The 72,089-nt window shown below is 34.9% G+C and overlaps 5 protein-coding genes and 2 long non-coding RNA genes across 9 annotated transcripts; 5 read left to right on the top strand and 2 right to left on the bottom strand.

The window, feature by feature from the left end:
- Window positions 1-10,412: 10,412 nt before the first annotated feature.
- Window positions 10,413-12,225, bottom strand: LOC122316356 (protein FAR-RED IMPAIRED RESPONSE 1-like). The gene is made up of 4 exons (XM_043132884.1): window positions 12,139-12,225; window positions 11,914-12,022; window positions 11,395-11,841; window positions 10,413-11,269 (listed from the first exon to the last, which is right to left on the bottom strand). Exons 1-4 carry the CDS (start codon window positions 12,223-12,225, stop codon window positions 10,413-10,415), a joined length of 1,500 nt encoding a protein of 499 aa, XP_042988818.1.
- A 2,119-nt stretch (window positions 12,226-14,344) lies between these two features.
- On the top strand, window positions 14,345-18,742 carry LOC122314990 (GDSL esterase/lipase EXL3-like). Its single transcript, XM_043130654.1, has 5 exons — window positions 14,345-14,672; window positions 17,243-17,373; window positions 17,446-17,679; window positions 17,915-18,170; window positions 18,285-18,742. The coding sequence occupies exons 1-5, from the start codon at window positions 14,393-14,395 to the stop codon at window positions 18,473-18,475; spliced, it is 1,092 nt and encodes a 363-aa protein (XP_042986588.1). The 5' UTR covers window positions 14,345-14,392; the 3' UTR covers window positions 18,476-18,742.
- A 24,443-nt stretch (window positions 18,743-43,185) lies between these two features.
- LOC122314992 lies at window positions 43,186-43,743 on the top strand. The gene is made up of 2 exons (XR_006243923.1): window positions 43,186-43,237; window positions 43,549-43,743. It is a non-coding gene; the product is annotated as an uncharacterized LOC122314992 (long non-coding RNA).
- A 2,966-nt stretch (window positions 43,744-46,709) lies between these two features.
- LOC122314991 (GDSL esterase/lipase EXL3-like) lies at window positions 46,710-49,450 on the top strand. Of its 3 annotated transcripts, none has more exons than XM_043130657.1 (5): window positions 46,710-47,127; window positions 47,844-47,974; window positions 48,127-48,336; window positions 48,716-48,971; window positions 49,077-49,450. In XM_043130657.1, exons 1-5 carry the CDS (start codon window positions 46,854-46,856, stop codon window positions 49,268-49,270), a joined length of 1,065 nt encoding a protein of 354 aa, XP_042986591.1. In that variant the 5' UTR covers window positions 46,710-46,853; the 3' UTR covers window positions 49,271-49,450. The 3 variants fall into 3 exon arrangements, with proteins under 3 accessions (XP_042986591.1, XP_042986590.1, XP_042986589.1); XM_043130656.1 differs by having other exon boundaries at window positions 48,124-48,336; XM_043130655.1 differs by having other exon boundaries at window positions 48,103-48,336.
- A 9,044-nt stretch (window positions 49,451-58,494) lies between these two features.
- Window positions 58,495-62,585, top strand: LOC122314773. The gene is made up of 3 exons (XM_043130358.1): window positions 58,495-58,719; window positions 60,573-61,040; window positions 61,837-62,585. Exons 1-3 carry the CDS (start codon window positions 58,609-58,611, stop codon window positions 62,533-62,535), a joined length of 1,278 nt encoding a protein of 425 aa, XP_042986292.1. The 5' UTR covers window positions 58,495-58,608; the 3' UTR covers window positions 62,536-62,585.
- A 2,340-nt stretch (window positions 62,586-64,925) lies between these two features.
- LOC122316639 (SKP1-like protein 1B) lies at window positions 64,926-67,182 on the top strand. Its single transcript, XM_043133322.1, has 2 exons — window positions 64,926-65,372; window positions 66,769-67,182. Exons 1-2 carry the CDS (start codon window positions 65,073-65,075, stop codon window positions 66,940-66,942), a joined length of 474 nt encoding a protein of 157 aa, XP_042989256.1. The 5' UTR covers window positions 64,926-65,072; the 3' UTR covers window positions 66,943-67,182.
- A 666-nt stretch (window positions 67,183-67,848) lies between these two features.
- LOC122316640 lies at window positions 67,849-71,433 on the bottom strand. Its single transcript, XR_006244286.1, has 2 exons — window positions 71,299-71,433; window positions 67,849-68,294 (listed from the first exon to the last, which is right to left on the bottom strand). It is a non-coding gene; the product is annotated as an uncharacterized LOC122316640 (long non-coding RNA).
- Between the last annotated feature and the right edge of the window lie 656 nt (window positions 71,434-72,089).

Here is a 72,089-nt window from a genome sequence, read left to right as displayed (position 1 = left end):
GTAAATCTCTTAAAAATTTAAAATTAGGATTAAGGTTCAAAATTAATATTTTATCATAAAGCATTAAAATATATTTTCCACATGTGTATGAATATTTTGAAAATTAAATTTGAAAATTTTGAAAGATGATTGATTATCATCTTTCACATGTGCATGACATGATCAAAGATTTGAATTTTGAAAATATTAAATATGATTGATTATTATCTTTCACATGTGCATGCTTTATTTGAATATTTTCAAAAGTGATTGATATTCTTTTTGACTTATACAAAAAGTAGATAATTTTGTTTGAAAATTTTGAACATATTAAAAATGATTGATTGTCATTTTTCACATGTGCATGTTTTATTTGAATATTTTTAAAAGTGATTGATAATCTTTTTGACTTATGCAAAAGATAGATGCTTTTATTTAAAAAATTTGAAAAGTAAAGTGTACTCCTTTTGTGATATGCAAAAAATAAAAAAATTAGATTTGAAATTTTTAAAAAGTGAATGATGTTGTCTTTGACAAATGCAAAATAAGAAACTTTTATTTGAATTTTTTGAAAAAATGAATGATGTTGTCTTTGACATGTGAATCTTTTTAAATTTGAATATGAAGTCTCATATGCTTATAAATAGATCATTTGAGAGTTTCACATTTACAACACCAAGTGTATACAACGTTCATTCAAAACTTTCATTTTTCTCTTCTCTAAGTATTGACCCTTAACCCTTATTCATTTTGAGAGATACAGTTTATACTGTATTGTTCTTATTTCACTCATTGAGAAGTGTTTTCTAATAACCTACCCACTATCAACTCTTGTATTAGTAAAAGGGTGTGTATAACTTTTGTGAGTGTAGAAAGTGTTTTACACAGTAAATAGTTGAATCACTACATGTAAGGTGATTGCAAGTGTAAAAGGTGTTTTACACAGATCCTTTGTAGTAGTGTTATTCAAATGTGTAATAAATTTGTATCTCCACCTGAAGGAGGTTAAATAGTGAATTTGGAGATTTTCAAGGGATAGCTTGAGGCGAAAACGTAGGCAGTGTGGTCAAATCTCGTTAACATACTGAGTTTGCGTCTCTCTTACCCTTACTCTTTATATTTATTACTGCTTCATATTTTATTTATATTTTATATTGTGTATTTGATTTATAATTTTTAGTTTTTTTAAATATAATTTAATTCACCCCCTCTTGTGTTAGTCATCTGGGCAGCATATAATATATAGACATTTTTATTTACTTTGAAAATGACAACAAATTAATAGAAAAAATATGTATTATTACAATTTTAACAGTATATTATTACAATTAAATAATACCGTTCAAACACGGTAATACTCATTCGAACCTATTATATTGCATTCAAATATATTAATTATCTATTCGAACTAAATTTTATTAGTTCGAACGGTTTAGACTTTTAGAGATGATCTAATTAGTTCCAGAATCTCCGGTTCAAACTAATATGTATTCGTTTGAATGGATTTATAAAGTTTTCAATGTTTTGAGATGAAATTTTGTTTCTAACAAATTTCGTTCCTAAAAATCAAATTTCTTGTAGTGATAACTGTTGAAGTCAATCCTTGGCCTGGTTGTATGCATCGAATTCGTGTATATAGTCGTTTCATATTCAAGTCGTATTATATTTCGTATTCAAGTCGTATTATATGGGCAAGCTCGACTTTCAAATAATTTAATAGGTTAAAATTCAAATATCTTAATCTTAGTCATACAATTTGTGTATTTATTATATAAATTAATGTTTCAACTATATAATAATGTAGACGATGTGATCGATCCAACTCAACTCATTTAACTCATTCAATGACACGAATTGATCGTCGGCCATTAAGAAAGAGTTCATGATCAGTGGAATTGCCCCCATATCAGTTGCGGGGTTGTTCACCGAACAAGCATTATTCTACATCCTAGAGCTTGCCACGTACTTGAACAAGTATATCTATACCATATTGTGCGAACATTTCCTTCAAAGTTTTATTTATGATAATAATAACGGGAATTGAAGTATTAAGGAGGTTTCCGACCAAACTTGCATGAAAATTGTTTGCTTTCCCTTTTTAACATGCATGCAGAACGAGATCGATCCGCCTTTCTACACCAACTGGCCGGCCATTTGTCTCGATCCGTCTCGACTCTCCACCAATGTACTTTTCCAATGTATGTACACGTTGGCGCAACCAAAATGGTAAAATATATACGTATATCGAGTCAACATCTATGACTTTTCTATTAATTTGGATTAGGTTTAATATATATTTGTTTTGTAAGATATACACGCGACGTAACCACTAAGAAATATATATGTATATGTCCCACAAAAATAAATCACTACCATGACCACAAGCGATGACATTATTCAATCGAAATGATCATTGACCAGTGACAATTTTATATTGATATATATATATAGTTATGGTATGATTTGTTCATCAGAATCAAGGGGGGACTTTTATATTCGAGAAGGAGGTTTGATATTTTATTTCCAAGGATAACCATAAAAAAAAAAAAACTAACAATATTAATGTCAATGGGTCTTTTTGACTCGTGAGTATTAATTATCTCTCTTTGTTTCTTATATTAATTCTGAATACCCTACTGCCTGCCACCAATACCAGCTGTCTTCACGAGAAATTAAATGGGGAGCCTATGGGTTATGATAAACAGTATATTTTTATGTTAGTAGCCACACCAGTACTTTTTTCTTATATATGATTGAGCAAAATAATAATAATAATATTGACACGATTACTTCACAATTTCTACAAATTGTTTAAAGAATTTTATTGTTTTTTTTAGCTCAAACCATAAAAAATTAAACAAAGGTGAAGAATTTAGAAAATATTATTATTTTTTGGGTTTATTTAAACTTTATTTGACTTTGACAGTTTGAATTTAAAAAAGAAAATTATTTGATTTAGAAATTGTGTAGAATTTGTGAAATAGTTATATTAATTTTAATTAGTTGTTAGCTAAATTAAGCGAGAGAGACAGCCTTATATAATTATATTATTTGATTAATTTAGGTTTTCAAAACTTGTTAAAGAATTCCATCATCAATCCAAAAATCCTTATTCTAAGAAAATTCTTATTTTAGATTTTCGTTGAATCATTTTATTAAATTTCTATTAAAAAGAAAGGGAAAAAACAAAAACACTTTTACTAAAAGAGATAAAAGAAAAACTAAAAAAATTATAAACATCTTTCAATCCTTATTTCTGACGCATGTGCACTAATCACCGACTGAGACTGACCACTAAAAAGCCTGCATTAGATGTACACGTACAGATCAATGGGAAGTCCCTGACTCGACTGATCACATGCAACTTCACACTTCATTCCTGATCACATTTTATTTTTGTCAGGTCAGACCTTGAGCTTTTCATAAAAAATTTTATAATTTAATTAAAAATGATATTTATTTATTATTTTAAGTTCTACCCATCTTTTAAAAAAGAAAAATTCTAAACACAATTGAAATATATTTATGTTGCATCCTCAATGCCTACATGGCGTGAAAACTGCAACGATGCCGTTTTGAATTCTTACGTGACTTTTCAATTCCCTCCCACATTTGTGTTTTCTCTAATCTCTCTCTTCTCTCTCGACCCTCTCATCTCTCTCTTCTCTGAAGCCTCTCATGTAACAAGAACCCTAACCCTAACCTTTCATCTCTCATTTCTCATCATCCCTCTCATCCCACAAATGCATACGAACCCTAACCTAAAGAACCCAAGTTGAAACCCAAATGAACCCTAACCCAAAGAAGCCGTGAACCCACTCGAAAGTTGAGAACCCGTGATCTGTTCTGTCTTCTCCCCATCGTCCTCCCTCTCCCCCAAACCTCCATCCCCGTCGTCTTCACCCCTGAGGCCACGACGGGACACGAACCCACGAACCCGGTGGTCACGAATTTCTGTTGGAGAACCCAGGTTTTTTTTTTGTCTTTTTTGTTTTTAGTTTTATAAATGAAAGTTATGATTGAGATTATGATTTCTAAAGTGTTTATAAGTTCTTATTGTGATTGTGATTCCGTTTATTTATATATTTTGAAATTTGAATTTTTTTTTAATTCATCTTTGTACTTTAGAATCTGGTTTTGGGCTTGAATCATGGATAGTAAAAAAGACATGTCATGAACGAAGCTAGATTTAGAATAGCCATTTGAATGGATTAAAAAGCTGTAATGGACCCAACCCTTAAAAAAAGACTGTTGCTTGATGATGCTTTAAATTTTAGTTTTTGTCATTAACTAAATACTAGGAAATTTGTCGCAAAACAAAGTGACCTAACCTGGAACCAACAAAAACTTATTTCAAACAAGTAAAAATAGTTGGCATGTGTGTTGAAACCAACAAAAACTTATTTCAAACAAGTAAAAAAAGGACAATTCTGCTACTCTGTTGCTTGAAGTTTTCGAGATGTGTCCATAGCATGTGAAACTTGTACAAACTTGTTAACAACAATAACAAGACAAATGGAACTTGTCCATGCCCACTAACCAATTCCATAACTGATAGTTGTAGCTCATCATCCTAAACAATAATGGAACATAAGCTATAGGCATATTCCAAAAGCTAAGAGATTATTAGAAAACTTGTTTGTTTTGGTTTTAAAAAGTAATCTATATTTAATTGCAATATGAATCTAGTTCCATTCAATGAGATTATTGGTGATCTCTTATGTTGGAATGTGTTCAAAATATCATTCATTTGCTACTACCACTTCAGAAAAAAATCTATGGGGTGCAATGTTGAATATCATTCATTTAATTGAGTGTCTTCTCTAAGACCAATTGATTTTAAGTAGATTATTAGCTCAAGGTCTGACATTCAAGTATCAATGAGAACATTTGTCAAAACTTCCTGCTCTTCATTAATTATTCCATCATTATTCAACTGTTATTCAATTGTTTTATAGGGGTTCATCTTAGAATGTCAAAATCATCTTCATCAATATCTTCATCATCTTTTGTTGGACTTTTTGCTCCTTTGGTTAGTCCTACATGGGTGGGAAATGGGAAGGAGCAAGCTCTCAAGGCTTATAAATAAGAGGCTTAGCCTCTTAGTTTAAGTGCACCAGTCAAATGTTTAGCTAGTAACTTTTGACTCTAGTTAAATTCCTCTGTTGTCCATTTTTGTAAAATGGGAAGAGGTGTGAGTTAAAGTTTTTCTAGTGGAGAAAGCTTTGTGGGTGTGTTTGGGGTGAGGAGAAAAATTGTGTGATTGTAACAATTTTTCACATAGTGTATTTTCTTCTCTGGGTCTGGTGGTTTTTCTCCTGTTTTGGAGTTTCCACGTAAATTTCTTGTGTTGTTATTATTTCTCTATTTTTCTTGTTACTCCTGCAAAGGGTAGATCCTAGGGGGGGTAAATTTGAGAGGTCCAAATTTCCAACAGTTGGTATCAGAGCCACTAGGTTCTTTTTGTGGGGTGGAGCTTTGGTATGGTAGTGTGGATATGTACAGTCTAAGGAGGTTCTGTCTAAGAGATTGGAAATTTTAAGTGTGTCCATTGTAACCTTCCAATCTTTCCTGGGAACTAACTTAGTGAGGTACTATTCATTTCTACAGTAAATTCATCAAAGCAATATCAGGAAGTAGGGCTTCAAATCTTGTCAGATTTGAGGTGGAGAAATTGGTTTACACAAGGTGTGGAAGGGCAGATCAACCCCTAAAGTCAGCAGTGATTCTAGAGACTGGTAAAACGGCTAGTACAAGGAGCTGGTTCGGCAAGTGGCTCCAAGTCAGTAAATGGAGATACTGGTATTGATGCTAATGTTGTGTCTCTCTCCATGAAAAAGGAGACATGTACATCCTTATGGCATGTTGCTAATTCCCAAAGTTGTCATGATAGAGGATGTGTTAATATTAGCAGGTCCACAAGTTTGCACACGGGCATTAGTTTGGCATTAATGCAAGGTGTGTGGTGGAAATTCATGTCGATGGCTGATGAACTTCCAGGAGAGCTAAACATAGAAGTTACACCATAATTTTCAGCAAGGTTGTTTTCGACATGGGCCGAAGTGAAATGCTTGGAATTGGTTTATTCTAAGTGGGTATGCTTGATAGCGGAAGTTATGAAGATCTTCATTGAGGTGGAGTTTGGCTGTGGGACCAGTCAAAGTCGCAAGGTGGAGATTGTTGGACTTTTTGCTCCTTTGATTAGTCCCACATGGGTGGGAAATGGGAAGGAGCAAGCTCTCAAGGCTTATAAATAAGAGGCTTAGCCTCTTAGTTTAAGTGCACCAGTCAAATGCTTAGCTAGTAGTTTTTGACTCTAGTTAAATTCCTCTGTTGTCCATTTTTGTAAAATGGGAAGAGGTGCGAGTTAAAGTTTTTCTAGTGGAGAAAGCTTTGTGGGTGTGTTTGGGGTGAGGAGAAAAATTGTGTGATTGTAACAATTTTTCATAGTGTATTTTCTTCTCTGGGTCTGGTGATTTTTCTCATGTTTTGGAGTTTCCACCTAAATTTCATGTGTTGTTATTATTTCTCTATTTTTCTTGTTACTCCTGCAAAGGGTAGATCCTAGGGGGGTGAATTTGGGAGGTCCAAATTTTCAACATCTTTTCTCAAATGTACTTTGGGAAAAGAATTGTGCTTCTGCGAGTTGGAAGCCACATCGAAATGGTCAATTACTACAAAAAATCCTAGACAACCCTTCTTAGGGTGTTTAAAGTATAATACCCAAGTAACTACATTATTTGTTGCCTAAAACATTTTTGATATATAAGCATTAATATACTGTACAGTTCCTCGCTCTAATATATGCATGAAATGAAATGAGCAGGGCTTACCATACTGTAAGTTTTTCAAGTGGTTAGATAGTAATGAAGTGACTAAGCTACAAGTTCAAGAAAGAATTGATGAACTGTTAAAGAAAGAGAAAGATGTCGATAAGATACTTGAGCTGCTCGAAAAGAGGGAGATTGAACTCGGTAAGATAGTGGATCACCTCAAGAGTGTGCAAATGGTGCTGTCCAATAAAAGCAACGAGGTTAAGCAAAAGGAGTTTGTGCTTAACGTACAAAAAGCTAGAAGAAGGGGATTGTGCAAGCGACTTTGGATTTATTGTTGTTTTGTATTTGTACATGCATTTTACCTAGTGTTATATAAGTAATTTGGGATACCTAGTGTTTTGTATTTTGTGGAATACTATTCTAGTTATGTAACTGAGATTCGTTGAATGTAATTGAAGTAAAACGGTACTTGTTTCTGTGCCAAAGAAAAGAAAATGTTTGTTGTTCAAATGCTTGGTTATATCAAATTGATGGAAGAAAAGTTCTTTTCTTATATAGTTGTTAATGTCGAGTTCTTTCTTGTATTTCGTGATGGAAAATTATGGTTCAAGTTTTCTTTCTTCTTTTTGGAAGGTTGTTGAATGCATTATCTGATATTGTTGAATGCATTATCTGATATTTGGTGTGCATCATGATGGCTTGCGGATCAAGTCATTTAATCTGCCAGTTGGACTGCATATGGATTTTCATATATTCATATTGTTGGAACTGTAGCATGACCCCAAAAAATTCATGTTTCAACTCGAAGTTGGAACTGCATATGGATTTTCATATATTCATATTGTTGCATACATCTTCATATTGGAAGTTGCCAATTGTCTAACTATTCAGTTGAAAAAAGGAGAGTCTTGAATATGGGGAATTGGTTCAAATACTACTATGTGATTAAGGCAATACTAATTTGTGGCTTGGATGGGTCTCTTCAGTCGCATGAGTAGTGAGAATCTGAAGCTGTAAAAATACACGCTAAAGGCAAACTAATATATGCTTGAGCCACAATTGATAAGTAAAACTTACAAATATTGGAATATAAGTAATAAAACAGATAATGACTGCATATGGAAGTGAAAGTTGCTCTTTTTTGTAGCAAATAACCAATCACCCATGGTCAGGAAGCTAGAAACAGAAAAGCTTGAAAGCAGTACACAATTCAGGCAACTTTCAACAAATAATTTACTGCATATATACACAGGAGCTAGTGGAGAAATGTGAAAAAATACACTTACCAAGTAGAAAATATATTAGAAAAAACAAGACAAAGCCAACATTTTGCCTTTTGTCTTCTTATCTTAGAAAAAACTGTCCATATTTGTTGATAAAAAATAGTATTTACCTTACTATGTATGCTTAACACTAGGAATAGCACTGCAAATAGAACCATATGATTGGACTGTAAAATCTGGCATCCCTAATTTATCCATTTTACCAAAATAAGAGATATCCTTAATAAGTTACCAGCCATATCGGCCGAGGTAAGGTAGAAACCATAGAGCAATAAAATGAAACCACAGAGCAATAAAAAGAGTACGGAAACATTTTCTCCAAACTTTCATGTTAGTGAACCCTTCCCACACACAAAACACTAACAAAGAAGAAGAAACTCTTACATGATTAAGGAGATAGATGGAAGTAAGCATATACATAAGTTTTCACCAAAAACAATGGAATATATATGGTAGCTAAGCATGGCAGCTACTTCAAGTAATAAACCAGTATAAAGAATCAAACAATGGAATAAAGAAACAATATCGCAATAAATTTTGAAAATTGCAATATACTAGCTTTTGTTCGTACTTCATATTAACAATATTCCCATCTCAAAAGGTTACATAGTTGTGAAACTATTTTACATGAGGGGCTTGTTTTTGCCCCCACATAAGCATTAGCACTGCTGCACATTTATACGTGTATAAATACAAATCCACGGTTATAAATACAAATACTAATACATTTTTGCTACCTGGGATGCTATTCGTAATTTCCTATAATAAAAGGAATCATTTCTGCCCCCATATACAAACATTCTTCAACTAAATGAAGTAAAAACAAAGACACAAACTTCTAGTTGAAACATCATCCTCATCATCTTATTAAGCATAAAATCAATCAGACATAGTTGTGAAGTAACTCCTTCAAGCCTACAAAAAACAAAGACACAACTAAGTGCACAATTCAAGTGCCTCAAATACATAAAAATAGCTAAATCCACAAATCCAAGTGCACAACAAAGTGCCTCAAGTCTAAACTGGTTTGCAAATCGAAGAGCACAACAAAGAGCCTCAAATACACAAAAAATATTAAATCCACACATCCAAGAGCACAACAAAGTCCCAAAAATATATTCAATACACACATGTTTCTTGGAGTACATTCAATACACAAATAAATATATTCACAACCCCTTGATATGCAAATAAAAATCAATTCATTGCAACGGTTGTGATCTGTCCAACCCAAAGTGCACCAATTGTGATCCATCCAACCCAATTTACATCTGTAAATAATTAACACAAATAAATTAATCAATCTAATAAATATTAGTATTAAACTCGGGGATAAAGTGCACAAATCCACTTACGCTTTCTTGACTCTGCATCACTATTTCTTGGGACTGTGTTCCAATAATGTCTATAACCACACCCGGAATAGCTTGCTGGAAATCAATGGTAAATATACAACAAAATATTGAAACTTATTAATAAATATAGACTTATTAATATACCTGCATGTGTCCAATATTGGAGAGATCGATCTCAGAAGGGTCAAATAAACTCCTGCATACTTCCGCAACAGGTGTATCTCCTTTATCCACGACCCGGGTATCTCCTTCATCCCGCTAATAATTAATTAACAAACAAATATACATTAATAAATCTTCTTCGTTAATAAAATATAAATAAAAACTGAATATTAAAATATTTTCACCTCTTTACGCTTCTCCTTTACTGGTGCTTTCTTCTTCTTTGCTTTAGCTTTCCGCATGTCTATCTCCATTTTAGATGCTCTTCTTAGAGATGGAGGTCTGCCTTTGCCTCGCACAACACGTGGACTGTGTACTTCCCCAAAACACCCGACCGTAGTGTCCTTTGCCGTACTATCAATATTAGAACCAATTTGAATCATCGATGGGGGTTCTTCATTGGCACGATACAGCTCAATCGTTGCATATAACTTAGTTCTCGCATCCTCAGTATGCTTTCTCGAACCCGCTGCATGAGTAATTATCTGATAACAGATATTTAAAAGACTTGAATATCTATGAGAATCTGCCCGTTGTTCCCCTTCATCATAGCTACTGTGGATTAATGTGTACATTTTTGGCAAATATTTAATATCGTTACACCTAAATATGACCAAAATGTGCTGACACAATATCTCTCTTATCTCAAATAATCCACAAGAGCACTTTGTAACTGCATCTTCCTCACTAAAGTCTACAAAATGTGTAACCAACTTAGTGAACTCTTCCAAACAAACCTCATCTTCAACCATATATGTCTTTACTGCACCATCACTTTTATGTAACTTTGGATTCAAGTCAATGATACCGTTGACTTGCTGCTGAACTTCCTTAAACTTAGCAATCGTGTACAACTCTTAGAACCTCTTTTCAATCGGAGATTTAGATATGCAGAGGATTGTGACATTAAATGACTGAAAGTCCTTGAGATTTTCATTCTTAATCTTTTTTTTCAATGCGTTATCAAATTGGTCTACAAACTCCTTTAAGTTTGTCCTAGAATGTACATAACTGTCAAAGAATGCATTCATGCTCTCGGATCCCTGCGTTGTACTCATTCCAGCCCAAAAACACTTATTCAAATATGTCAGTATCCAATGTTCACGCTCAACGTATAGGCTTTGCAACCATGTATTCTCATGCAAGTTGTAAGTAGTAAGCAACTGATCCCAACATTTCTCAAACTCATCAGCATGTTGGATGTCATATACACATTTCATCAATGCATTTTTCATCTTAGTTTTGTAGGAACCATATGAGCCAAACTTCTCGAGAACTTTCTTCAGTATATGCCAAAGATAAAATCTATGCTGGACATTTGGAAAGACAATTGCGATTGCATTTTTCATTATTCTATCTTGATCAGTGATAATAGCTTTTGGAGCGATACCATCCATGCATTGCAACCATGTCTTGAATAACCACACAAATGTCTCGGTATCCTCACTAGAAATCAAGCTTGCTCCCAACAAAATTGACTGCCTATGGTGGTTTACACCAACAAATGGTGCAAAGGGCATCCCATATCGATTCGTTAGGTATGTGGTGTCGAATGTCACCACATTGTCGAAATATTGGTACGTTGCTCTACTAAGGGGGTCTGTCCAAAAGACGTTCTTTAATCTCCCATCATCATCTATATCCATCATATAAAAGAATACAGGATTTTTGTATTGCATCCGTAAAAAATACTGTCGGAGCACTCCAGCACCACCTGCACCAAGTCGTAGATGTCTTGCCTTATCAATATAATTACGAAAATTCTTTTCAAAAATGGGAGATTCTTGAATCCACCCGCGCCAACAACAAGGGATCCATAACTCTTATTCACTCAGATACCAGCCAAATCATTTGTATTTAGGACCATTTTTACAGCATCACTAACTTCTCTATTACATCGAAAGAAGTGGGATTTCTTTGGACTGAGGCCATAGTTATGAATATTATGTACTGTCGTCAACCGAATCACTCCATCTTGCCTTAGGGCATTAATATTTGCCTTACATTCCGTCTTTCCTGTCAGACGTAGGTTGGCAATATTCAACGTCCTATTCTGGGCCTTCCCACCACGGGCACAAGAAAGAGCGACGTATCTAACAGAGTGATCTTCTTCCCTCTTAGTCCGTTTTGTCATCAGTCCAAACCCACATTTTTTACCATATTCCTTATAATAACTTAATAGCTCTTCAAGGGAATTAAACTCCATTCCCGATCTTGGCTCCTCAATCGTATCATCATCAACCACTTGGACAGTTTGAGATTTCTCGGCACTGCCATTATTAGATTCTGTAAGATTTAGTCATTCCTCAGTACATTCTTCAACTATAGGAGATCCACATGGCGCTTCAGATTCCCCACCATCAGCTCTATTATCGAGCTTTGAACCAACTATTTTGCTCGTGGCAGAGCTTGTATTGCTGATAGGAGTCAAAGGTTCCATGATATGTTGAAATGAGTAACCAGCATTCTGCAACAAATTATAAAAGGTCATCAATTAAACTGCAGCAATTAAGCCACCTTATTTTTTTAATACTTGCAAAGAAGCCAACTTATTAAGAATAAATCCAGATCAGTTATCACTACCTGTATGTTGATTGGATATTGGTTACCAGCCGGATATGGTAGAAAAGTTGGTGACCAGGTAGGCACTAGTCCAAAGTAACCAGGCATGTAATTTGGAATGTTTTGACTAGTTGATGGTATGGCCTAACATGTTATTAGATAAAGTTATTGATGTATTTTCGAAAAAAAAAATCAACAGTACCAATGTTATTGAAGTGCCCAATTATATAACATACATACCTCGGATGAGGGATTTGAGCTAGATAATGTCTGCGTAGTTGGCTATTCTTTCTTGTTTCCCATGCTGGGAAAATATAATAGAACTGCCACCGATTAAGTAATTCAACATAAATCTTAAATCTTAAATACTTTTTAATTCCATTTAATCAGATAAACACATAGTATTAATTGCAACCTCAAGTAACAACCAAAGAGAATAAGGAATGGCACATTAGTATAACAAAGAACAAAATAGAGAACATAAAAAACATAAGCATAAAAGCATAGTAAGGCAACACAAAATGAGGACCTTGTATTCAAACCACATGTAAAACTAATTTGCATTTACACTGATAATGTCTTTTAAATTAACGTAAATAACAAAAAAATGTTAAAAATAATAAAATATAATATCTACTTTGTAAGTACAAAAATAGTAACTTCACAAGTTATGACCTTTTGAACCACAGATTGATTGTGGTGGTTTTATTGCAAACGACTTTTTTGAGCAAAATGAAGTTGTTGGGAATCTCCTGATCAGCTTATTTGAAGAAAGACTACTTATTGATTCCGTAAAGGCATACATACAATCATTTCATGAATACCTCGATCATACATCTGACTCTTACTACATGAATATATTAATCGCAGCTTATTCATTCTCTTTTCCTTAAAATTTTGTCTCCTCAAAAGAAAATTTGAGTTCTCTTTTCCTCTCTTTTCCACATTCCTCAAGGAAAACAAGCTGCATTGTCGTTTCATGGTTTCGGATTCTCTCAACTGATTTTTTTACTAAAGATCAGATTGTGCATGCTAATGAAGATAGAAACCATTTCTATTCCTCTCATTTTGAACTAAATGTTTCACAGCCACTCGAAATCCCACCTATTTTTATTTTGAAGTGGCAACAAAATTGATCGGTGAACCCAGGATTTTCACGCTCTCTATTTATTTAAAAAAATCATTTCACGCTCTGTTCCTTAAAATGAGTACTAAGCAATAGAAAATACCAAAATAATAATAATAATAATAATAAGGAAAAGAAAGAAAGAAACAAGAAAATGTGTAACAACAACCCAGATCAAATGTTCAAAGAAAAACTCAGTTAAAACCGTTCTCTTACTCACAAATGCAGATGAAAGAACAAGCTAAAACCCAGTTAAAGCTCGTCGACAACGTCTCTGGTTCGAGTTTTGGGCTCCTGCACAATTTTCCTCGTTGTTCTTCAAAATCAACTGTTCTCTTACCCACAAATGCAGATAAAAGAACAAGCTAAAACCAAGTTAAAGCTTGTCGGTGAGGTGGGAGGTTCCGGTTTTGGGCTTTGCGAGGTTTTATCTTCAAAATCACGTGAAAATGGCTTCCCCCCCCCCCCTCCCCACTCCCGCATTACCTTTCTGCTTTCTTTCTGCTTTTTTTTTTAATTAATTACCGGCTGAAACTGCCACGTTAGTCATGAGGCCGCGGCGGGGTTACTCCCCTGAGGTATGTAGCAATATTTTTAAAAACATTCCTACATTCCATTCTACATACTTTTTCTATTATATTAAAATAATATTTCTTTATTTACAAACTTAACTACTTAATATTTTTTTGTTATATTTTAAACTATTACTCTAATAAATATTTTAAACAAAAAATTAAATTATTTTTTTTTGAGTATGATAATATTTTTAAAATTATTTTTTTATATTTTCATAATTATTTAAATTATTTTTAAAATTATTATTTAAAATTATAACAAATATGAGTATGATAGAAAGTGTAGATGATTAAAAGAATAATTTATTTTATGTATTAGAATAAAATATTGATAAAAATGGTTTAAGAAATAAATAGTAATTTTCTAAATATGGATAATTATTATTCTTTCTTTAAACATTTTTCCTAAAATAGGAATTGAATACAGGAGATATTTGAATGTAAACCGTATGATAAACCAATTATAGGGAATCGGTGCTCAAAGCACCGAATGTGAATGCTCTTATAAATAGAGAGAGCAGGCAACTCGAGAGAGCAAGCGAAGAAGACACCAATACACTTTCTATTCGTCAAAATGTTTTCTTCTTCTTCTTCTTCTTCTTCTGCTTCTGCTGTGTTATTGCTCCCTCTCATTTTGTCTGTTCTTTTCTGCCATTCCAAGGCTGTCATAAAGCTACCACCAAATGAAACCATTCCCGCAGTAATAGCGTTCGGAGATTCAATCGTGGATGCGGGCAATAACAACCAGCTAAAATCTCTTGTTAAGTGCAATTTCCCACCCTATGGACAGGATTTTCCTGGAAAAGTTCCGACTGGCAGATTTGGCAACGGAAAGGTCCCCTCAGACATTATGGGTAGCTCTCGATCTTAATTAAATATTCGCTTTTATAATCTCCTGTCTGCATGCAAGCTTTTATTATCTTGGTCGAATTTCTTTTTCTTTGTTTTCTATCTGTACCATGTTGTTTGTTTCACATGCGCTAGAGCCTCCCAGAGGCATGGATCTCGAGCTTGTAAAATTTCAGGGATTGGAAACAACAAAAAGTGCAAAACCTTCTATTAATTACATGTTTTGCTTGGAAGTTTAGTGATCTGTAATGGTAAGTAGATGGGAAACTTCCTTTTTTTTTTTTTTCCCATGCCCGTGAGCACTTGATATACTTCAAGATTTGGTATTAGTTTCCCACAAGCAATCAATGAGCATATATCATAAGAAAAGTAGATTTTCACGTCACCTAAATTTTTGTTAAAAAATACAAAACAGTCGCGATTATTTATTAAAGCGACTATTTATTAACGACTTATTTTGTAATTTTTATAATAGATTTAGATAATGTAAAAAGTCATTTTATATATATATCTTCTATATATAAAAAGTGTGTATGAAACGGAAAATCTTGTTTTAACAGTTTTTCTTGTTTTTCCGTTAAAGTTAACACCGTTTGTTTTAACGGTTTGACATATAAAATGAAGACATAAATATTGAGAGAGATAGCATTCAATGTTGTTATATGATTTATTAATCACAATAATAATAATACTTAATAGTTTATATAATAATAAGTAATTAAAGATTAGTTATTATATTTTTCTCATTTTCCTTAACATATACACATGTATTAGGTGCATAAGACGTAAATTCCTAAATATAATATACGTGTATTATACGTTTCATTAACTCAGATTATTGAATATTTCAAATTTAAAAATCTCATATAATATATAATACAAGTGTGTTTAATCAAAGTGTTTTTTCTTTTCCCATGGTAGTAGGACGTAACTTCCGCTAAGTCATATTCCACACGTAGGCTTGCTATGATGGGTACGTGACAAAGGCCGTGATCCTTGAGCTAATCAAGAAAGAGTAAATTCGGCCAACAACTTCAAAATATATTTTAGGATTTATATATATGCTATATATAGAAAATATTATACCACAAATTTTATAAAAAGATTATGTTTTAACTTTATGTTGTCCCTGATCGACTCAACCAACAGCAAAATAAGAATTTCAATGTTGTCTCTATTGATCGTCTACAGGATGACATAAATTGATGAATAATAATACAAATATCAAACGACACATATTTTGAACTACCGTTTATGTTAGACTTTTATTAAATTTTTCGTATACATCTTTGTTAAAATTATAGATGTTATAAACATGTATTAGATTATATGATATTTTGAACTAATTTTTTTATTTTTTCTAATATACCTTAAATTATTAAGTGACATCAATAATTTTTATAAAATATATATTATTTTTTACAAATAATCATTTCATAAAATTAGACAAACGTGCTTTACACGTTGCTCCCACCTAGTATATATATATATATATATATAACTTTTTTGCATGTGCGTGCATGGGTGATATTTATCACTTGCGTACGTATGTAATCGCAACATTCCTATCTCTCTCTCGTATTTGGAAATTGGTAAGGTATTACTTTATGACTTGATCTGAAAAAAAAAAAAAAATCCACTAAAGTAATTCGATCGGAAGGAATATTTCTTGCTTCCGTGCTGCTAGATGCCGGCCATTTCTCTCTCCCCCTGTTCCGGCCTCTCCAAGTGAGTCCTAATTAACCAAGCTTTCAGTTAATTAAGTGGTTAGTTAGGTTTGAATGTTGAGATAAAAATGTTTAATTTCATATGAGTTAAAATTAAGTTAAATAAAATATTATTTTTTAATATTATTATTATTTTAAAATTTGAAAAAATTGAATTATTTATTATATTTTATATGAAAATTTAAAAAAATTATAATGATGAGATAAGATAAAAAATGTTGTGTTTGAAAAAACTTTCAAACCTAACCTAAATGTCTCACCCCTTCCTTTTTAGTACCAATATTATATAATATGTTATCGATCCATTACGTGTTCTCCTTCATTACGTGTACTATTATTTTTTATGACGTTCCACACGTCAATTTATCTAAATAAAAAAATACTAATTTCTGCCTTTTTTTTCTTTTATTTGATTTTCTTCTTCCCATTTTTTAATACCTTCAATCAATTACTTGACTTTACAGACAGTAGAATGACCTTTAACTCCACGAATCTTGAACATATGGTGGATCCAATTAATCTCAATGCATGCATGCATCTCTTAGTGGCGGCCTGCTGTTTGTATATATATACAAGAAGAAAATATTCTACTTGTAAAGTAATTACCTAAAAATAATTTTATAAATTGATATAACTTAATATAATTCGTTAAATTATAAAATTATTTTTATCATAAAATAGATCTATCAGATCAGATAAAACTATAATATTAGTTTGTGAGATAATTCCTTAATTTGTGGACATAAGATCAGTGCTCATATAAGAACCACACCAAGTTATAAGATGGAGATGTCCTTGTCTAAATTAAAGTTACATGCAATAAACTAAGTGTGTCATGCACCTTTCAGCTGAGGAATTGGGAGTTAAAGATATTGTGCCAGCATATTTGGATCCACTTCTGCTTCCTCAAGACTTGATCACAGGCGTAACTTTCGCTTCAGGTGGCGCAGGTTATGATCCCTTGACACCAAAAATAGTGGTACGTACGTTATATATATATATACACACACCATTCGATCTGCTTTTTTCTAACATATGAAAAGAAAAACAGTCAGCTATATCATTGTCCGATCAATTAGAAATGTTCAAAGAATACATAGCGAAGCTGAAAGGAATTGTTGGAGAAGAGAGGACAAACTTCATACTGGCCAAAAGTATTTTTCTAGTGGTGGCCGGCAGCGACGACATTGCTAATACATATTTCCTTGCTCGTGTACGGCAATTGCAGTACGATGTTCCTTCCTATACTGATCTTATGGTCGACCAGGCTGCCATTTTCTTGAAGGTATAAGTTCATTTTCCTTCCTGTATTATTACTTTTCACTTACTAATTGTTAAACCAAATTAAGATTAGACCCAAGGTAAATAATAACATGAAATTAATGGGGGAGGAATTTGTGTATATGATCAGTACGTACGTTCACTTTTATTGAAAAAAAAAATGATTTAAAACTTGAGGAACAATGGAAACAAATCCGGAAATAATATCAGCTATATAATTAATGCAATGTGTTTTGAAGGAAATATATGAGCTGGGGGCACGAAGGATTGGAGTATTGAGTGCACCGCCGATTGGATGTGTGCCATCGCAAAGAACTCTGGCTGGAGGAATACTGAGACAGTGTTCAGAAAAGCACAACCAAGCAGCAAAGTTGTTCAATACTAAACTGTCTTCGACACTCGATTCCCTTAACAGCAGCCTACACAACAGCAGAATTATCTATATTGATGCTTACAATTATCTACTTGACCTAATTGAAAACCCTCAAAAATATGGTAAATTAATTAACCAATCATTTTTATCGTAATTAATCTCTTTTTTTATTATTAATTTAATTTATTAGTACTCCGTTTATTTTAATCATTTATATAATATAATAATGCGCGCAGGGTTTGAGTTTGTGGCTAAAGGGTGCTGCGGTACAGGGGATATAGAGGTAGCTGTGCTTTGTAACCAAGCGTCTGCCACCTGTACAAATGCTTCCGATTATGTTTTTTGGGATAGTTATCATCCCACGGAAGCAGCATACAAGACCCTTACTGGTCAAATCCTCCAAAAGTATCTCCCAAGCTTCTTCTGAGGCATGCATGCAGCTGACCTAATTGAAATTCATGAACTGCGCTAAGTTTCTTCAAGATTATTTATACCAAAGCTACTCCAGTACTCAGTTTAACAGTTTTAATAAACTGAATGTTTTGCATAAAAGCAGAGAGAACAAAATAAATGTAGAGAAGAAGAAGATTGCACAGAAATTTCTTTTTGTATTGATGTATCGCCCTTATTTACAATGTACAGAACTACTTATTTATAGTACTTACATGCATGAATGAAGAATCTGATTCTCTAACTAATTGTACAGAAAATTTTTAACAGAATGACAGCTCATTTATTCTAGAATCATCTTTTGTTTTGCTGTTGACCCTTTGCTAAGTTGTGGGAGATCGTGGCTAAGGTGGAATGTTGTGATGGCAGCTTCTCTAACACAGTTTTCTATTGGTCCGGCGTTTTCACTTTCCATAAAGTTCAACGGTGATTTTCTATTTTCATTCGTGCGAATACATGATGATGTATAATTTGTATTCACATAAATATATAATTTAAGATCCCATCTTATATATATGTATGTGTCATGTTCTTTCCTATACCTATATATATATATATATATATATATTAAAGACCGGCCGGAAAAAGATCATATGGACGTTGTACGTACGTACCGCGTTTCTTTACTATAATCGATCGAAGGTCATGCATGTAAAGATTATAAAGGCTAGAATATTAATTAAGTACTTAAGCCCGTGATTATATATATAAACACTTATTAAAATATAAATTGAATGAAAGAAGTTTATATATTTTCATCAATTTAAATTTTTGGACAATTAATGGTGACTTAACATGCGTGATACCAGCTTATAAGCGTGAGAGTTTCCAAATTCATATTCTGACTTCATGGCTCTTCACCCCTAATTTAATAGGATATTCCACGAGTTGAGTCACTCGTTATGAGTATATGTAACCCCCAGGTATTCAATTATAATCATGATTTTCCTCCACCACAAGTTAGGATTATCAATAAAATTGAGATACCGTCCTCTCTTTTTAAAAAAAGAAAATAAAAGAAAAGAAAAGAGTTCACTTATTAAGCTAAGTGAATGTTTAACTCACGTGTGAAAAGACTTTTGACTTAATCATAAAAGAGAGAAAAACCGTCTTTCATTTAATTTTATTGAAATAAGGGAGATTATCAACAGTACTGGATAATCAACCAGCTTATCTAGATACAAATAGTTTCAGTAATCAGTCTCATATAATTTAAAGCCTTTTGCTTTTACAAATGGAAGGAGGTTATGTTACGTTGTTCCATTGTTGAAAGGTATCCATTAAATATAGTACTTATATATGATAGATACTTATACACTAGCTAGGTGCACAAATAGTTGGAAGTTAGCGGGTACTAATCCTGAGGCGCGCATATTATAGATTGATATAATTCAAAGTGTATAGAATAAATACGTGGATAGTTTTCATTAGTTTACAATAGAGTTAGTTGATGTTAGTTACATTTGACTTTGTATAAATACAGAGCATTTACTTGTAACTTGATCAAGAAAATGAATATAGCAGTTTCTCTTCTCGTAGTCTGCTCTCTACTTCATCTCTTAATATTCTGTTACATGGTATCAGAAGTAAACTAGTTACGCTTCCGTTTCTAATCCAAGAATGGATGATAATGCTTCTATTTCTAATTCAAGAATAGATGCTATTCCAAGCTGCTATCATCTACAGAATGGTGATTCACCAGGTACAGTTCTGGTGTCCAACATCCTCACTGAGGACAATTATCATACATAGAGTAGGTCCATGGTCATGGCGTTCAAAGCAAAGAACAAGATTGGATTTGTGGATGGATCAATTCGTCAACCAAGCTTCACAAATAATTCATACAAATTATGGGAAAGATGTAACAATATGGTATCTTCTTGGTTGATCAACTCTGTCTCAAAGGAAATTGGTGGCAGCATAATATGTGTGAAATTAGCAAGAGATATGTGGCTCGATTTAAAGAATCGTTTTAATCAAGGCAATGGTCCAAGAATCTATCAATTGCAAAAAAATTTGTCAATCTTGGTGCAAGAAGATTTGTCTGTACGAGATTATTATATATGATTCAAGTCTTTATGGGATGAATTGTTGGATTATAATCAAGTTCCTACATGTTCGTGTGGAGCCTTACAAAAGTGCAATTGTGGTGCAATAAAGATCTTTCTGGGCTATCAAGATCGGCAGCATGTGATGCAGTTTATGATGGGTTTAAATGACAGTTTTTCCCATATCCGAGGGCAAATTCTAATGCTAGATCTTTTACCAGAAATAAACAAAGTTTTTTCTTTTGAAGTTCAAGAAGAAAAGCAAAGAGAAATTAGCAAGAATGGTATCGTGGATACTGTTGTTTTCATGAGCAAAATGCAAGATTCAAACACAGAAATGAGAAAGTTCAATTCTGGAAAACAACAGACAAGAAGAGAAAAATTGTATTGCACTCGTTGTGGTATGAATAATCATATAGTGGACAAATGCTACAAGATTCATGGCTATTCTCCAGGGTTCAAGCAAAATTCCACAAATAATCGACAGAAAGGAAAATTTCAGGCATATGCTAATCAAGTTTCAGGTCAACCTTTGAGTAATCCCTTTGAGAACTTTAATCAATTGCCTTTCTCTCAAGAAGATTATCAAAAATTGTTATCTTTAATTCACTCATAACCTGATGATAACACCAATCATCGAGCAGCAAATGTCATTTCTAAATCTGCTGCTCATTCCACTCAAGGTATATCATCTAATCTAAGTATTTCCTTAAGTACATCAGCGTACACTTTATTGTCCCATAGTGCTTGGATTGTAGACACAGGAGCTACAGATCATATTGTATATTCAATTGATTTTTTCACTTCCATTACAAAGATCCTAAACACCTCAGTAAAATTACTAAATGGTGACAATGTGCCTGTTACACATTCTGGTATAGTTCGAATATCAGAAAATATAATTCTTAAAGATGTACTTTGTGTATCATCTTTTTCATACAATTTACTTTCTGTGAGTAAACTTACTTCAACACAGAAATGCTTATTCATTTTTTCATCTGATTTTTGCTTTATTCAGGAGCATACCTCATGGAAGATGATTGGGATATCTAGAAGAAAAGCTGGTATATACATATTGCAAGAATCAGGTGCTAGTGATGATGAGGTTCAACCCAAATCAAATCTTATCAATTCTATGATAAATTCTAAAGTCTAGCATAGAAGATTAGGACATCCTTCCATGTCTAGATTGTTTTTTCTTTTCAAAAATGTATCTGATATCAATTTTACAGATAAAATGTCTGATCATTGTATTGTTTGCCCACTGGCAAATAGACAAGACTTCCTTTTCAAGTTCATTCATATAATGAAAGTTTTCCTTTTCATATTGTCCATTGTGATATATGGGGACCCTTCTCTATTTCAATCCATAATGGATCCAGATTCTTTCTCACTATAGTTGATGATCATTCAAGATTTACTTGGGTTTATATGATAAAAAACAAGTATGAAGTCAGAATCATATTAACTAATTTTTACAATCTAGTTGAAACACAAGTTGGGAGAAAAATACAATGTATAAGGAGTGACAATGGTTCAGAATTCAAAATGTTTGAATTTTATGCTTCAAAAGGAATTGTACATCAAATGTCATGCATCGAAACACCTCAACAAAATTATATAGTTGAGAGAAAACATCAACACTTGCTAAATATAGCAAGAGCTTTAAGGTTTCAATCAAATGTTCCTTTAGTTTTTGGGGGGGAATGTATATTGATTGCATGTCATCTTATAAATTGAGTTCCATCTTTGGTTTTAAACAACAAATCTTCACAAGAAGTTCTCTATAATTCAGTCCCATCATATAATCATTTGAGAAGCTCTAGTTGTTTATGCTATGCATCAACTATTACTCAAAACATAAATAAATTTTCACCAAGGGCTAGAAAATGCATTTTTATAGGCTATCCTTTTGGCATAAAAGGATATAAGTTGTATGACTTGGAACTTAAAATTTTTTTTTATTTCTAGAGATGTAATTTTTCATTAATCAATCTTCCCATTTTTTTTACAAAATGATTCATCAACTCATAATTCAAATCTGGACATTAGTTCTCAGTTTTTCCATTCGAAGTCAAATGACAATGTTCTTCCAAAGCTAGTTCCTGATTACATTGAAAATAACATATCCTCCTCATCTGTTAACAATTCAAATCACTCCAATAATGCTACCATTGATATTAACACAGAGGCCACAAATATACCATCTCTTAGTGATGAGATCACTTTCCTTCTCTTAGAAGATCAACCAGACAACACAAAGCACCTAATTACTTGCAAAGTTATCACTGTAATCTAGCTGCTTCTGCTTCTCAACCATCTCCTACAACTCCTGCCATCAATTCAGGTAATAAATATAGCATTTTTGTTGTTATCTCATATTCCAAATTATCTCAATCTCATAAAGCTTTTTCTGCTGCAATTTCTTCTGAAATAGAACCAACTTTCTATCACCAAGCTGTTAGGCATATTCATTGGAGAGATACCATGTCTGCAGAATTATCTGCATTAGAGTCGAATAACACTTGGGTTTCAACACCACTTCCTCCAAATAAAAAACCTATAGGTTGTAAGTGGGTATATAAAATAAAATACAATTCAGATGGGTCTATTAAGAGGTATAAGGCAAGCCTTGTAGCCAAAGGGTATATTCAAAAGGAGGGCCTAGATTTTTTTGAAACTTTCTCACCTGTTGCAAAAATGGTGACTGTTAGATGTGTTTTGTCACTAGCTGCTATACATAATTGGCATATTTTTCACTTAGATGTCAATAATGCTTTTTTATATAGAGACTTAGATGAAGAAGTTTTCATGAAAGCACCTCCTTGTTATCTACCTAAGGGGGACACAAGGGTATGTAAATTGCAAAGATCCCTCTATGGCTTGAAACAAGCATCTAGGCAATGGAATTCAAAATTCAAATCTGTCTTGTTTGATATCGGATTTTCATTGTCAAAAGCAGATTATTCCTTGTTTACCAAGAAGGAAGGAACTTCATTTGTGGCATTACTACTTTATGTGGATGATATCTTACTTGCTAGCAGTGATTTAGAAGCCATTGAAACTGTCAAAGCAACTTTAACAATGAAGTTCAAGTTGAAAGATTTGGGTCCAGCCAAATTCTTTCTTGGAATGGAAATTGCAAGATCAGAAAATGGTATTTCTTTATCTCAAAGAAAATATACTCTAGAATTGTTAGCAGATTTTGGTTTACTTATTGCCAAACCTGCATTATTTCCTATGGATACTCATACTAAATTGTCAAAAGATGAGGGTGAAGTAGTTGATGACATTTCTGATTATAAAAGATTAATTGGAAGATTAGAAGATTAATCGGAAGATTAATCTATCTTACTCATACTAGACCAGATATCACATTTGCAGTCCACCATTTGAGCCAATTTTTGGATAATCCTTGAACACCACATCTCCAAGCAACAATGAGAATTCTGAAGTATTTAAAATCAGCTCCTGGGCAAGGTTTGTTATTTTCCAGCTCTTCAAATATTCATATAAAAGCCTTCTAGGATTTAGATTGGGCTAGCTGTCCGGATACCAGAAGATCGGTTAGTGGGTACTATGTTTTCATTGGTGATTCATTAATATCTTGGAAATCAAATAAGCAGCACATGATTTCAAGATCATCAGTAGAGGCAGAGTATAGGTCAATGGCCTTTACTGTTTGTGAGATAACATGGATTCGAGCATTGCTTAATGATTTGCATCAGTCACACAGTCAACCAACATTGTTGTTTTGTGATAATTAGGTGGCACTTCAAATAGCAGCCAACCCAATTTACCATTAGCGCACCAAACATATCGAATTGGACTGTCACTTAGTTCGAGAGAAAATTCAAGAAGGATCATTAACTGTTCTTCATGTTAGATCTGTTCATCTAGTTGCAAACTTGATGACTAAACCTCTCGGTTCTAAGCCATTTGATACCTTATTGTCCAAGATGAATGTCCATAACATATACACATCATCTTGAGGGGGACTATTATAGATTGATATAATTCAAAGCGTATAGAGTAAATACGTGGATAGTTTTCATTGGTTTACAATAGAGTTTGTTGATGTTAGTTACATTTGACTCTGTATAAATACAGTGCATTTACTTGTAACTCGATCAAGAAAATGAATACACCAGTTTCTCTTCTCTTAGTCTACTCTCTACTTCATCTCTCAATATTCTGTTATTGCGCATGCATTAATTATAAGAACCGAAGGTGTAATAAGTAATATATATTATTCTAAAACTAATCTCATTCAATTATTTGCTTTATTTTCTGAGCAATTCATGGTTAGAAATGTAACATCATTTTGCATTTCATCTCATGTTTGATCGATCTATGCATTGAAAAGTGAGCTAGTTTAATATATAGATAAATAGATTTTTTGTGGACAATGCATATCCTTTAGGTTTTAATTTCTAAGATATTTTATATTTAACCTAATTAATTGTCGGGATCAGCAAGCTGCATGCATGCGCATTTTGATCTCTTTCTTGAGAAACTATCTTTTTCTTCTTCTAAATATATAATTATTGTTTCAACCTCGGTGGCTAGCTTTGTTCTTCAATTTCTCCACAGCCAAGGCCCATCTTATATATCATGTGTTTTCTTTCTATATATTAAAGACCGGAAAAAGATCATCTGGACATACATGCATGGTTTCTTTATTATAATTGAAGGTCATGCATGCATGTAAATTTAGCAAGCAACCGCGGCCCTTGATCTGTATCCAGTGGTGGACATGAGATTTAACATAGATGTCTTGTGCACGTGCATTGGTTTTGTGTGTGTGTGTGTGTAAGAATTTAGGCTATCGTGTTAAATTTCACAGCTTTCTTCTAGCATGCATTAAACTATAAAATGCGGAAATTAAGCTTAAGATATATAGCGAGAAAATGCATGGCTTGTGAGGTTACCACTTCATGATCAATTCATGTACGTACGTATTAGTAAGAGCTCGGACTAGGGACCACTAGGGCGTGGATTGATCTTGGTCAAACAAGCTGGATCGATCGTGAACTATTCACGTACGTGTCTAACAGGACCAATACTACTTACCATATATGCTATATTAATAGGGAGATAATTAACCTAGCTATAGACATGTTTCACTGCCACTCACGTAGGAGTGACAATATGTGATACGAGTCATTAATCCAACACAAACACGACATGATAAAAGCAGGTTTGGGTTTAGTCTTATCGAGTTCGGGTAAAAACAGGTTGACCTCGTTAAGACACAATTGCTTAACGGGTCAATCCGTTATAACCCATTAAGAAAATGAAAATTAAACTTCTACCATTCTATCTAAAAACATAAAAAAGACAGAACAAAAAGCTTTTGTGATTGGTTTGTAACCTCACATGCATTGCAATGCTATTTGTAAGCAGTGAGGATTTTGGATAAACAAAAGGATTTGGTTATGGGATAGTAGAATTACGTACAACTTGGTTGTAAGAGCACAAGAAATGACACTACAAGAAATATTAGTATTTGCGGCTAAATTTATTTCCAGTGGTAAAATTTTAGTCGCAAATAGCCTGTTTTTCAAATTCAGGAAAATTTTTTTGTCAACACAAAAAAATAGCCGGTAAAAACCATTATTTGCTGCGAGTTAAGTGCGCCAGAAATAGTATGGCCGCAAATAACTCTGTTGCCCATGCCAATGTCGACTTAATAAAATTTTCGCCGTTATATGTATTTATTACAGCGAAATGCTCTTACTTTTTAAGCCGACTTTTAAGTCGCCTTAATAACTTCTGCAAAAAATTTTTCCCTCTTATTATTTTCCCACGCTCGACGCTCGACATTTTCCCTCTCTTTCTCACTCTCTCTCTCTCGCTCTCGGGTTCTACAGGAGGGTTTCCGTTCAGAAGCCAGCGCCGTCGTCTTCTCCCCGGAGAGTTTGTCTTTACAACTTCTAGGCTCCATTAATCTCTCTCTCTCTCTCTGTAACCCTCGCTAGTTTCTAACCCAAACCATAGTTCTTTGTTTTTTAAACAAATTAGTGTATATGAGGTTGAGTTTCTTCTCTCCGTCATTATGGTAATTTAATGAATCAAAAGCATATATAATCCACAGCCTTTATATTGCGCAGATAGAAAAAACTTACACCAAATATTTAGGCATTATCTTCTGTGGGTGTGTTGTGTAGATTGAATGATGAACCTTCCAATTTGATGTTAACAAAGTAGGTAAATCATCTTCAGTTGTTGAGCTTCAAAATAAAAATAAATCTCCGTAAGTTATGTGGAGTCCAAGAAGAAAAAATAAAATAAAATCACCTCAATTGAGGAGCACCTTCCAATTATTATTCTGCTTTCTAGTTGTTCCATTCATCCCTCTAGCTTTTATATATATTTATATATATATATATATATATCTTGGTGATTTGAAGCCACAGGACAGTTGAATTTTGTTTGCTTGGGGAATGGGGGTGTTGAAACATTTAAAAATGACAATCTTCTTCCCAATTAATACAGCCTTTTATATAATAATGATATAAGGTAGCCCTGGAGAAAAAAGAAAAAGAATGGTCATTATTCAGAAGCAATACAACGAAGTCAACAATCTAATTCAATACATATTGTTTTTTTAATTTTTTTGGAGCATGTTGCTGACTCTAAACCCTCAAATTAACAGTAGTATATATATATAGTCCCCTAAATTTTCATTTGCATGTTGGGTTTGCTGAGGTGTGTGTTTGCATTATGCATGTCTGGCCTAGTACTGGATTTAGCATATATTTAAGATAGAATAATGTCAACACAGGTGCTCTCCAGATCTAGAGAATTTTTTTAAATTGGGGTGGTATATCATGTAGCTAGGGAATGAGCTCGGAGATATATTTCATATTATTTTATACCATTTGAATATTTATATATAGGTGTAATAGGTTACTAATTAACTAGGCTATGCATTATTAACTTTCTCAGCAATCTTAAGTTAATCTTAAGTTAGAAAGCAGAGCATCACACCCAGTTAAAAGCTTACTGATTCCATGCTAGGAGATGAGTTCCATAATTCCCTTCTCAATGCTATCCATTTCTATATATATATAGGTTCTCTGCCCGTATCTATATTAAAACTCAGCAATGCAAAAACATATTGATTACAAGAAAGAAAGAAAGAAAGAAAATGATCCCCTTGATGTAAGACCACCACTCCTGCCGTTAAAAAAATTCAGGAACAAATTTTACCCAAATTCAGTTTTCATTAGGACTCTTCCACTTATCTCTACCTCTTTTAGTAATTCTTCTATTGGAGATGCCTTCTGAAACCTATTAAACATTTTTTAACTCCTCCAGATTCAATGCATAGTTGAGATATGGGTTTACTTAAGATGTTCAGCTTGTGTGCCTACCAACTATATTTGCAGTAATGAAGTGTTTCCTATGCATTAAACTGCCTTCAATCTCTACCAAATCATAATTAATGTATCAAACTGCAGCTCTCATTACTGGATGCCAGTCATTCTCATACAATTTAAGATCATCATTTTCTGCAATTTTTTGTAAATTGCAGAAAATCCTGTTGTATGTTTATAAACATCATTTTAGATGTAAAGCATGGGAAACATCCACATGAAAATCCTGTACAACAGCTTATAACTTTCAGAGGAATTTGAATGGTGTACTCATTTCATATACTTGCTAGGTTCCCATGTTAAGCTGCCCATTTGAATGGTGGAGTGTGTCCATTGCACCCTGAAAGTTGTACAGAATATAATATTTTTATTTTAATATATACAATGTGACATATATACAAAAATTGGATTATGTATTTTGTACAAGGGATGGCTCACTGGACTAGGGTGAAAGAAAAAAAATTGCCTACCCGTCCAGAGGATTCACAACGCCAGGGAAATAGTCTCCAAAAGTTACTCTATTGATCTTGTGACTTATCTGTATCACATATAGCACATTTATCAGATGCCTTACCAGAAACTATAACAAAGGTCAAATAAAAGGAAATACAATAGCATGACATTTGAAGACTTTTAAAAATATATGGATTAATATCAATAGCATATCAATGAAAAGATCCGGCTCATAACTTACATTAAAACTATCCTTTTGAGATGCTAGCAGATCATGTACATGAACACCCGACTGATGGAAGCTTTTTCCAGGTGCAAAATGATGCCTTCCTGCCACCTTATTGACTTCCAAGAATCCATATATATTGCATCCTTCACCTTCTTCGTCTTTAATCCTTTGTAGAAAACCTTCTCTTTTGCACTGATTGTCACATGTTATTGGTATTATATATAATACATCTTGCACTATCAACACTAAAGTATTCATTATCTTTTTTATGGATACATATTTATTATCTAATGCAAATATTGCATTGATCAAATTATAATGTCCCAATTAGATAGTTGAACAGGTAATAGTTGCATGTTTCTAATTAATTCAGCAAAGCATAATATTTATCTTATTTAGTTAATTACTAACCAAAACATTTATCATATAATATTATATATTACATGCATGGTTTCCATATTTCCGACCACATGAATAAATGTGTCAAAGGTACAAGTACTACTCATAAATATATTACATGCATGGTTTCCATATTTCCGACCACATGAATATATTACATGCATGGTTTCCATATTTACTGTAAAAGCAAGCTTTTCGGCCAATAATTTAAGTCCAGAAAAACCAGATTGAAGATTATTAATTATCAAATTTCCAGCTAATTAAGATTTAAGATCCTTGTATTTATAAGACTATTATCCAATTAAAAATGAGTCATTATTATATGAGAGATACAACAGAAGAAGATATCCAATGTTAAGACAACTTAACAACAACACCTGTGCAGGGACTGACCCCAAAAAGATTACACGTACATATCTGTATAATTAAATTACTGGTAGTTGTCACAGTAAGCTCAAATTATGTTATTGAAACTTCCATTTGCAGGAGCTTTCTCCTCCTTTCATATTATTTTTGCTTTCGCTGTCCAATTTACGATTAATGATCTCTTGGGTGTCAATGTATGTTAATTCACTGTCACCTCATGATGTCTTCATCTCATTAATCCACTTACTAGCAAAACAGTTGAATATAATGGAATTTGGGTGCTTCTTCTTTCCGAGATTCATGGGTTTGGAGATGGGTTAATTTTTGAAGTAGCTAGGCAACCAGTATTGAATACCAAAATTTACGTTGGTGGTTGTTTGATATATTTATAATTCCTCCTACATTTATTATTGCTCATTGGTTTTCCAAATGTGAAGGGAGAAAAGCTAGTAGGCATTAGGTGGTTCTAGACCTAGACTAGCTTATCAGCTAGCTATTGCATGCACAACTCGGTCCTTACTAATGGCTTACTCTTTAGTCTTATATCATTATTATTTTACTTCTCTGTTTTATCTCCTTCTCTTATATCATTATTATTATTTTTTGAATAATTCTATTTAAAAGCCTTTACAACCAACATTATTTATGTTGCATATTATAATTTAGATAGGACTCAAATGATTACCTAGGGGATTGAAATCTACTAACGAGACAAGTTTGACCAGCATGTTCTCCAAAAAGTTCATGAGACTTTATTCCAAGATAGACTCAAGCAATGCATGGAGCCAAAAAGTACCTGAGATTTGCCATTTAATATATACTCGAAATACTTGTGAGACATGACTCAAGCAACTTCTGTCAAGAGCATTGGACACGGTTCCATAGAATGTTTTAGATCCTTGAGGAGTTTGAGTTTCATGAATATGAAGGAGTGAGAGAACTGGAGTCCTTGCGAAATGTTTCCAATGCTACATCACTTTTCCCTTACTAGGTATCCGAAGCTATTGGGAAAGTTACCAAAGAGCCTTCCTTTACTAAAAAGTGTTGAGATAAATGACTGTGGGCAGTTGGTGGTTTCAGTTTCATAAACAATCATAACTAGTGTTTGTCAAAATTTTCAAATCTCCAAGCAAAGAGAGAAATTTGTATAGAAAAAAAAAATCTCCTGTTTTACTGATTGAGAATACTAATGAAAAAGCAGTGGTTCTACCCAACACTACACCTAGAGGGGGGGTGAATAGGTGTAATATAATTTTTATGACCTTTTGAAAATTAGACAAACAAGCAGTTAATAAATGAATCAAATAACACAAATAATCAACACATAATTTTGATCACGGAGTGGAAACTCATTTGAAGAACATCTTCAAAATCTAAAACCACTCTGGGTGTAAGGCACCACCTCAAATCCACTATAAAAATTTTAGTTTGTTACAATCAATTTAGAGACACTCACAAAACCTTTGTAGTAGCTAAACTTGGCTTGCAACACCACGAGTGACCCACTCGATCTCTACATGCATGTAGTGTCGGAACTCCGACCTTCCTATAGCTTCCCACGAGAACCTCTCGATCTCTGCATTAACGGCAGCTCCGGACTCTTCCGGCCAACAAAAATGTCCACTTCAATGGACTCAAGTAAGAGTTGATTTTGAATGTGTTGTGGTGGAGAAATGTTTATCCAAGAGAGAATCAACCAAATGGGGGTAAGAAATTCTTGGAGGCCTTTAGGGTTTTTGCTCTGATTCTCCACACCTAGAACAGAAGTTAACCTGTTCTATTTATAGTTCCCATCAAATGAGGTGTTCAAAACTAGGGGTGGGCAGCGGGGCCCCGGAACCCGCTACCCCGCCCCGTTTGCCCCGCCCCCGCATAGGGCGGGGCGGGGCGCCCCGCACCGTTAGGGCCGGGGCGGGGGGCCCCGGCCTGTATCCCAACCCCCAGCGGAGGCGGGGGACGGAAACGGACCCTCCCCGGTCCGTGTTTCCCCCGCCCCGCACCTATATATATATATATAATATAAATATATAATATATTATATATATTATATATATATAAGTTATATAAGAGAAACGGCGCCGTTTTGTAGTGGACAAAACGGCGCCGTTTCTCTAAATACCCTAACCCATAACCCAACCCCCCCCGATCCCCTGATTCCCCTCCCCTCCCCTCCCCTCCCCTCCCAAGTCCCTACACGGCTTCACCCCCTTCGGCCTAATCCATTCGGTGTTCCCTCCTCCCACCGGCAACCAGTCCGGCCACCGCACGTATTCCATCATCCCTCTCTCTCGCACGACGCACGAGGCCGGACGCACGCCGCACGCCGCACAGTAACATTTCTCCTCCCCTTTTGATTTTCTCCGTTTGGTTATTATTTTTTATTTTTTATTTAGTTTTGATCGGAGATTGGAGGTAGGATGGGGTTGAATCGGAGATGGAGGATGGGATTGTTTGGATTGTGTGCTGTGGATGTCTTCGGATTGTGTGATTGTTTGGATTCCCGATTGAATGGATTGTTTTTTTTTTTTTTTTTTGTTAATTTCATTGTGATTCGGACCCCTAAATTGATTTGGGGGTTTCATGATTGAAACCCCTAAATCAATTTAGGGGTTAGGGTTTCGGATTGGGGTTCCAATCCGAAACCCTAATTTTGATTTAGGGGTTTCAACCCCTAAATCAAAATTAAATTTTCATTAAAAAAAATGTCACGAAGTTTATATATTCTAATTGAAAAGTTTTAAATGTATTTTTATCAGAGTTGCATTTTTTGAGTTGTTACTTGTTATGAATGTTGCTTTTATTTTTATATTTTTTAGACGTTGGAATAGAGATAAATGATTGGACAAAAATTAAGAGATGAAAATATTATAATATTTAAAATAAATTTTCTTATTAAAGTGAAAATTTAATAAGATAGTTTTTTTAGTAAGATAGTAAATTTCGGAAAAATATATATTTTTCTGTCATAAATTATTATTTCTTTTGTCATGTGGTAAATAAACTATTTTTTTTAACATATATCTCATTTTCATATTTTTTAAACATCTTTCAAGATTTTAAAAAATTAAAAAATATACCAATATACTAATATTAATGTCAGTAACTATTAAGAAATGAATTTTATAAAATTAAATATATGAAAAGTAAAAATGAGAGAACAAAACTATGAAGCATATTATCAAGCATATTATCAAGCACTTTTTGTTTTATTTAAAAGTTTTAAATAATTATAACTATTAGATAATTAAAATTGTTTCAAAAAAAATCAATTTGAAAATTATATAAAATCAAAAAGAGAAAAGAGAGAAGAATATAATGTCTATTAAAAAATGTATTTTAAAGTGGCCTATTAAAATAATGCCTATTTTAAAGTGGCCTATTAAAATAATGCCTATTAAAGTGGCCTATTAAAATAATGCCTATTAAAAATATGAAGCATCTCTCTTCGACTCTTCCTAATCAAATTATTTGGAATTGCTTATATGAGGTGTAAAAACTTATTATAGTGTAGCCATTCATATTATCATCATTATATATAAAATGTACTTAATACATCAATAATAGTTATGAATGTAGTTTTTGCTGATTGTGTTGGATTGTACTTTGAATTTTTTTTTTTTTTTTTTTGTTGGAAAATCAGGAATGTCTTCGGATTTCAGTGATAGCTCGCCTTCCCCAGCCAACACCCCTACCCCAGAAACTAACCCTACTCCTACCCCTATAACGAGTACACCTTGCCCTGCTCCGAAGCCCACACAGGGCAAGAAACCTGTATCTATAGTTTGGCAACACTTTACCAAACTAGAGGGTGGGGACCCCAACAACCCACAAGCTAAATGTAATCACTGTGGGAAAATGTATGGATGTCACTATAGGAAACATGGTACATCCCAGCTGAAGGTCCATCTAGACGAACAATGCAAGAAGAGTCCAATATTAAAATCCTTAGTAGAGAAAGGCCAATCTAGACTAGATATTAAAATGGCTGATGGGAGTAGTGGGGCCGGGGGGCCAACATTGAAGGGGTATACGAAGTATAACCCCGATGAGTGTAGAAGGAAGTTAGCTCGTATGATTATCATGGACGAGCTGCCTTTTCAGTTTGTGGAGGGTAAAGGGTTCCAAGAATTTGTCCAAGAGTTGGAACCCAGATTTGTACTTCCTTCTCGTCACACCGTGGCAAAGGATATTAAGAAGATGTACCTTCGTGATAAAGATGTTTTGAGGGGCCAACTCGCGGGTTTGGTAGTTTGCCTCACTACCGATACTTGGACTTCTATCCAAAATATGAATTACATGTCGTTGACTGTGCATTTTGTTGATGCTGATTGGGTTCTGCACAAAAAGATTATTAAATTTTGTCAAATAACTGATCATAAGGGTGAGACAATTGGGAAGGCATTGGAGGCCGCAATAAAGGAGTGGGGGTTGGAAAAGGTTTTGTCTGTGTCAGTTGATAATGCGTCATCTAATGATGTCGCATTGGGATATCTAAAGAATTATCTTAAAGATGCAAATAAGACATTCTTGGGTGGTGAATACTTGCATGTTAGATGTGCTGCACATATTTTGAATTTAATTGTGACTGAGGGGTTGAAAGATGTTGATGACTCGGTTGCCCGAGTTAGAATGGCTGTGAAATGGGTGAGGTCTTCTCCTTCAAGATTGGAGAAATTCAAAGTTGCTGCAAAGGCTGCGGGCATAACATCGAAGAAGGGTCTTTGTACTGATGTTCCTACCAGATGGAACTCAACCTTCTTGATGTTGGAGGCGGCCCAGGAATATAAGGCAGCCTTTCAATTATTGGGTGATGAAGACATCCAATATGTCAAATACTTTGATGAGCACGGGGGATCACGAAAGCCTAATGATGATGATTGGGTGGTAGTTTCTACTTTCATTGATTTTCTTGGATTATTTTATGATGTCACGTTGAATATATCTGGTTCTTTGTACCCTACATCCCATGGGTTTTGTCAACAAATATGTAGGGTAAAAGAAGAATTAGAAGATATGCGTAGGGGTTCCAATGAAAGGATGAGGAGGATGGCAAGTTCCATGATGCTAAAATATGACAAGTATTGGGGAGATTTGACTAGAATGAATATTTTCTTATATGTGGCTGTTATTCTTGATCCCCGTCTAAAAGTTTCAGGCTTGTTATATGGGTTGGGACTTGTTCACGATCAGGTATGGACTGACATTATTGGTGAATTGGCCCGAGATACCCTGAAAAAATTGTATGACGAGTTTATGGCAATTAAGGGTGGTACTACATCGAAGACACATACACCGACCCCAACTCCTTCTACAGACATCGTGATCGGGCCTCCTACAAAGAAGCGCAGAATGCCGTGGACTAAGACCCTCGTACAGAATCCCACACTAGTCCATCAATCTACAGAGGTCGTTTCTGAGTTAGACAACTATTTGTCAGCGGATATGGTCCAAGATGATGATGATCATTTCGATATATTAGGATGGTGGAAGAATGCCTCAAAGAAATATCCCATCATTTCTGAGATTGCCCGCTGTATTTTGGCCATCCCTATTAGCACCGTTGCCTCAGAGTCAGCCTTTAGTACCGGAGGTCATATATTGGATCCTTTCCGTAGTTCATTGTCTCCTACAACTGTAGAGGCATGCACACAGAGTTGGACGATAGGAAGGGATATTCATGTTCCGGATATTTTAGATTTTAAGGAGACCGATGAGGGTGGTGATCAGTCTGGATTTGGACCATCTGGTAATTATTTTTTATTTTATTATTTTAATTTTTTTATATTCATTTCCATTTCATCGTTATTAATTTTAATATTAATTTTTGTAGTAACACATGAGACGTCTAGCACCTCTGCAACATAAAAATGTGTTCAAGCCCGGGCCGCTCCAACTGTCACACCTCTTGACTCAAAGACAAGCCACAGCTGACAAACCTCTTTAGAATGATCAATTTTTAATGATTTGTAAAAATTTTGTATTCAATAATTTGTAATGTTGATACAATGTCCTTTGGACACTTTTATGTTTGTAATTTTGTAATTGTTTAGCCTTTCAATTTTGTAATAGCTTAGTTATTATTATTAGTTTATTACGTATTAGACTCTTAGACATAACACTTTTTTTTTTCTTTTAAATTTCGGAAAATTTTTTTTCTTTTTTACTTATAATTTTATGGGCCCAAAATGGCCCATTGTTGAGATTTCTGGGCCCAAAATGGCCCAGAAATTGCTTCTGGGCCCAAAATAGCCCAGAAATTGCCTCTGGGCCCAAGGCCCAGAAGGGGGGTGCGGGGGGCCGGACGGACTGGCCCCCCACCCCGTACCCCGTCATGCGGGACGGGGTACCCCGCCCCCGCACACCGGAGGCGGGGGACGGGGTGGATTTTCCCCATCCGCCCCATGCGGGGGCGGGGGGGGGGGGGGGGGGGGGGGGCTACCCCGCACCGTATGGTGCGGGTAGCACCCCTATTCAAAACCCTACATTGTAAGTGATCTAGAATATTGGCTCGAGCAAAGTGTCGAGCGAAGGTCGAGCGCCACAATCTGCCAAAGTTCGCTCGAGCGACCTGTCGAGCGAGTATCAAGCGGTCGACTCTGCCTGAGTTCGCTCGAGTTCAGTGTCGAGCGAGGGTCGAGTGACACACTCTGCCTGGGTTCGCTCGAGCTCAGTGTCGAGCGAGGGTTGAGCGGTTGAATCTGCTTGAGTTCGCTCGAGCTGTATGTCGAGCGAAGGTCGAGCAGTGCAATCTGCCCAAGTTCGCTCGAGCGCTCTGTCGAGCGAGGGTCGAGCGAAGTCACTTTCTTTGACCATTCTTCGAGCCTTTCCGCAGCAACACTTGTTACAACACTATTTTACATAGGTTTTCACAAGAATATGTCAATACGCTCATTTTTCCCTTAACAATCTCCCCCTTTGGCATTTCTGTGACAAAACCTCTATCCTATACACATGACTTAATCCTAGCACACCCAACTAGATCCATATTCTTGAACATGTTGAAATATTTCTGCACACGCTTAGCAAACGGTTAAACATACCCATTCACATATGCACAAAAACATATTTGCAATTCTCAAATCGTAATTCATGAACAGTCATGTCAAGTACAGGTTTTAGAAAAGAAATATTTCATTAAGCAACAAATCAGAGATTGAGTTCAAGAAACATTAGTCAAACAACAGTAGCTAACAAGAGATATAATCCAACAGACATAACCAAAAGCTGTTGTTCCCCCAAAAAAATGTGTTAGTAACACTCCCCCTGAGTTAATACTACTGTACTACTCCCCCTCAACAATATCTCCCCCTTTTTGTCACAAGAGGCCAAGGGTCTCAATCATCACCATCGGCATCCTCATCATCCTCATTGAGCTGCCTCTCGATGTCGTTGAAGCGTTGAGTCATAAGTTGCTGCAGGTTATCAACTTTCACCTCAAGGCTGTCGAACCGGGCGTCAAGGCGAGCTAGATACTCAAGTACCTGCTGAAGGCTGGGCTCCGACGAACCGGGGGCTGAGGAAGATGGCTGAGAGCTGGATGGGGTCGAGGTAGACGGCTGAGAACTAAATGGTCGGGAGCTCGAAGGCTGAGAGGAGGGAGCGGGAGGGTGCTCAACACGGAGAGGGTGTGGAGTTATGTGAGCACGACTTAGCTGGACCGTCGTACGACCAATAGGGGCCTTAAGTGAAATTCTAGGCTCCTGAGAAAAGCAACAGACTGGGAGAGGGCTAGTCGGGTTATTAAACACGGTAAGGGCAAACCAGTCCGTGTTTTAGAGGACCGATACGCCTCAATAATAACGCGACACAAAAGACTTCCTAGATCAATGGAGACACCATTGATCAAGGCATACAGCAGAAGGGCACGATCAAAACCCACATCACTATTATGACCAGTAGGATCTAAGTTCGTAAGAACAATCCTACTGAGAATGAGGTGATCAGGGGTAAAATGAGCAGTTGAAATAGGGGTTGTCCCTTCCCAACTACTAGGCCGACCACAAAGACAACTAGCAATGACTTGTGGACTGGGAAGAGATGTCCGTGAGTAGGGAAACTCGGGATAGGACACACGAGAGGCATTTAGCAGAGTCGCTATCATGCCCGGAGTTACTCGGAAAACAACGTTCCGGAGACTGACTTCAAACGAGTCATCAACAGACACGTCATGAATATTGGAGTAAAACTCCCTAACCAACTCCACAGAAGGAGTGGGATGACCAGTGGTCAATGCCTGCCACTGACGAGACTCAAAAATGCGGGGAATGATAGTCTCGGTAAACTCACCTAAGGCCACTTCACGCTCGACTATGGGAGTACGATGCGAAAAATTCTGAGAATACAACTCTTGGGCCCGGGCACTATGGAAGTGAGCTTGAGCGGGTGCAGGGGGGTTTTGGCGAGGACGAACAGGTCGAGACATGGTTTCGGCTGTAGACAGAGTCAAAGACATTAGACAAGGCTAAGGCAATGCAAAGATGTGATGAATGCATGCATGCTGACACAACAATGCCAACCGACAATGTAGGACTTGGTGCATGCCCTATGCCACTCTTCATTTTCAAAACAATGATAAATGCCTAGTTCAAAGTGTCCCATATGCATGCCAATGCCAACTCATGTGAATGACCAACATGCATGCTAATGCCAACCCATGTGCATGACACATATGCAATGACAACCCACATGCAAGTCAATGCCACTTCTAAACCAAAACACCTTCAAACCCAATGCAATCCTAGTTAAACGATGTCCCAAACCTAGGATAGACATGAAATAGATATGGGCACAATGCTATGCCAATGCATGATGAAAAAGAGAATACAAACTTCATTTAGGGATTTTATCGAACACTTGGAGTGCATCCAAGTGGGAAACTCGAGCATAAGCCCATGGGAGTTCCAAAAACCTCCTAAATACACTCAAAATCCCAACAATGGCTCCACAATAGCCTCAATAAACCAAAAGAAATGGAAAACAATCGAAGAAAAATCTCAAAAACCGAATCCGAAACCCCTATGCACAACACACGGAAAACAACCAAAATACAAGCACCAAATCATGAAAATACACAAGAGAAAAGGCTTTACCTTGATTTGGAGATGATTTCGGAAGGAAAACACTCAATTAAACGAAGAAATTTGAGAAAAGAATGAAGAAAATCGCACAGGAGGGGGAAAAAGCATGAAACAGAGCAGTCTGCTCGAGCGGCTCGAGCGGCGCTCGACTTTTATAACAGGCGTTCGCTCGAGCGAACTTAAAACCCTCGAGCGGCTATCGAGCGGTTTTTGCTCGAGCGGAGTCGAGCGAGGGTCGAGCGAGACCACCAGAAAAACACATTTTGCCCAGTTTTGAAGCACACAACACTCACATGACTTGGACAAATACTGGGAATGTCAATTTTCACACCAAGAGTACATATCAAATATAGAGGAGCATCATATTCCCATAAAACACGCAGTTAAAAACAAAGTATCACAAGTAATATAAACGTGCGTGTTTAAAGCGGTCCTTGCTCAATCAAGAAATTTCAACCGTAAGGCGTGAGCGGGGTTGGGCTGAACATGAAACCATAAGTGCTTGGGAAGCTCATTCAAGATACAGAAAGTCAAACCCAATGCTGCTAGAACCTGAATCTTTCTGTTTAAATACTTGTTTCAGTATGTTCAAGAAAACAGAAAACTTATTCTGTTTTTCACCCTTTTTTTTATTATTACAACTTCACTTTTTCTTTTCTTTTTGAGATACATATTTTTTTTTCACAAACGAACCATGATGAGGTCATCTAGCCCGTGGTCAATTCTGTATGAAGATAGAGCTTCCTACCACTTTTGATTGCCTCCCCAATAAACTCACAAGTGGTGAAATGTCAATTGACCGAATTTGGAGTGAAGTGTGTGATGCCAGTCACAGATTACATGAGATACTCATGTTCCAAACCTTTGTAAAACATAGGTATATGATACAAATCTCAAAAGATACATGCACCTAGATTTTAGAATTAACAACTCCACTATTATATAGCGCAATCATGGAGTGCATGTAGGGGCAGCAATCAATGACAATGAAACTAAACAGCTAACAAATACAACCCAAACATCAACAACAACAAAAAAAATGAAAGTGTATGAACAACATGTAATGCATGTTATGTATGTAATGCATACCTGTCAGTCTACCGCACCAAAGCCATGTGTGGCTTGCGTCTTTCCCTTTTGGATGATCCACCTTGGTATCCATTTTCCTGAGAAGGGCTTTTCAATTCTCTTGGTATGCCTCCTAAGCTCAAAACAGTTTGGTCGGATGTGACCAATCTTACCACAATGATGACACAAGGGGCTTGCTTTGTGAACCATTTGTCTCAAGAAAGTTGAGACATTCTTAGGGTCATTCATGTAATTCTTACACCTTCCAGAAGGATAAGCAGTTCTACTGTTAACGAATGCAGGAGCATGCACAAAATGACTCATTAATTTAAAACAGTTTGGTCTAATATGGCCTAACTTCCCACAGTGATGACATATGGGGCTCATGTTGCGAGCGCCTTGTCTTTTGGGAGGAGGAACAGACTTTTGCGCTTGCATAGGCTTCTTACCCTTTTCAGATGGATGAGCCTTCCTTTTCTCAGTCATTTCAGGAACAAACACTGTGGTTCTCACATTTTTACAAAAGGCTTTTGAGCTTGAAGGAGCATCAGGATTCTCTTTAAAATAGCCTAAACCACTCTTATCACTAGAGGACTTTCCTAAACTTAGGAGTTTGTCAAGCTGGTTTGTCCCAATGGAGAATTTCTGCAACTTAATATTTAACAAAGTTAGCTCATTTTCATGAGTTGTCACTTTATCCTCCAAAGTCACATTCCTCTTTTGTAACTCATCTGTTAGACCAATGGCTTCTCTTAGTTTGCCTTGAAGTCCTTCATTTTCTCTTTTGCATAAATCTATTTCCTCAATATGTGCTTTATTAAGTTTTCTCAATTTCACACATTCCTTATACAACTTTTCATAGATTTCCTGCAAATCATCTTCATCCCCGGATTCATTTTCAGAAACACTCTCAATTTCAACCACAGATTCACTGCTATGACTTTTCCCTACAACAGAGGAAGTGAAAGCCATATAGTTAAGATTTTTCTTCCTGGGAGAACTCTCTTGTGAGTCACCTGACTCAGACTCACTATCAGTCAAGGAAGCAGCATTAGCTTTCTCTTTGGCCTTTTTGTAATTCGCACACTCAAGTCGAATGTGACCAAAACCATGACATTCATGGCACTGAATATTATCATTGACAGCTCTAGTTTCTCGCTTATACCTCCCTTCTCAGTTTTCTGAACTAGAACCTCCATTGAAACCCTTGAACCTTCTCTTCTCCTGTCTTGGGTTTTTCTGGGCAAACATCTTCCTGAATTTTTTTGCATAAAATGCTATCTCCTTGTCACTCATGGCAAGTTCGTCAGAAGATTCCCCAGACTCCTCTCTAATAGCATTGAGGGCTATGGACTTGTTTTTCTTATCCATAGGAAGAGTATGTTCATAGGTTTGTAAGGAACCCACCAACTCTTCAATTCTCATGTCGTCCAAGTCTTTGCTTTCTTCTATTGCAGTGACTTTGGGACGAAACCTCTCAGGAAGAGATCTAAGGACTTTTCTCACAATTATGTCCTCAGGAATTCTATCCCCTAAATTAAAACGAGAATTGACAATATCATTAAGTTTGCTATAGAAGCCATCAAAAGTTTCATCATCCTTCATCCTAAGTTCTTCAAAGTTGGTGGTCAGCATTTGAAGTTTAGAATTCTTTACAGCCTTGGTACCTTCATGGGTAACCTCAAGAATGTCTCATGCCTCTTTGCAATTTTCACACATGGAGATTCTCTTGAACTCCTCCTGGGACACGGCCATGAACATTGCATTCAGGCATTTGCTATTCCAACTACACTCATTGACTTCATCCCTAGAGTAATTTTCCACACTCTTGGGGGTTTGGACTCCTTCAATGACTACAACCGGTTCTTTCCATCCCTTTGTTACGGAAGCCCACACTCGTTCATCCACAGACTTAAGGAAAGCTCTCATTCGAACTTTCCAATACGCATAGTTGCTTCCATAAAAAAATGGTGGAGATGTGAGTGATTGAGACCTATCCATTTAAACCACTACAGCAGGATCACACTCAGGAACTAAATCCTAGCGGAGTGAACCCGCTCTGATACCAATTGAAAAAGCAGTGGTTCTACCCAACACTACACCTAGAGGGGGGGTGAATAGGTGTAATATAATTTTTATGGCCTTTTGAAAATTAGACAAACAAGCAGTTAATAAATGAATCAAATAACACAAATAATCAACACATGATTTTGATCACGGAGTGGAAACTCATTTGAAGAACATCTTCAAAATCTAAAACCACTCCGGGTGTAAGGCACCACCTCAAATCCACTATAGAAATTTTAGTTTGTTACAACCAATTTAGAGACACTCACAAAACCTTTGTAGTAGCTAAACTTGGCTTGCAATACCACGAGTGACCCACTCGATCTCTACACGCATGTAGTGTCGGAACTCCGACCTTCCTATAGCTTCTCACGAGAATCTCTCGATCTCTGCATCAACAGCAGCTCCGGACTCTTCCGGCCAACAAAAATGTCCACTTCAATGGACTCAAGTAAGAGTTGATTTTGAATGTGTTGTGGTGGAGAAATGTTTATCCAAGAGAGAATCAACCAAATGGGGGTAAGAAGTTCTTGAAGGCCCTTAGGGTTTTTGCTCTGATTCTCCACACCTAGAACAGAAGTTAACCTATTCTATTTATAGTTCCCATCAAATGAGGCGTTCAAAACCCTACATTGTAAGTGATCTGGAACAATGGCTCGAGCGAAGGTCGAGCGCCACAATCTGCCAAAGTTCGCTCGAGCGACCTGTCGAGCGAGTATCGAGCAGTCGACTCTGCCTAAGTTCGCTCGAGCTAAGTGTAGAGCGAGGGTCGAGCGACACACTCTGCCTGGGTTCGCTCGAGCTCAGTGTCGAGCAAGGGTCGAGCGGTTGAATCTGCTTGAGTTCGCTCGAGCTGTATGTCGAGCGAAAGTCGAGCGGTGCAATCTACCCAAGTTCGCTCGAGCGCTCTGTCGAGCGAGGGTCGAGCAAAGTCACTTTCTTTGACCATTCTTTGAGCCTTTCCGCAGCAACACTTGTTACAACACTATTTTACACAAGTTTTCACAAGAATATGCCAATACGCTCATTTTTCCCTCAACAACTAATATAAAATTTCTAACTTGCTGCAGAATTCACATGCTTGTTGGATAAAAATGTCTTCTTGCAACGATGAGCAAGTATTTACACAAAAAAACAATGATCAGTAGTTTGTTTTCCTCTCATAAAGTCATATTATATAATGGGGACAACTGTCTTGGAAGAGTGAGCATTTGAGGACTTGTTCTCATCGGTATCTTATTTATTCCATGTCTTGGAAGAGTGAATGTTCTCTGATGGCTCAAGTATAAAGTTCCATATCAACATCTATGTGGTTTTTTCTTATTACGGATTGGAAGAAGTTGGAAATATATATCATACAAAGAATTTACTAGCTTCTTCTCTGATGGCTTAAATATGGACCCTATATCAATATCTATGTGGTTTGTTTATTTATTTATTAAGGATTGAAAAAAGTGAGCATTATATTTTTCTTTACATATGAGAGGAGTTCCTTAATCTTAAGAGAAAAGATGTAATAAGTGTGTGGTTGTATAGTTTTGGGTTCAATACACGTGCAGACACAGACTTCCATATTTGTTTTTCAGCAGGGACTGTTTTTCAATAGTGTTTTGGGTTTTTCAGCAAGGACTTCTCATATTTGGAAGAGTAGTAAGTCGATAGCTTCCCACACATTTGTTCTTATGTTTTTAGATTCTACTTTCATCGTCAGTTGCTTGCCTTTAATTTATTAAGTTAAGGTTTTTGTCTCTTTTTTTTAATCAATGTTTAGTATCTGATCTGATTACTGGATGGTGGTCTATAAACTTATATGGTTGCAATATGATCATGTGGAGAGATGGCCTTTAATAGTTTATTTGAACTAAATATAAAGTGATGGTCTTTCCTAATTTCATTTTGTTTATGGTGGTTAATATAAATCCAAAATCTCATGAACTATTTTGTGTTCTTGTTTTTCACAGGATTGAACCAAGATATCAAAAAATATAGAGCAAAAACATATCAGAAGCTGTCAAAGATGGAATCAAAGTTAAACCCATATAGAAAGAATTCCACTTGTAAATTCATATTCCATTGTAACATGTTGTATGGTATTTTGTAGAACTTAAAACAATGATAGTGGTGAATTTTAAATATGTACTTTGAGGTTATACAAATCATATTGGCAAGCAAATATAAATTTCTCCCAATATAGTATTTTTTAATTTATTAATAAGCAAGTACTTGTCATAAAGGAAAGGAAATAAATATTAGGTAAAAAACAACGTCTGACCAAAATAAACAAGTTGAGGTTTCAAGTATTTCCGGCGAAAATAATTTGCCGGAATAAATCTTTGCCCAATTTCAGCATCTATTTCCGGCTAAAAAAATTATCCACAAAATAATATCTGCGGCGAAAAATATTTAGCCGCAAATATATTTGGCTATGGATGAGGATGTTGACAAAAGTTTTTGCGACAAAATTTTATGACATTTGCGGCTATTATTTTTGTCGAAAATAATGAGTATTTGTGGCAGTTCTCAAAGTAGCCGGGAAAATTTTTACTTGGCTCTTTAATAGCGGCTATTCATTGGCAACTAAAAATAGCCGAAAATAATTAATAGCGGCTAAGTTTCATAGTATTTCCGGCTACTGTGATGGCCGGAAATAATCTTATTTCTTGTAGTGTGAATTTGGACGAATTAACTGAGAATATAATGGAGTTGAACATCAACAAGAGCAATGAGGACGCTACACCATCTTCTGTGGTTTCATAATTTGTTTAGATTTGTATGTGTATCATTATATTTGAGATTGTAATATTAATATTTACAATGCACTACGCAGTATGCATGACTTTGTGAGTTTGTTATTTTATTTTATTGTTTATCATATCTAGTATTGTTGGGATTTTCATTTTAACTTCGGTATATTTATTTTTGGATTGTAATTTTGTAATTGTAGTTAGTTTTATATTTTTTTTATAGATATTGTGACTTTAATATTTATATAAAATTAATTGGGTCAAACGAGTTAACGGGTCATATTCGTGTCCGTTAATATAAATGGGTTAAAATGAATCATAACGGGTCGTGTCATGCTACCATTTTCGTAGGATTCACTAACGGGGTCATAATGCGGGTCGTGTCAACCCGTTATCTTAATGGGTCATGTTAGAATTTAGGATTTTGACATGAAATTCTTAACGGATCGTGTTCGGGTTGACCCATTAACTGTAATGCACATACCTTGACACGATATGAACACGACCCATTAACACAATTTGACACCCCTACACTCACCTACAATCACTTGCAACCAAAGATTAAAGTGGCTTGGGGATTATGGGAAACTTGACCTCCGATGTCTTAGTCAGTAATTGTAATGGAATGCTCTGTTTTCAATACTAATGAATCAGATAGTCTCCACAAATCTTGGTTCTCTGTATATATAGAACCTGTGAGATTTCTTATTATCGTGTGATAATGGACTTATCTTCTATTTAAAATTCAAATCCTGACATAAAAAGCTTATCTGTATACAAATGATAGCGTTCCTCATCCGATAGATTTTCAAACAGTTATCTTCTCAATGATCAGGATGGACTAGTCCCCTAGGGGTGGGCCAAGCTCTCAAGGGACCATAGGTTAGGAGCCTGATTGACGACCTAGATCCACTGATCAGAATAGGCCTCACAATATTATCGAGCCCTCTCTAGTATCATTACTCTTTTCTAATATTATCATCCCGATATGGTAAAAATCGTTTGGTATCAATATTTTTCATGTAGACCAAATAAAAGTAGCATGTGATCACCAAATTAGGTTGACCTTAATTAATGTGCTAGCTAGAGAAGATCAGGAAATTAAGGTGGGGATCGATCCATGCATTTGGTGAGGTTGTTTCCTTGAGTTTCATGGATTAAAAAAATATTAATTTAGAAGCATTGTCACTGCTTAGTTCCTGCAGTGAAGTACTGCTCACGGAAGATAGATAGAAGGAAGAAGAATATGCAGGTAGCTCAATCTCGATTGCATTAATATTTAATTACCCCCCTCCCCCATGCATGTACAGCCTAGCCCATGCAGCTCATCCCAGACAGGACAGGAACCAATGATTTTTGTATTATTTTTATATGATATTTTTCAATAATATCCTACATTTTAAAACATGATTGTGAAATATATTGTAAAAAGTATTGTGTATTTATCATTTTTTATTATTTTTAGCTTTTATTTAATTCATTTCAGAGCACTGTCACTTGATCAGTTTAATTTGTGGCTGTTAATCATCATGCATGCATGGAGAGGAAATTATTACTCTACGTACTCTTTTTTATTATTATTTTTTTTTATTATTACCCTACGTATGTATGACACATATTCTTACATCATGTATAATGTTTTTTGCATGTGCTCCAAATTCCTAAATGCATGTCGGTGTAGGTTCCATCCCTAACTTATAGTAAAACGGGATTAATAACTTTGAACCTTTAGATTATTAATGCAATTAGTCTACTAATGCTGATTTCAGTTCTCTGAACATAAAAGTTATAAGTAAGTACTGTTAATGAAATTCCGCCTCGTGATTGCTTATTATCAATTAAATAAGAACTAAAATAAATAAATATATCAAAGTAAATATATATTTTTGCCATGTTTATCGAGCTTTAATCTATTAAATTTCAACTCATTATCATTGAGTACTGAATGCACCAAGTGGAAAAAATAGAACCGAATTTTAAGAATGGCGATTTCATTAACTAGCTAGCTGCAACTCTTTAATTTACAATTAACTATTCTACCGCTTGTTTTAAATCAGCCAATATGTTCATTAATAAAAAACAATTTCAAATTTACATTAATACCTTTTCATTTTAAGTAAAATAATAAAATAATCGTAGACTATTAATAGGAAGTTTATTAAAAATAATATGACTAGTTTTGCGCCTTAATTGAAGATGATGGAAGTATTCTGCTAGAGATATTATTTTATTTTCTTTTACACTTGACTTGGTTTCTCAGTAATTGTTTCATATCAAAGCTAGATAAATTTTGCACCTTGTTGAGCAATAAATGACATTAACAGTGGGCTTCATGATCTTTACGTGTAGTATAAAATGTACCCAATTACTAACATTATTGAAGACCCCCGGACGGCCACAAGTACTGCCGTACTGATCATCATCTCCGTCGACGTCTCTTCTCTCTTACTTGGATTCTAACTTTGGATCAAGAACTCCATCAAAGAGAAATCTAGAGCAGTTATATTATTTTTACCTAAAACATGAAACACGGCCTGCCTTTCTCAATTACCACATTGTTCGTACTTTCCTGTGCTTTGGCTGTTTTGATCTGCACCACAGAGGCTGCCATTGAGCTACCAAGCAACGAGACAATTCCAGCAGTCATTATGTTTGGAGACTCTATCGTTGATACGGGTAACAACAACGATCTCATGTCACTCACAAAATGCAATTTCCCCCCCTATGGCAGGGAGTTCAAGGGAGGAATTCCAACCGGAAGATTTTCCAATGGCAAAGTTCCCTCAGACTTCCTAGGTTCTACTCTCTCTCTCTCATTTGCATTCATAGTTTTGAAGGGCTATTTTTGTGCATTCTCTGGCCGGCGACAACTTCTTTTTGGCTTTGTGGAACACTGGAAACGACGACCATTGCGTTCCTTAACCCCTAATCTTGTCCTTATTAGATACGTCATGCAGATAAACCGTTGTTTTTTAGGCAGGCAAAATGTAGGGGATTTATAATTTGATTTGGAGTTGGGCGGTGAATTAAATTAAACTGCCTATTCATTAAATTATTATTATTATTTATTTTTTATTATTTTATACTATTATTTAATATATTTTTACTATTATTTTTTATTACTATTTGAAATATCTGAGTCGATCTCTCGCCTCCCTAGAGAGAGGTTTTAACTTTTAAGAGATTCTTTTCAAAATCCGACCAGCTGTTTTAATATCATAATTAATAGTAGGCCGGAGGTTTAATACCCTCCTCTGTTACGTACCAATCGATGACAGTTGAATGGATAGTTGGTCCTGGCATATGTTCATGACCAACCACGTGTCCCGTACGACTGGGTTCGTAAATTAAGGCCTTGTCGTAGCATTTTCTAATAGCAAGTGTTTCGGCCTTTGTTGGGGTTGGACATGTGCTTTCACTTTCGGGTTTTGTTTCGCTTGCACATTTTAAGAGCTGACCTTTTTATTTCCATCATTTTAAAATGCTGACTTGTTTATTTATTTTATTTGCAGTGGAAGAACTTGGAATTAAAGAGCTCCTACCAGCATTTAGGGACCCAACTTTGCAGCCTAAAGATCTCCTAACAGGTGTAAGTTTTGCTTCAGGTGGCGCAGGATATGATCCATTGACCTCAAATATGGCGGTATGAGTACTTTTTTCATTTTTTATAGTTCATTAATTTACTTTTTATGAGACTCATTAATATATATTTATTTATTTATTTTGCTTTTGTTTTTTGTTTTTGTTTTTTTTTTTTTTTAACAAAAGTAGTCTGTGATACCACTATCCCAGCAGCTACAAGACTTCCAGCAATATAGAAGGAAGCTGGAAGGAATTGTTGGAGAAGAGAGGACAAACTTCATATTAGCCAAGAGTCTCACCTTCCTCGTAGCAAGCAGCAACGACATTGGCAATACCTATTTTACTACTGGAATTAGGAAATTGCAATATGATGTCCCTTCTTACACTGATCTTTTGGTCAATTTGGCTTCTAACTTTGTCAAGGTACGTACATATTCTTCTTTTTCTTATGATTGGTGATGATCATGCACATATCAAGTTAAAAGTAGTAGGGTTATAATGATGTGAGTCGTGGCATTATCCATCCATCCTTAAATTTTTTATTTTAAAAAATGAGAACTGATGTTATAGTTGATAGATAATAACACATTATTACTACAATGTGATGAAAGTTGGGTGAGAGTATAGTATATAATATATTTTGTATAACCAAAATCTTCAAAAATTCCTAAAATTTATAATTCGCCTATAAAAATTGTATGACATAATGCGATCTACCACGATATATATATTTAAATTTTCTAACGGTAAAAGTAATAATGAGTAGCTTATGATGATCTTTCTCATGAATAATGGTTTGAAGGAATTGTATGGAATGGGATCGAGAAGGATTGGTGTTTTGGGCGCACCACCAGTAGGATGTGTGCCATCGGTGAGAACTTTGGTTGGGGGCCTAGGAAAAGAGTGTGCAGAGGAGCCCAACCAAGCTGCAAAAATGTTCAATGCCAAACTTGCTGCAGAGCTGCGTCGCCTTAGCAACAATCTCCCTCACGCAAGGGTGGTTTACATTGATGTATACAGCCCTTTGCTTGATCTAATAAAAAACTCGAACAAATACGGTACGTAATAAATATATTATCTTATAATTTCAAAGGTTGGTTCTTATTTTTCATCTAAATTCTTGTAGGATGTTGAATAATTCTTATAAACGTTGGTGTTTACAGGCTTTGAAATTGCAGATAGAGGGTGCTGTGGTACTGGGACTGTAGAGTTATCAATACTATGTAGCCAATTGGACCCCCACACCTGTAAAGATGACTCCAAGTATGTTTTTTTCGACAGTTATCATCCCACAGAAAAAGCATACAAGACACTTGCCAATCAGCTCCTCGGAAAATATGTCAACAGTCTGCTTTGAGATTGTCAATTGTATTTCTTCCTGATACTCTTTTATTCCCCCACATATGCCAGTGTTATCTGTAATGTGTAATTGTTTCTGCTGATTTACACATTTCAGCCATACTTGTATCCGTGTGTTTATGACCATTTGGCAATTGGACAAGATCTATTTTTAAAATTTAGAAATTCTCTTTTTCCAGTTGTTTTTGTGTCATTTTTGCATTAAGTTTGGACTGCTCTTGAAAGGGGGCTAACCCCTAGGATCAGGCCAGGCCAAATAGACCCAGTCCACGGTCCCGAGCAAACCAAAGGCCCAAGGCAACGAATGAGACCAGCCCAAGAAGCCCAAGGGGAGGGGCAACTAGGCTACACACGAGAGTCTGAGGTTGATAGATGGACTGTTTGACACCCAACTGGCCGACAACTCCCATCACACGAGGTTGAGGGTAGCTCCCGTCTCTCACCCCGGCCAAGACTAATGAATCCTTTATGACCTCTAACACTTTTTCAGAAAACACTACTAATTAAATTACTGTTGTTATTAAGATGCTTCCAATTTTTAACAATACTATGCACTGCAAGAAATAAAACATCATATATTTCTTCAATCACTATATTCACAGCATTATTTTCAGTTTTCTATCCTGATTTTAGTATTCTCTTGTGGCCTGTCTTGTCACAATAGCAAGTCAACTGTTGTTCAGATCTTGACTTGTTCTTGCCTTTATTCCTGAACTTTGACTAATAGAGTCTCCTGTTTTGATTATCAACATTTAGGGCCAACAAACCCTAATATTATATTATTATATTATAAGTAATTATTTATTTATATATTATAATATGCGGTATAATCAGCCATATGCATGATATTAATATATATATATAGGCGATATAAGTGACCATATGCATGAATAAACATGAAAAATAGAAATCTTAGATGATAAATTTGACTTCATTAAAAAAATAATACTTATAAGGAGATTAATTCTCAGAAGAATTGGAAATTATTAGCCTTTTTAAATATTGAATTTCAAAATTCCAACCATATGGATGAGTCCTAGAATGATCCAACTAATTTGAAAGCACTATTTAATCATTGAAATTGGACGGCTCAGATCAAGCCCAAAACAAATCTAGAATTTTGAGACAAATTTCACATGTTCCAACCTTATGGATGAGTCCAGAATGATCCAAATAATTTGGAAGCACTATTTGATCATCCAAATTTGGCTTTAGATGGCTTAGTACGAGCCAAAAAAGATCAAGAATTTTGAACAATCCAAAAGCAAACAACACATATTTCCTGTGCTGGAAGTTGTGTGCATGAAATGCGCTAGAGACATTTAGAGAACATTGGAGCGTGTGTCATCTGTGATGAATACTTGTAGGGTGCGTGAGTGCATGTTTTTCACACGTTGGATTCTTCTTCTATGCATGGGGGTGTGTGGTGTGAGCGTGAGAACGTGTTGTCATGCGCTCAATTCTTCTTTTGCTTGTGAAGCGCATTGTTCACTCGCCTTCTTCCTCTTGGGCGTGTGGCATGCGAGTAAGCGTTGTTCACACACTTAATTCTTCTAGTGCGCGTGTGGACGTGTGTGCACGTGCTAGTCATGCAACTTTTAACTCTGGAGCGCATTGGATGCTTGCTTCGACTGTCTAGGGGCGCATGCGAACTCCTCTAGCTTCCTTTTTTGGTGTGGTTTGCGGCAACGTGTTCTTCTTAATGAGAGGAGCCTCCTAGTGTGGTTAAAGTTGATTTCGATCAACTTGATTTCTGGGCAGCACGAACCAAAGTATTGATACATGGTGTTTCCAAAATTTCTTTGAAAAATTATTCTAGTGTTTTGCTCTTGTTTCCTAGGTATAATCATTCTCAGAGGTGCACACAACTAGTGACCTCAACCACTCCATGCCATCCAACATGTACATGGTGTTCAAATAGTCTTGCAACATTTTCCTCAATGTCCAGGTATCAATGAAGTCCGAAGTAGGCCTAAAAACCGATGTCTTCAGTGCGGTTTCGGTCCAAAACAGAAACCACACCGACACCTAAAATCTTCATCTTTCTCGACCGAAATCGATCGACAGGGAGGAAGGGAACCGGCCGTAGGCTTTCCAAACACAATCCATAAAATTAAAATCGATTCTGCTGTTTGAAAATCGATTTCCCATCACCATTCACAATCCATAAACCAGAAGGCTTTCCGAACACAATCCATAAAATTTAAAAAAAAAAAAAAAAAAAAAAAGAAGAAGAAGAAGAAGAAGAAGAAGTTGGAAGTAAAATTTGATGTAACAAATCACATTAGATAAATCACATCACTAGAGAGATTAGCCATGGCTACGCTGCTTGTGAGAGAGAGAGAGAGAGAGAGAGATCTAAACTGGAAAGCGAGGAATGAGGCCGAAGTTGAGCGATATAACCCTTATGTTGCCCAGATGACTAACACAAGAGGGGAGATGAATTGAGTTGTATTTAAAAAAAAATAACAATTATAAATCAAATATACAATATAAAATATAAACAAAATACGAAACAACAATAAATATAAAGAGTAAAGGTAAGAGAGAAGCAAACTCAGTATGTTAACGAGATTTGGCCCCACTGCCTATGTCCTCTCCTCAAACTACCCATTGAGAATCCTAAATTCACTATTCAACCTCTTTCAGGTGGAGATAGAAACATATTATACTTTTGAACAATACCGCTACAAAGGATCCGTATAGAACACCCTCTACACTTGCAATCACCTTATACATGGTGATTCAACTATTCCCTGTGTAGAACACTTTCTACACGCACAAGGGTTATACACACCTTTTTACTGATACAAGAGATGATAGTGGGTAGGTTATCAGAAAACACTCATCAATTAGTGAAACAAAAATAATACAGTACAAACTATATTTCTCTCAAAATGAACAAGAATTAAGACTCAATAGTTAGAGAATAGAAAATGAAAGTTTTGAATGAATGTTGTATGCTTTTAGTGTTGTAAATGTGAATATCTCAAATGATCTATTTATAGGCATATAAGACTTCATATTCAAATTTAAAAAGATTCACATGTCAAAGACAATATCATTCACTTTTTCAAAAAATTCAAATAAAAGGTTCTTCTTTTTCAATTGTCAAAGACAACATCATTCTTTTTCAAATACTTCAAACCTAATTTTTTACTTTTGGCATATGACAAAATGAGCACACTTTATTTTTCAAAAAATTCAAACCTAATCTTTTACTTTTTACATATGACAAAATGAGCATACTTTACTTTTCAAAAAATTCAAACCTAACTTTTTTACTTTTTGTATATGACAAAAGGAGCACACTTTACTTTTCAAATTTTTCAAACAAAAACATCTACCTTTTGCATAAGTGAAAAAAGTATCAATTACTTTTGAAAATATTTAAATAAAACATACACATGTGAAAGATGACAATCAATCATTTTTAATATTTTCAAAGTTCAAACCTTTAATCAAGGCATGCACATGTGAAAGATGACAATCAATTATCTTTCAAAATTTTCAAATTTAATTTTTAAAATATTCATGCACATGTAGAAAATGTATTTTAATATTTTATGATAAAATATTAATTTTGAACCTTAATCCTAATTTCGAATTTAAGAGATTTACAACATTACTCTATGATTTTAATGTGAACTTGTTCTCTTCTTGCTCATGCTTGTTTTCTTGATGTGCTTGACTAGAGCTGTTCATCCGGGCCGGATAAAATCCAGCCCGGCCCGGATTCCGGTTCCGGTTTTCAGCCCGGGTCAAATCCGGGCCGAAACCCGGATTGAGAAAACCGGATTAATCTGGTCCAGGTACCGGACTTTAAATCCGGGACCTGGGTTTAAACCCGGTACCCGTTTATAAACTGGAAAGAAAAAAAAAAAAAAAACCCTAATTCTACCCCGCCCCCCCCATTTCATCTCTCTCTCTCTCTCTCTCTCTCTCTCTCTCTCTCTCTCTCTCTCTCTCTCTCTCTCTCTCTCTCTCTCTCTCTCTCTCTCTCTCTCTCTCTCTCTCTCTCTCTCTCTCTCTCTCTCTCTCTCTCTCATCCCTTCAGTGCCAGCTTTCGTTTTGTCCGGAACCGGAAATTGATCGCGCGGCTCACCGATCATCTCCTTTTTTCCTCAATCCCTCATCTCTCTGGTGTGCTTCCGTTTGGGTATGTTTTCTTTCTTCCCTCTATTGTGTTAGCTATTTGTTGATTTTGGATTTTTTTTTATTCATTGCCGTGTCTGTCTCGATTGCCGATGACCAATGTGAGCAATGAATATAAATGTGATAGATATAGTGATTGGGTGAACTGGATCTCTCTGTGCTTGGATAGATCTGGTAGATCTAGTGATTTGGTGAACTGGGTCTCTCTGTGCTTGGATAGATCTGGTAGATCTAGTGATTTGTCAAATGGGATTTTTCGACCTTATTATTTGTCTGGTCTAAACAAACTGGGTCCCTTTTCTGTCAAACTAATGTCCTGTTTTTTGTCTGGTCTAGACATTGCAGTGTCTTTTTCCTCTTGTACCGATTTACTTGGGGTTGCTCCTCCACAAAGTAGGAATTAATCCCATTCTTTGTAATCTTCTTTATATTTAATATAAATTAGCATTTACCCAAAAATAGAGACAGCATCTTATTTCTCCCATTCTTGTTGCTTTCTACTTTTAAGGTAGTGGCATTCATGTTGTGAGAATAATAATTTATATCCTGCTTTTATTCATTCATGCCAATCCTCATTTTTTATTTTTAAATGGAAGGCTTTCATTCCATCCAATTTACACCTTCTAATCCACAAATACATTTTGGGAAATAAAGGGTGGATGCAAAATGCCATCAAATCATCACTTTACCACAGAAGTTAAATGTCCTCAATTATATATAGAGTTATGATACAAACATCAAACATGGATGCTTTTCACAGGCTTGATTTACACGGATGGAGGCCAGATTTTTGCTATTGTTTATTACTGTTCACACAAACTCAGTTTCATATTGTGACCATGAATATAATATATGTAAAACTATTTTCTTCATCACTGCAAAATCAAAGTTGTGATTAATTCTAAGAGCGTACATGTTCTAGGTAAGAAGTTTCTCGTAGCTTAGTGCAACTCCAGCAATTTAAAGAAAAATTCTCTCAATGTGATAGTTTTAAGAATGTCAATGCTGAATTTTGAATGCTAAACGTTTAGTTTATATAGCTCTCCCCAAAATCATTTCGCCATCCTTAGAATCTTATCTTTCCCATATGTATATAGGAAAGATACATCTTCTCCAAGCTAACTCAATGCATTAATTTTTGCACATGTAGTTTAGAGCCCCAGAGATCAGACCTTATTATTCTCGATGTTGACTAACAAATGAACATCAAAATGAATGTGTTTTAAAAGAAAATACACATTAGACTGACTTTTAATCATCTTTTACACATTTTGTAACCGTTAATGATTGATGTGTATGTGAATCATGCTCAAAATTCCTTGCTATGGGGGCATGCCTAAAAATGCGTGTGCATTCAATTTGGAGCTGAGAGTAAACAGTTCCCTTAATTTATTCAAAATATCACTATTCTTTTATCTGCTTTATGTGTTTATCGTTATTGATCTTTAACATGGTATGTAAAATGGATTAATAATAATTCTGTTTAGTTTTATGGGATATTTTATATTTTTGCTATATATTTTTTTTCATTTTCTGTTTATCACGTTCTCTTGATCTTTACTCTTTAATTTGCAAAGCTTACTTGATATGTGTGCGCGAGTGACTTCTCGAAAGCAGTCTTTCTTGTGTTGGGTGTTCCTATTATTATTTTGTTTTCTATTATTTTGTTGTCATGCATGTTATTAACTCTATCGAATAAATATTGTGATTGTAATTTTTGGCTCTTGCCTTCTTGTTCTTTTTCTCAAAACTATCAAGTAAATACTAAGATCATGAACTGCAGATTTCCTTTATGGTAGTAAATGATCTCTCTTTGCATTTTTCATTCTGTGGTTATAACTTTTTAAAACTTTATGCTAATCATATCAAAAGTGGTGGTTCGTTTCTGTTTTTTTTTTTTTCGATGAACTGCAGGTGGATAGCAAATCAAAATGAGACTATTTTCATGATTATAGCAAATCAAAGTCCTTCTACGATGATGTAGTAAATTAGTTCATGTTTTTGGTTGTGTATTGGAGTTTAATTAAAATAATATATGTGTTTTGTATTGTTCTTAAGGAAATTTGTTCAGACAATATAATATGTAGTGGATTTTTTTTTTTTTACATGCATTTAGTAATAAAGTTCATTTGTTGTTTATAGCCGTAGCTATTCTTAACATAAATCTAGTTTTTCATTTTGATATTTTTTATCATTATGGACAATGATAAATATATAGAGTTTTATACAACAAAATTTTTTGGCTTTTCAACATTATTTCTTGAAAAAGTTGTTATAAAATATAGGAGTTTTTATAAACATATTTTCCAGAAAATCAATAATAACATAGACTTAGATTTAAAAAAAAAAAAAAAAAAAAAAAAAAAAAAAAACCCCGGATTCAAACCCGGAACCCGGAATCCGGGTTTTAAAAACGGTTCTGGCCCGGATCTGACCCGGGTTAACCCGGGCCGGAACCCGGCCCGGATTTCAAATCCGGGTTCCGGGTTGGGTATATCCGGATGAACAGCCATATGCTTGACTCCATTGTGTAGACAACTTAATATTGAGACTTCTTTATTCTTTGAATTTATTTTGTTATCATCAAAATCCGTGTGTAAATATATAATTACATAAAAAGTCGAAAAAGTCAAACATATACCTTTTGCATAAGTCAAAAAAGTATCAATTACTTTTAAAAATATTCAAATAAAACATACACATGTGAAAGATGACAATCAATCATTTTTAATATTTTCAAAATTCAAACCTTTAATCAAGGCATGCACATGTGAAAGATGATAATCAATCATCTTTCAAAATTTTTAAATTTAATTTTTAAAACATTCATACACATGTGGAAAATGTATTTTAATGCTTTATGATAAAATATTAATTTTGAGCCTTAATCCTAATTTCGAATTTAAGAGATTTACAACATTACTCTATGACTTTAATGTGAACTTGTTCTCTTCTTGCTCATACTTGTTTCTTTGATGTGCTTGACTCCATTGTGTAGACAACTTAAGATTGAAACTTCTTTATTTTTTGAATTTATTTGTTATCATCAAAATTCGTGTATAAATATATAATTACATAAAATTTGAAATGTTGGGTTCAACACCTTATAACGTAGTGGCTGGGGAACGACGGAGACTCAGAGAGGGAGAGGTTAGGGTGGCCGCCGCTGGGGAGGATAGAATCTGAGATTGGGAACGCCAAATGCACATTGAAACTGATGAAGAAAGGAATATATTTACCCTGATTCAAAACGGCGCCGTTTGGTATAAGTTGAACGGTGCCGTTACATATATATTTTTGACACACTGCGTCTTAAAAATGATGTCGTTTCATTCAAATGAGTGAACCGACGTCATTCTATATAAGTATATTTGAAAAAAACATATAAGTTGACATCGGTTGATTCCACGGTTTTTCCCTAGGTCGAACCACGAACCGAATCGGCCGACGTCGGTTTGGCTTAAATCCTACCGCCAGCCGATCGATTCTCTACCGATTTAGGCCAGTTCCCTACTCCATCGACCGGTCTGATCGGTTCCAGCCGGTTTTCTCGATTTTCTGTACAACCCTAGTCCGAAGTCACATTGGTTGATGGCATGCTTTGGGGAGATGATGCGTTTGAATTAGGGTTGTCCACCAAACGGAGAAACCAACGGAAACTAGCCACCGGACGCCAGAACCTGCCGAAATCGACGAAGAACCTGTCGGCATGCGAGTTAAATATATAGAAACCGACATCGGCTAATTCGATTTCAGTTCTCTTGTGCGAAAAACGGCTGAATTGGCCGATCGATTCTTATATATATATTTTCCTTTATTACATATAAAAACGACGTCGTTTCACTTATGAAATATTGAAACGGCGTCATTTTAGATCCAGGAAACAGAAAAAATATATATATAAAGGAAGCCAAACGACACCGTTCCAAAATGTGATTTTTCATCATCCTCAACCCCTTCTTCTTCTTCTTCTCGTCTCCTTCTTCCTCAACCTAGGTTTTCTACAACTGTTTTCCCAGATTCATAATTTCATGGCAAACGACGGTGCGACTTCCCTCCTTCGTCGCAGAGACATCGACGGCAGACCAAAGACCGCGTCGATGCAATCGAGACCGATGGCATTGGTTTTCTCTCCTCCAGTCGATCGATTTTCGACCGGTTGTAAGCAACCCTTTCCCACGTCAGGGGAGTTTCGATTTGGTGATGAAACCGACGTCGACGCATCGATTTTCAGCCCTAATTTGAATTGCAAGTGAAACTTTTGAAACAAGTTCCGACACAAAGATGACAAAGGAGATGGGCAAGTAGGAGAATTATTCTGTGTGTTGCGGTTTATTATTTTCTTCATAGGTGGCCTACGTGGCAAGACAATATCGGCTGCTATTATTTGGGCATTTACAGAATGACCTATAAGAAGATTTTTCATTTACATACCATTTTACTACTATTCACAAAATTATAAGATATTTCAAATGTCCAAAGGAGCCTTTAAGAGTATCTCAAAATTCTGTCAATAATAATGAAATTGTTTGAATTAAGATATTTGAGTGGGTTTTGAAAAAATAAAGAATAAAAATTGAATAAAATATTATAAAGTCAACAAACTGTTTAAATATAGTTTTTAATATTATTTTTTTTATAAATTGTAAAAGTTATATTGATTTTTATATATTTTTTAAGTTTGTAAAATTTGTATTAGTTTTTTTTTATTTAGATAATTATTAGTAATGATTAGATAAAAAGTTAAAGATTTAAAATTGATAATTATATTATTTTTTTAATAATATTTAAAAATAAAATTATAAATTTTATTGAGAAATTTCGTAAATAGTGTTGGTGTCCAAAGGTAGCTTAATAAAATGCACATAAAAGTTATTATTATAATTAGTCGGCGTAAAATGCACATAAAAATTATTTTATATATATTAAATAAAATTATTATTGCAATTAGTCTGTCACCATTGCACGCTGAGTAATAAAATACAGATAAGCTTACAAAAAATAAATAAATAAATAACATACAGATACAGAAAGACAGTAATTAACTATTAAGTAAAGTAGACATGGTCAGTAATCGATCAATCTAGCCGCTCTCGCTTTTCAAATTCAAGTGTTAGGAGGATCTGACTCTAGGGCTTCTCTCCTCTATACGCCCCTCCAATACTCTCGAGCGGTTCTGAAATGGAGCCCGTGGCTCTGGCGGTGGACAAATTGAAAGCTTTTGTGAAATCCAGCCAGGACTTCGTCGACGGCTTCATTCATCGCCGCGACAATCCAGCTCGCCGCAATCCGGTACCCTCTTTTTCCCCTAGTAGAAAGGTTCTTGGGCTGGTTTCTTCTTCTTTTGTTAAATAAGATTTATTAGTCTCTATGGCACATTTTGTTTAACTTCATAATCATATTCATCCCTCTCATCATAGATGAGGTTTCTGTTTTCATTTTTCTTCAAGTTACTCATATAAACAGCCGGCTTGGTGATTCATGCCTAAGATGTCCATAGGTTTTCATCTATTTATTTATCTATTTTTTGCTTGAATCAATGAATATCCAAGCTACTTTGATCGGTATGGGGTCGAATAGCAAATTAGCAAGTAGCCAAGTTCCATTGTATAAGCGTTTTAGACATTCGTTTGAAAAATAGAAATTTAGTTTATACAATCTAAGTTTGGTAATGTTTCCTGAATTATATACTATTATTTGCAACTAGAATATTTGACCATTTGCGTGAACGCGTTGTTTCCTTCAGGAGTCAGTGATTTCCATGTAAAGAAATGAGTAGCGATTAGTAGAATCTAGAATGTTCGTTGGCTTGCGAGTAAAAGCGTAAACTAATTTTCATGTGGCTTATATGATGAGCTATTAGTATAATTGTTCCCGTATGCTATGATATCAATGACCAAATCAATTACATTTCATAATGTTGTGTTTGCTTTACGGATAACTAATATATAGAAATAGTCTCTGATTCAGATGTAAAGGTCATAGCATTCGGAAATCCAACTTTATTGAGTTCCTTCCTCTGTTAAGTACATGGTGGAGGCTGCAGTCATGGCTTCAGGCCCCACTTGATGTTTGTGCAACTTAAAAAAGAAAAAACTAACATTGATAGGTTGAGTTTGTGGAATACATTCTACTTTTACTAAGTTGCTTCATCCTTCCAATTGGGTTTCTTCACTGGCACTTATATATTCGTAGATTTATTAATGACTCTATGCAATCAAAATGCATCAGTCAAGAGTGTTCGTAAGTCATTAGTAGAGTAAAATACTAAAATTCGATTGAGTTATTTTATGCAGCTAGTAAGTCATTAGTAGAGTAAAATACTAAAATTCAATTGAGTTATTTGATGCAGCTATTATTTTGAGGCAAAACAGACAGTATCATGCAATGGCACTCTTTGGAAACAAGAAGCTGTGTTGTACTTGTTATCCTTTTGTATAAAATGCAAAACCCAAGGCCTTCTAGGTATAGTGTCTGCATGACTTGCTGGTGTTATCTTTTCAAGGATTGTGGTGACGATAGTTTTAAGGCCGTTTGGCTATATAATTCGGTTTGGGTTTGGGTGTTGAGAAGTGTTGAGGTATGTTGTGAATAATAGTGAAAAAGTAGGTGAGAAGTAATAATAGAATATTGAATAGTAGTAAAAAGTAGGTGAAAAGTAATAATAAAGTAATGAATAGTGGTGGAGTATGTTGAGAAATGTTGAGGTACTCTCGGTACCCAACATAGAAGTATATGATGATGCTGCATCTCAGCTTTTGTGTTCATGATTTTTCACCATTTTTTGTATCAGTAAAGCATAATTTAAATGGACCCTCAGAGACCCATTTCAAGACAGACACAGTGTGGGGGGTTTTTATTTATTTATTTATGTTCGCCATTTTACTTCTATGTGAATGCATTCATGCACACTTATGTCTGCACGTTAGATGTTGTAGTTACAACAAGAAGCATCTGATGATAGGGGAGATCTTGACAATGATAACGTTGTGTGATATAGTTAACTTGTTGTGCTGCAATATTCTTACTAAAATTTACACTCATTGTTTTTTGCCTTGTGATTGGAATTTTGCCTTGTGGTTGTTCCATAAGTAACCATTTGATGGGTGATTGGAATTTTATGAATCCAATGATATTATTTTCAGATTGAAATTCTGAGGCGGTTGCAACGAGAAGCATTTACAGATCTGATGAAACTCAGGGACAGACAAGACAAGGTTGAGAGAATTCTTTCTTTCTATAAAACATCCAAGGGAAGTCCATTCCAAGAAGCCAGTACCCATGTAAGAGGAGAGTTTGATCTCTTGGGGGCTTTCTTGGTGATGGATAATGTTGATAAGCAGAACTGTGATGCCCTTTCCAGAGCAGGAATCACAACTGGAATTGATTCGAGGTTCACTTTTGAAACCACAATTAGTCAGGGAGAGAGTCTTACTGCAGAATTTGTAGCCAGTCAAAAAGGAAACAGATATCTTGATGAGGTTCCAGGACAATCACTTTCTCTAGAAAAAGTGTCATATAGGGTAAATGCCTGTGACTGGTTATCTTTGGTTGCAATTCCAGTTGGAGCTCAATCCAGGGATGTTGCAATCACTTCAGTTTCTTCCCATCAGGTAAAGTCCATTTGCTTTAATGTTGTTCCTTACCTACATCGTCTTACACCATGCATTTAGTATTGTGGTTGTGTGTTAATTGTGTTAGTTCATCACATGCTTGTCGATCTGATTGTATAATGACTCAAATAAACTTTAAAGAAATCTCAAAACTTCATATCCTTATGGGATATTGTCTGTTGTTGAAGTTGTTTTTGGAAGCTCATGTTGCCGCAACACCCTTCCTTTTAGATATCCAGTTGCTGCCAAGCTGTAGGCTTTTTCAGTGGCTTTCTGTTCTCTGTTGGCCTCATTTGTTTTTGCTGATGAGATGAGATGATTTGAGTTGAAATTTGAATAAAATATTGTCAGAATATATTTTTTTTAATATTATTTTTGTTTTGGGATTTAAAAACAATGTTTATTTTATTTTCTGTGTGAATTTGGAAAACTTGTAATGATTAGATAAGATGAGTTGAGAAGAGTTGTGAAAACAATTGAGGTTAATTTTCTTAATGTAGGGCTGATCACATATTGGACATGTTGCATTTGTGAATATGTGGCAGTTGTGTTGTATTAAGTCCCCAACATAATGCCCACAATGTCCCATTGTAGCCCATTTCCTTTTAGTCCTTCACCATATCGTTGAGCATGTTGGTATCTCTGCTTTGTCAACTATATTGCACTCAGATATGAGTATGATGCTTAACAATCCAATGCAGTATTTTTATTCAATTTACTATTACTTAAAAAAAAACTATTAGTTATCAGGCACGTTATCTACAGTTTGATTCTAACATAATACTTTATCTGGCAGGCAAAGGGCCTTACCAAATTATCATCACTTGGACCTCCCCTTTTAAATCAGCATAAAGGCAGTGGCATTGGCTTATCAGTGAGAAAATCAAATGTCATTGCTTCATTGGCTCAATTCATTTCTGGGTTGGGTATGCAACCGGATGCTGATAGTGTGGGGCATTGCTTCAGCACATTCGGGCAAGTTGTATGTCAACTTCCCCGAGGGATAAAACTCTCACTGTTGGGTCTTCATCAAGTGCCTAAATCATTGAGCCAACATGTTAGTCTTGGGCCCCTTACTATTCCTGTCGTCCTTTCGAGACATCCTACGGCTTCTGAGACAGTGATTGAAGCATCTACCTCATCCATCAGAGCGAGCACCCCAGAAAATTTCTCCTCGGGATCTGTTGCCTTAATGCTGGAGTCGGAACTTGACGAGGTTACAAGAATTGGAGGTTGGGTTGAAATGCATAGATCAAATCCTAAATGTTTACATTGGGCTGTGTCTATGTCCGATGATTCTGAAGACTCTTTTGGGTGGGGATTGAGTTTAAGTGGAATGCTTGGAGGTCCAACAAGCGAGAAGCATTTCCAGGCTGAATCCTATTTAAAACTAAATTTAGGCAAGCGGTTCAGCTTGAAACCAGGTCTAGCATATATTGCGGCTGGAAATGCTAAAATGCCTGCTCTCATTCTTCGGTCTAATTGGTCCTTGTGAATTCTGATTACCATTTTCAGCATGGTTATCATTTTCTCTATTTTGTGAAAGGCTCAATTCTATCTCCAATATCATTATTTTCCTGGTTAGGTATCTACGTCAATCAATTAAATATGAATTCTTTAGCAGTGTGGGTAAAGATAATTGGTTAAATCTATTATGGGCAATGTAAGGTAAGGTTGCATCCCCCAAGAAAGTACAAAATAAAATCTCCTTTCTAATCCTTGTTGAAACAAATCCTAAAGTGGAGTTTGTGCATTTTCCAAACAAATGTTGATGGTGCTGCTGTCTTTTCTATCATCATGGAGAGAACTCTGCAGTGGGAAACATAATACATAAATATAATCCGAATGCAACTGAATATTTAAAGGCCTAATGCGTCCTTGATCATCCTGGACAGATTTTATTTATTCAAAAATGCTATTTTACCGGAAAATAGTCCTGAATAGTTCTCCCAAAGCCAAAAAAAAATATATATATATTATTTTTATTATTTTTCTCAATAATTAAATAAGTATTTTTTAATAATATTGTGAATTTTTTATTTTTAAAAAAATATTTAAAAATATTAAAAAATGAATGAAAAAGAAAAAAAAGAAAAAACTTTGTACTTGTCAAAAGATATTAGGGGATGATATTCGGGCTACATCCCCCAAATATCGGGGGACCAAATATCGAGGGATGTAGCACTGCTCTTATTTATTTCCTGTCTTGGGATAAGTATTAGTTAAAAGTTTTAATCGGCTGCCAATTGCGCTAACACTCATGTAACTTAATGTAAAACTAAAAATTTTCTTTCAAGCTGAGTTGGAGAAAGTCCAATCTATTTAAATAATTACCATGCATATCTTAAACATGCGAAAAACATCATTTTTTTTTTTAAGTGAAAGAACATATGACAATTTTAACTTATTTTTAGAGAAGATACCCGTTTGTCATATATTTAACAGACACTTGTTGTATTTATAGATCAATATAGAAAAAACAAATTCCATAATTTTATAAAAGAGTAATGCTACATGTATTTACAATTTTATGTAAAATATTATACGTATTAGGTATCACCACGTATAGTTACGTACGTAAGATTATAAATAGAAAATTTCTACATGAAAGCCTTATATGTCACACTTCCACTTATTCAATATGTAATTTATCATTTTTGTCGTTCTATTTTAATATTTAAATATGTGTGTGTTCAAATAAAAACAAATCATCTGTTAATTAAGTAGAGATGTGTGGTGTAAGGTAGCCTCACCATGGCCAGTGACGACATCTCTCTCTCTCAATTATTTATTGTAAGTGATTTTGGAATTGTTGTGTTGATTTGTTGTAATTGTAGATTTTTTATTGTATATTATAGTAATTTTTTGTGCACAATGGCAATGGCCCATGAGTGGGTGGGTGGTGGACGAGGGGCGGACAGAGCAGGGGCTACCCTCATCCCCCAGCACTAGTACGGGTGCCCTGCCTGTTGTGGGGGGAACGGTTCCAGGCCAGGGGAGAAAACCCCACCCTCTGCCCATACGGTAGAGAAGGGGGGCGGAAAGGGAGTTATCTTGTAAATTAAGATTGTAACAAATAATTAAAAAAAATTTATTGCTTGTAGTATTTCTTGATAAAGGAAATTTAAAAAAAAAATTATAACAAATAATTAGGTATTTTAAAAGAAATTAAATAAAAAAATAAGTTTTGTTACTCATCATTTTCACACATTACACACCACACTTATTTTTATTATTTTTATTTTTATAAAAATTTTTCAATTTTTTTTAATTTTATTCTTCTTAAACTAATTGAATTTTTCTACTTATCATTAATATATTACACATTTGATAAGATAAAAAAAAAATTATAAATAATGTAAAAATAATGAATAGAATTTTTCTACAAAAATACTTTTAAAGAACGTAAAGCAAAAGTAAAATATTGAATAATTAAATATACTCACATTGTTTTATAAAAAGACATATCTATATGGGAGTGGCTACCATGCAACCTCTACCATACCATTTGGCGTATCGCTAAGCGGTTTTTTTAAAAAAATTTTAAATTTTTTTTAATCAATTCCTTAATTATTAAGTAAAAAAATATATTAATATATTTAAAATTATTTTCTTAATGATTAAGTGGAAAAAAAAAATAACAATACACTATAGGGGTATACATGGAACGGCACGGCGACATTTCTCTATCTATATGAAAAATTCTTTTGTCTCTTTCTAATATTTTTTTCCGAATAATTTTTAAAACTTATTAAAAATTATAAATAAAAATCATAAATTTATTAAAAGTTATTTAATTAACTATTAAATAAAAAATAAAAATAAAAAAACTGAATCTGTGGGAAAAGCATTTCTTTCTCTATATATACTCGCACATTTACTTCTCCACTCGCTATAATTTCGTTTGTATTGTCTCTGACTTGACGATTCTTATCCGATCCCTCGCTCCCTGCCTGCCTAGAAACTAGAAAGTCCCATAGCCTAGGGTTTGCGTTTTAGGATCCTTCAGAAAAATTTATAGGAGAAAGAACGATGTCGTCAGGGAGGAAGATAACGTTGAAGAGCTCCGACGGCGAGACCTTCGAGGTGGACGAGGCTGTGGCGCTGGAGTCCCAAACGATCAAGCACATGATCGAGGACGACTGCGCCGACAATGGCATCCCGCTCCCGAACGTGACCAGCAAGATCCTCTCCAAGGTCATCGAGTACTGCAAGAAGCACGTAGAGGCCCCGAAGGCCGAGGACCGCGCTGCTTCCCTCGACGAGGACCTCAAGACTTGGGACACCGAGTTCGTCAGGGTCGACCAAGCCACCCTTTTCGATCTAATCCTGGTCCGTATTTTCCCTTCTAATTCAACCCCCTCAATATTTGGTGATTTTACTTTTTTTATTTTCCTTATGATTTGGGTTTTGATTCTGCCGTTGAATAATTTTCCTTGGTAGATTTTTTTAGCAGTTTTTATTCTAGGGTTTTGCTTCGATGTCTTGCCTTCGGTGTCCATAAAGTTTTTGGCCGTTGAGAAAGTTCTGGAAGAAACGGAGAAACGCTAATTATTCTATGTAATCTATCTTTTTTCTTTTGTTTTTCCTTTTCCTTGGGTATTCTGCGCCTGGTTTGATAAATGAGAATTTATACCACCGTATTATGTTTCGGGTATAAAGGAACCGTGACGTTTTGCTAATTACCACCTCCACTTTTTATCTGGAGTTTTTGTGAGATCAAATAAATCATTCTGACGGTAAAATTATACACCTGCCTAGTTATCTTCTTTGTTTTAGTCGAGTACTTGCGGTTGGATCCATGGATAAAGCGAGTTAAGAAATGCTGATGATTTATGTAATTGTTGGATTTCTGAGTCAAGTGTGCTTGCAAAAAGGGTAAGCGTTGTGTTTCAATGAATCTGACGGAAAAAAATTGTTGCTAATGTTTAATTGCTTTGAAGTTCATCTAACGAATTCCTACGAAACCCTTTATTCCATTGTTTCAAGGATTGACTTTTCACTAAACGGAAAATTTGTTGGTAATATTTAAGTGCTTGGAAGTTCATGTAACGAATTCGTACGAGACCCTTTACTCCAATGTTTCAAGGATTAATTTTTCACTAATCAATAATATTTCTTTTATCATCCTTGTTGCTTTTTTGCAATCTTTTTTCTGTGTTCATATATGGGTTTAGTAGCTTTTCTGTTTTCTTTGTTGTGAAATATTGCTTTTGTAACAATAGACTTGCTCTTGCCTTTTCAATCTTGAATTTCCTTTTCTTTTATAGGTAATTGATAAGTTTTATTAATAGAAAATAATAGGCATAGCCCAATTACATGAGACGAATACAAGAGGAATACCTATCTAGGATTTACAACTGATACAATAAAGTCATCGACTCGTCCATTAAATTTTCAATCTTGGAAGTTCTTCCAAATAGAATCTAGTCTTTTCTTAAAAATCAGCAGATATCCTATATTTTGTTAGACACGTTTAGTTTCTTGTTTAAGGACCAGTTATTATGATGACTTAGCATTGTCCTGTGAACCTGCAATATGCTCCTAGAGCATCAAGATTGTGGTATTTTATTTGTCAAATCCATTGCGAGAGATTTATAACAAAGGGGCCGTTGAAGGGACCCTGTTATTTGTTCTTGCATCAAACAAGCACTAAACTTCTACTGGTGTTGTATTCTTCTACCATATTTGGTTGGAAGACGGTTCACTTTGGAATATGTTCTTGTAGGCCGCAAACTATCTGAACATCAAGAGCTTGCTGGATCTGACATGCCAGAATGTGGCTGACATGATCAAGGGCAAAACTCCAGAGGAAATCCGCAAGACATTCAACATCAAGAATGACTTCACACCAGAGGAAGAAGAGGAGGTTCGCAGGGAGAACCAATGGGCCTTCGAGTGAAAGATTTAAATTGAACGGATCTGTTTTTTGTGGCTCTTGTTCTTTTGTGCTGAGGAAAGGGATGCTGTTTCAATGTGCATGACTTCTAGGTATTAAGTGCTATTCTAGGTGTCACTGCTGTAACCAATGTCTGTTTTGCTTAAACCTTTGCCGCACCCCACGCCCTCTCCATGTATTTGCTAAGTATGTTAACTGGATCTCTCGTATCTTGTTAATATTGTGCATGTTGTTTTCTCTTCAGTTCTCTGTGTTTGTGATGCTAGGATGATTCACCATTGACTTGTGGAGCCTGGAGGTTATCCCATCATGGTGCATATATATAACTTTACTTCAAATAGAGGATAATAATTTTGGAAGGAAAATGATAGAGATATAACTTTTTTACAACTTTTTATATTTCTATGTTTTAAATGAGAGGTATTTTTGTAAAGGAACTTATAAAAGTAATATCACTTTACATATATGCCCTCATTTTAAAATATGGTTGTATCAAGAGTTGTTGAAAGGGTTGTACATGTATTATGAAAATTGAATAATTATATTAGGTGGTTGGGAGATGAATTATAATATAATTGTAAAAAAGTTATAGACGATAGCTCAATAAGAGATTAGGTGTGCAATAAGAACTTACAAAAAAAAAGGTGTGCAATAAGAGCACAGGAGCGAACGTAGAACTTAACTTTACGGGGAGCTTCTGCTGCACAGGATGAGTTTCAACCATAGATTTAAATGTGAAGGAATGAAATATTTTGATATTAATATCGTTTTATATATCATTTTTGAATAATATTTAGATACCAATACCGTTTTGATATTGGTATCATTTTGTATATCGTTTTGAAATAGGTTATATTTAGATAAATTATATATATACAAGCATTTATTACATCCAAAATAACAACAAAATAAATTATAAACTCAATACTTCTTGGTACAAGTTTTAAGTTTTAAGTTACAACTAACATAAGTTCTTAAGCTTTAAGTTACAACAAACATCATATAAAAACAAAAAAAAAAAAAAATTCCAACAAACATACTTGTAAAATTAAAAAAGTTTGTAATCCAACCATTAAAATAAAATCACGCATTCTCATAAAAAAGATAATAAGGATCAGGATTCGACATGTTAAATAAAATATTATTATCAATGTCACCACCGTCATCAATATCAACATCAATATTATCATTGTTTTCCTTATTTAGTGAGACTAATGACTCTTTAATACTTACCCAATCTAAATCTTCTTCATCAAGAAGCTCAAATTCTTCATCCATCCATTTTTCTATCAAGTCAATTTATTCAAGATTGATTGGATCTAAATCATTTCTTCCCTTTTTATGCTCCTGTTAAACTAAAATCAGACATAAGTGAAAATGTTATAGATTTTTCAACAATGAAAAACATTAGTAATAAAAAAATTTAGCTCTCTCGCAACTTCAAGTCATAACAAACAAATACTAAGTTATTCAAACATTTATGCACTAATCTATTTCTCTTATTCGAATGAATAAAATCATATGTACTCTAGTTTCTCTCACATCTAGTTGAATTACAAAATTGACTTAGTCCTCGAACAACAAACCTTTGAAGTGTTGAAACCTCGTAACCAAATTAGGTTCACCATGCAACTATAACAATAATGTAATTATAAATTATTAATTAAATGCAAGTAAAAATAAAATAAGATAAAATTTAAAGTACAAAGACATACTATTTAACAAATGATATTGATAAATGATAATATCTGGATTAATCTGACGGATTGCTAAAAAATATCCGAACTCACCTACTGCATTCTTATACAAGTCAAGTTATGCAATGATCTTGTCTTGATTATCGGGATCAAGTTCCATCTTCAAAACACAGTTGTTGAAGCCTCTTACAACATCATTTTTATTTTTAAAGCTAGGGCTATAGTAAATTCCAAGGTAAGAAAACAATCTGCCGCATGTAATGGACTGTGAAGTTACTTATCCCATCTAAGATCAATGATCCTGATGAATAGACTGAATACACTAACTTTGTTATTGCATTTTGCTTTTATGTTTTCTTTCGCTCTATCCATTGCATCATATAAGTATTCCATTGTAGGCTTCTCATCCCCATCAACAAGTCGTAAAACACAAACTAAAGGCTTACTAACTTTAACAAAAAATTTACATTGAGCCAAAAACTCTTTATCTTCTAAAACAATCCTAATTGTCCCCTTCCATATGTTACTTTTAGAATGGCTTGATGCAATCCATTTATCACAAGTAAACATTTGTATGAGTTCTTTTTTAAACAAGAGCAAGTATTGGATACTTAAAAAATTTGTCACAAACCTTGTAATTACAGGACGACACAAATCACGACCTTTGGTGAAGTCTTTTCTTATCAATATCATAACCTAATCATGGTTATAGATGAAATTTGTTATATTTTTTACATTTTTTATAGTATCATCAATAAGGAAAAAATGCCTTGGATCAAAAAAATTCTTCAACATCAAGTTTATGCAATGAGCTGCAGAAGCTAGAAACGGACCAGTAGAAAGAGATATACTGCTGCTGTAACTTTTTTCTTGCAGCTTTATAACTTGTATCATTGTCCGTTATGAATTGCACAAGATTCTCAATTCCAATTTTTTGAACAACCTCATCAAAGATATTAAACAATGTTTCAGCATCTTTTCTAAGACCAGATGTATCAATAGACTTCAAGAACATTGTACATTTCGGACAATAAATTAGAAAGTTGATTATTAATTGTTGTTTATGGTTTGTCTAACTATCTGCCATTAGTGAACAATCGGTCTCATTTCGAACATTCTTAATTTGTTACAAATAATCTTGAACCTCATTCACAGCTATCTTTAACAAATTTCCTCTCAACTCATATAAAGAATGACTCTTGAATCTTGGCCTGATGGCAGTCATGGTATCGATAGCTAGTTGATAAAAACTGGATTGAGTTGCATTGAAAGGCATATTAGCATCATACCACCAGTGTGCTACACCCCAGTGTGCTACAGCCATCTTTGCTTTTACAATCATCTCATTTGAACACATAGAACTCTTAATTGAAGATTAGGCCCCAGGAGTTATTCTTAGAGCAAAAAATCTATTCAATCCCCCTACTAACTGTCTAGTTCTAGATTCTTTCGACTTCCCCTTACCTTTTGAAAGCTGAGACTGTCCCTCTATACTATTACTATCATCAATATCATCAGATGTTAAATCTATATCACCTCAAATCTCTGAACTTATTTTTCTTTTCTTCTCTTTACTTTTTTTCATTTCATCAAGCAACTCTTTTATTTGCTATTTTATATCTTCAGATACCTTTTTACATGCTTCTACATTGCTTGGAATACTAGCTAGATGATGCTTCAACTGAATGATCCCGACACCTCTAATTACTTTATTACAATATAAATATTCAGTATTATTTCTTGTCCATGGCACTGCACGTGCATGGGCTCATGCTGGATATTCTAATCTTACAGGAGCAGGTGTTGAAGTTGAAGTCATACCACCGGTTGATTGACAACTAGACTTTTTAACTATTAAAGTATAAAAAATTAACACTTATAAGTAAGCAAAATTAAAAAAAGTCAAAAGAAGTAAGAAACTTAAAAACTTAGAAAGATGAACAACAACATTCAGCATTTGAACTAAAATAATTAAAAGCTAATTAAAAGAGAAACGAACAACTAATTAAAAGCCAATGGATCCCCTTCCTCATTTCAACATAGCTCATGAGTTGTTCCTAAAATTATTAGGAAGGTAGACCAAAATATACATGGGGGTTGCCGTTTGGACCAAAGAATCCTAAATAAAATTTAAAAACAACAATACTCAAATAATAAAATAAAGCATTAGACTTTACACTCTTAGAGTAACAAAATGTTTTAGAACATAAAGAATTTGAACTATTATGCAATTGAGTTCCATCAAGAACTAGTCTAAGCAACAACCAGGTTTAACTTTTTAATTCCCAATTATGAGTTACACTTAGCTGTAATGATAAGTTGAATGCAATAAATATATATGCAAAATAAATAGATTAGACAGGCTGCATAGTGCATTCTTTTAGCTTACCTACAATGTCTTTACCTACGGCTTCCACAAAAAATATATATGATATACTAAATTTATATTTTAGCTTTAGATACACATGAGGAACACGTATTACAGAATTTTCCTTCACTAACAATTGGATATTCAGATCACAAAACGGAGCCTACGAAAATGCTCGGGAAGAAACAAACAAACAAAAAAGGACAAAAGAGAGAGCTTGCGAATCAAAATTCTATACCAAATTCCAATCATAAATATTCAACATAGACTACATAATACATATCAATATCATACCAATGTTTCCCTGCGATGGAGATTAGAGATGCGACTGTGAGACGAGCTGAGGCAGATGACGGTGACGTGCGACGAGACGAATTGTGTGAGCTGATTGAAATTTCAAAATTTGGACTTCGAAGGTTTGGGGTGCCACTGCAGTGAAACCGAATTGGTTAAAAAAAAATAAAACCCTAAGTTATAACATGTTAACGTGAAAGTCCAAAATAGCCCCTAGATGTTTACTGAAATTGCAAAAATGCCATCCAAATAGGTTGCAAAGTGTGTACCGGATGAAATATTTGTTTCGGCCATGAAAGCAAATACCGGCCGGTATAGGTCGGTACACCCGGTATTTAGAGCGATACGAAACGAAGGTATTACATGCATCAGATCAGTGGCCGATACAGCATATACCGATCGTACAATATCAAAAACACTGGTCTCAACCCTTTGATATGAGAAATCTGGTTAATAGGTATATCTATGTATATACACTAGCAAGGGCAACATGCGCTGCACGTATGCCTAGTTAATAAATATAAAGACAAAACAAAAAAAATAGTACAAAATAGTAAATGAGAAGATGGAAAAAGAAATTTAAACAAAAATTAAACAAAATATACAAAGTCAAGAAAGAAGTATATACTTTACATACAATTTAGTATCTTAATTATTTAAGTATATAATTACAACAGTAAGAAGTTTAAGAAGAAGAGATTTTGAGTACTTATGACATAATTTGATATATAGGATGGGCAGAGAATATATTGAGTTTATTCTAACGCAATTGTCCATGTTGATTCATTTTT

This window comes from Carya illinoinensis, chromosome 7 (assembly GCF_018687715.1).
Source record: "Carya illinoinensis cultivar Pawnee chromosome 7, C.illinoinensisPawnee_v1, whole genome shotgun sequence".
Taxonomy (NCBI): Eukaryota; Viridiplantae; Streptophyta; class Magnoliopsida; order Fagales; family Juglandaceae; genus Carya; species Carya illinoinensis.
The sequence above is the reverse complement of the archived record's forward strand: the minus strand, read 5'-3'. Positions and strand labels throughout refer to the sequence as shown.

Excerpts from the sequence above, each read along its gene's own strand:
- LOC122314991 (XM_043130655.1), top strand. The coding sequence starts at position 46,854 with ATGAAACACGGCCTGCCTTTCTCAATTACCACATTGTTCGTACTTTCC. Across the intron at positions 47,975-48,102 it reads CATTGACCTCAAATATGGCG|TCTGTGATACCACTATCCCA; the intron begins GTATGAGTACTT and ends TAACAAAAGTAG. Across the intron at positions 48,337-48,715 it reads TGGCTTCTAACTTTGTCAAG|GAATTGTATGGAATGGGATC; the intron begins GTACGTACATAT and ends AATGGTTTGAAG.
- LOC122316639 (XM_043133322.1), top strand. The coding sequence starts at position 65,073 with ATGTCGTCAGGGAGGAAGATAACGTTGAAGAGCTCCGACGGCGAGACC. Across the intron at positions 65,373-66,768 it reads CCCTTTTCGATCTAATCCTG|GCCGCAAACTATCTGAACAT; the intron begins GTCCGTATTTTC and ends ATGTTCTTGTAG.
- LOC122314773 (XM_043130358.1), top strand. The coding sequence starts at position 58,609 with ATGGAGCCCGTGGCTCTGGCGGTGGACAAATTGAAAGCTTTTGTGAAA. Across the intron at positions 58,720-60,572 it reads ATCCAGCTCGCCGCAATCCG|ATTGAAATTCTGAGGCGGTT; the intron begins GTACCCTCTTTT and ends TATTATTTTCAG. Across the intron at positions 61,041-61,836 it reads CTTCAGTTTCTTCCCATCAG|GCAAAGGGCCTTACCAAATT; the intron begins GTAAAGTCCATT and ends TTTATCTGGCAG.
- LOC122316356 (XM_043132884.1), bottom strand. The coding sequence starts at position 12,225 with ATGCCTGGTTACTTTGGACTAGTGCCTACCTGGTCACCAACTTTTCTA. Across the intron at positions 12,023-12,138 it reads AATATCCAATCAACATACAG|AATGCTGGTTACTCATTTCA; the intron begins GTAGTGATAACT and ends AATTTGTTGCAG. Across the intron at positions 11,270-11,394 it reads AAATACAAATGATTTGGCTG|GTGGTGCTGGAGTGCTCCGA; the intron begins GTATCTGAGTGA and ends GACTTGGTGCAG.
- LOC122314990 (XM_043130654.1), top strand. The coding sequence starts at position 14,393 with ATGTTTTCTTCTTCTTCTTCTTCTTCTTCTGCTTCTGCTGTGTTATTG. Across the intron at positions 14,673-17,242 it reads GGTCCCCTCAGACATTATGG|CTGAGGAATTGGGAGTTAAA; the intron begins GTAGCTCTCGAT and ends TGCACCTTTCAG. Across the intron at positions 17,374-17,445 it reads CCTTGACACCAAAAATAGTG|TCAGCTATATCATTGTCCGA; the intron begins GTACGTACGTTA and ends AAAGAAAAACAG.